The sequence below is a fragment of the Giraffa tippelskirchi genome, chromosome X, assembly GCF_054371585.1.
Source record: "Giraffa tippelskirchi isolate mGirTip1 chromosome X, T2T-mGirTip1v1.2.pri, whole genome shotgun sequence".
NCBI classification, from domain to species: Eukaryota; Metazoa; Chordata; class Mammalia; order Artiodactyla; family Giraffidae; genus Giraffa; species Giraffa tippelskirchi.
Window position 1 is genome coordinate 88650329 of NC_137289.1, and position 54032 is coordinate 88704360.

Genomic DNA, 54032 nt, shown 5'->3' on the forward strand with positions numbered 1-54032 from the left:
ACCTCAGGCTTCTGCACGCGAGCTGCAGGGACATCAGCCAAGTCACAGACACCTGCTCCAAGTGCTCCTCCTCTCAGCAGAGGGCTGCCAGAATGACTGACACTCTGTTCTGCAACCTGGTCCCATCTCACCCTTGGTTCCCCTGCACAGTAACACTTTCTGGTAGCTGGGTTTGCTTACCGTACTTATCACTTGGATTTCTGCTGCTCCCTTGGCTCCTGCTTTCTCTAACAAATGTCTGTGCTGCAGTAGGCACCTCCTATCTTGTGTACCTTTGGCATTTTGCCCCAAAGGATGCAAATGCCCTCCACACACACCTGGCCAGCACTTCTGGAGGCAGTGTTTGGGGGCGGGGATAGAAGACTGAGCATACAGCCTTCACAAAGGACCTGTTAGAACCACAGGAGTCTAGAGCCATCCAGAGGAAAACCTGACTCGGGCAGCTGATGGTCACTAGGGAGAGAGCCTTTTGGCCCCCAAAGTTTTGGGGCATTTTTCCCACTGCTCTGCCCCACCATCCCCTCTCAACTACTTCAAGAAGGTCTCTGAGCCACAGTTCATCGCAACTATCATTTATTAAAAAATATATGTCTCCTTGGAAGGAACACTGGTCAACCAACTAGTGTCATGCTTGCTTTGAATCTCTGCTTTTCTTCCCTGGGAGGGGTAGAGGGTTGAGCATCATTCAGACTACATCACTTCACATCAGAGAAATCAACAACATTCCCAGCTTACCCCCTCCTCACCAGAGTCATCATCGGCCACCACTTCACCCCTCCTGCCTTCAATCCAGTGCACTGCCCAGGGAAAGCTGCCACCCTTTCTTCACCCACACTCTGGGCCCCAGACTTTACACTTAGCCTCATCATGCTGGTAGGAGAACTGTTAACAGATTCCCTAAGTTTGGATGGTAGCACTCAAAGCATCTTCAACATGTGTTGTTTGCAGTGGTTGTGACACAGCGGGCTAGGAAACAACAGACTCAACCCTAGGGCTGAGCATATCCACTGTCTTCTCCCCTGTGTTGTGGCTCCAGTGTGGAGCTGAGGGAGGCATGGTGGCTTCAAAGGAGCACAGCAGGGTGGCATGGGGCCTGAGCCATACCTGCCGCCTGCATTTGTGGTCAGAGAAAAAAAGCCCCTTGACCACAATCACTGCCGTATGACTCTGGGAAAAAGCAACAAAGCTTCACATCTCAACAGTAAGTGAATCTTAGCTCTATAGCTCAAACTGACAGCATTAAAAGTCTACTTTCTTCTTGAAGAAACAGTAAGCTACCAGCTTTTACTGAGGGGGTGGGGTAGGTAGGGCATATGAAGCAGCTGTGGAAAAAACCCAAATCAAACTTTTCATCACGTGGCTGGCCAAGCTCAGGGCTCTCCCACTGTCCCAGCACGGGCTGGACAGCAAGTGACTCCCCGTCCCTGCCAGTGGGCCCCATGACAGGGCCTCAGCTGAGCCCAGCACATCCCTGGCAGGTGAGCAAAGGGACACATTACAGTAGGAGCCCCGGCTCCTATCAGTTCTCACCTGTTCCCCTTCTGCTGATGGGACGGCCCAACCTGGGTCACGTAGTCTATCACGAGGTCCGGCTCTTCCAGAACATTATGAGCCTTTAGAACACAGTCAAATTGGATTCTACGCATTCACTTAAATAGTAAAAGTAAAATTTGGAAGAATGAAAAGGCTGACACAGTAGCACAACATGGTTTTGGTTTAACAGCAGCTTAAAAATGAACAAAAAGGAAACCTCTCATGCAGACACATCAGGTGGCATAAAACAATCAGCAATTTAATATGGCGAGAGCACCGTTAGCCATTCTCTGGCTCCCCACACGTGGGCCTGACTTGCCCCGAGGGTAGCATCGGCTCTAGGGCCACGGCTCCAAGCATCTGACCCCTGGGCAAAAGCCCTTTCTCACTGTCCTCTGGCTGATCTCTCCTAGAGAAAAGCCTAGCTCTCAAGAGAATGACCAATGTGGGTGCCCTTGGTCCAGCACTTACTACCACTTTCACTTCCTCCCCAACCAGTTGGGATATAAGATGCCATCTGATTAGAATATGAAAATTAAAGCATTTCTCTAATAACACAGTACCGTTGATGAAGTCTCCATAGATTTTCTAGTCCAAATGCGTGTGAATATATATATATATTATATGAGAGAGTATAATATATATATATAATAATTTCTATATATTTTATATAAATTACATATATATATCTATATATAAATAAGATACTTTCTGTCGCCATGATGCCGCGCCGTCCTGAGCCGCAAGGCCACATACAGATCGTAGCAAAGCCCGGGAGCCTCTCCTCATGTGGTGTGAAGGGCTCACTTCACAAGCCGCGCAGCTGTCCAGTCTGTCTTTCCATCAGTCCTCCTCTCTTCTCTTCTGCTTGGTTTTTATGAAAACAATGACTCTGATGGATTTGCACCTGTGCTAGTGCTTGGGAAAGGTTCATGCAGGAATGGGCACAGTCACATGATGAGTGAGATGGCATCATCCCAAAAATTAAACTGAAACAAAACAAAAATTTAAAAAAACAGAACAGGACTAGAAAACTTAATTTTTGGACATATCTAAAAAAGGGGACAAGAACAGTAGTCATTTGTTCTCCCCGTGGGGATAGGAATGAAGAGGGAGGAGGGAAGAGGGACTTGATTTCTTCTGCTCACAAGAGAATGGTTGGAGGGGATTCTTCAGAGTTTTTCAGGGGATGGGACCCAAATGTAGTGCCCAGACTGGTCCTCAATGATTTGTTTGATTTTGTTATAAATCTCTTCCAGTGAGTCACCCTGTACAATGGCTGCAAAGGAAAACAGAATTATTATTATGGTCCACAGCAGCCCCTCAAACCCTGACAGTCTGGTCCATCCCAACCAGCCCAAGTTCAGCCCAGCTTGTTCACTAGGTAGCAGTCCAAGAGCCTGGGGTGGTGGGGAAACTGGCGGGCACTCAAGGCCCAGGGCTTGAAGTCAACTTGCTGAGACAGTGACACTGGGCGGCAATGAGTAGGAAAATGTGTTGCTCAAAAAAATGTTTACGGAGCACCCATCAGATGCCAGACCTTGCAGTTCGTACTGCTCTTGGCTGCCATAAGGCCAGCAGCCGGCAATTCTGATGCAGCCTTATTGGAAGATTTGGAAAATCCTGGTTATCCAGAGCAGGAGCTGCAAGTCACAATTTCTGGCAAGATGCAGTGCTCCTGGGGCCATCACATCTGCATTATGTCAGAGGTCAGCCCAGCAAACAAGGACACAGTTGCTGACAGAAAAGGGAACTCCAGTACCCAAGGTATGTATGTGAGAACAGTTATAAATCTTGTGGCCAGCTAACCTTGTAGCATCACCAGCTAGAGTTTACTCAGCACCAACCTGCACACATAGGTCACCATACTTCAAAAGGTAAGCAACATATTACACAGAAACCTTCCCAACCTTTTAGGAACTGCCCTTCTAAAGTAGGTGACCATGTAAACATGCACACGTGTGTGCACACACTGACAGAGAACCTGAACACCACACCAGGGAATCATCATCATTAACAAACGTTCACTCAGCATGTAAAACATGCAAGGCAGCCAATGCTGGATGGGGGAGCCTGGGAGGGAGGGAAACGAACTAAAACAGGGAGCTACAACCTAGGAAGACACGAAGACAGAATGTACTAAACTACTCGGGCTGGAGGGCACTCAAGTACCTTGGAAATGCTCAAGCTCAAAAGCAGCCAGAAACTGTGCCAGGCATCTAGGCCTCTTGGGAAAACCTCACAGAATAGGTGTCTGCCTGCTTCCACATTACCCCAGCTGCACAATGGGGAGACTTACCTGTGAAGTATTCTCCAAACTCCTGCTCCAGTTTCATGGCTTTGTCATAGATCTTATTTGCTTGTTCGTATGTCTGCCTTCGGTTCATTTCCCTTCCAAAGATACAGAAGAACATAGTACCACACTAGGTTCCATGTTTTGATTAACATAAAGGGTTGCTCCAGGCTCCCTGGAAAGCTGTTTAGCTGCCCTCTGAGAGCAAGTAGTGGCCCAAGGCTCAACATCTTCCCCAAACTTCTAGGTCTGAAAGCTCAACTAGGGGTACAAGCATGAGGACACAAATCCAAAGGAGCCCCCAGTGAACAGAGAGAGACACAGACTTTCCACTGAGTACCCGCTGGGTCTTACCCCTGCCCAACAAACCACTTGATTTTTCATTGCCTTTCCAGAGCCCTCTCCTAGCTGAGAATCTCAGCAAATACTTACATAAGTGCTTCAATGGACTTGGGCTTGATGAAAATGGCAATGGGGTAAAGTTGCGACTGCTGCAGCCTCTTGATAGCATTGCCAGAAACATCTAATATGCAGTGCTTGCCCTGAAAAAGAAAGGACTGCCATCAGTCCACCTAGTCCCCATCTACCCATGGTGCTGACCCCAACATCCACGTGTGGGAAATGTGGGGCCACCTAGAGAGGCCTGGAAGATTCTACCTCTGAGGTACCCAGGCCCCACATTTGGCTCCTACTATCCAGAAAAGGCCACATCTGTAGATGCAGGCAGGGTGATGCTCTGGGGTGAGTTACACAGAGGAGAGAGACATCTCCAACCAGGGGCTGGGAACATGCAGAACAGGCGTGGCTTTGGTCAGCACTGCCACCGGCTAGGCCATGTGTTGGAAGGACAAGGATCCACGCGGCACTCTGGCAGGGGCATTTCTGTGCTCCCTTCGAGGGTAATTTTGTAGGGCCACCACTTCTCTCCTTACCCTCTCTGCAACTGCCCTCACTGACTGGATGCTGGTCCCATAGAGATTGTCGTTGAACTGGCCTGCCTCAATGAACTTGTTGTCCTGAATATCCTTCTCCATCTGTTCTCGGGAGACCACAAAGTGGTAGTCTTGCCCATCCACCTCATTATCACGCCGAGGTCGCGTAGTATCTGCAGGAAGAGAGGAAATGCTCTGTGGCACAAGGACAATGTCCTACCTCAAGCCACCGAGGGCTGAATTGTTCCCCCCCCAGCTGCGGGGCCCCAGAGTCACTCCAGATGAATGGGAGAAAGAGGCTGGTTAGAAGTTTATCTTGCCTACATCTCTTCTAATCACCAAGTCTCACACACACAAGGAGCTATCTGCTTTAGCTTCAACTGGACCAGAAAGATGGGGTTTCCTGGGCGAAGATCTGGCAGAGAGACGGTGACAAACGTGGTACGGGAGCCAGCAAGCCTAACAAGCTGTCCCAGTGGGCTGCACCCACGCCTTGTGGGCTGGGCACCCCAAGCATCCAATCGTTCCCAACAATCAAATTCCTCTCTAAGGGAGCGAGCAAGCCAGCCTGATGTCTTAACCCTCCCACATCAGCTTTGGGGGAATATATGGCTGCCTAATCTCTTCTGGGGGGTTAGATGCACCCTATTCCCAAAGACACCTAGAACCCAGCCGTGGGCCCTCTCCATAAAAAACATGAGAGCAACAATAATTCCCAGGGCACCAACGCCTCCCTCCCAAAGACACCCTGGGCTCTCACGTGGTACACAGGATCCAAATTTATGTGGAAACTCCGAAATTAGGTCATCGTTGACTCTGTCCTTCATGGGGCCCAGGATGATGACAGGCCTTGCATAGTGAACTGGAGAGCGAGCATGGAGACAGTCAGTGAGGCCCTCACCAGACAGCCCAACCTCCCTCCTAGTCTGCCTAGAGCAATGAGGTGCTGGAGCCACCGCTCAGACAGAGCAGCACATCTTCAACCATTTTGCCTTTTAACTACAAAGACATCAAAGAGCCTTTAATTTGAGAATATCTAAGTCCAAGGCAAATATGACATCAGAAGCGTCTCCCTTTCCAATAGATTCAGGAGAAATCTGTGCATGGGCACCAACAGCTGAGCAAGGTTTTTCAGAGCAGCCGTTGAAGAGAGGGACCAGAGCCTCTCTTCTAGCAGCGGCCACACATCCACTGAAATTGACCTTTGCCATCTCTCGTCAATCTGTCTCCATGGCCAACCACTGGTTTGGGTCCCATGACTACCAGATTAGCTCAAAGGCAAGACTCTCAGAAGTGGGCTTACTTTCTTGCCGTGTCACTGGCTCATATGACAGAATAGCATCCTCCTGTCCTTCTGCAACAAAAATTGAAGACATGTTAGCACTTTATAATCTGCCTCCTTGTATACTCATCTCTCTACAACATTCACTGCACCCCAACCTCTACCCGAAAACAGCCCTGTCAACTGGTTCTTCCTAACACCTGTGCCGTGGGCCTGTCTACTGCCCAATGGAATGAAAGCACAGAAACCGTTCATCACTCCTGAGACAGGAGTCAGGAGTCCTCTTGTTCAGCGAAATATAGCTGAGCAAAGGAACGTGACCCAGAAGCCATTAAGCCTCCACCAAAAACCACCCCAATGTCCCAGAACTCTTCTTATAGGTAACAGTCAGCTCTGCTCAGTTGCCCTCTTGCTCCAGAAAGAATCACAGGAAAGCTTCAAGTGACAGAGACACACTGCCTGTGTCCCTCATCTGTGGGCAAGGGAGTCAGGGCACTCATGTAGGTCCCCAAAGCTGCAGCTGAACTTGACCCTTTTAAGGGTCTGCCTATTTCCCTGCACTGGAAGAAGCACCCAGAAAAGTGGCACAAGGCTGGGCTAAGGTCCCCAGTGCCCTTTAAGAGCAGTACTGAGCCCTGCTCGTCCCACACAGGAGAGCTCTGTCTATCCTAGCAATGATGAGGGCTTCCTAAGACAGTCACCAAGCAACTTGGTACTGACTACTAGGAGGTCCCAAAGTGACCGATGGCAGTGCTAGGGAAGGCAGCGATATTTGCATCAATATTTGCATCAAGCCCTGGGATGCATTCTCAGGGCCTCTAGCTACAACTCCTAAAAGGCCAGTAGTCCCAAAGTTCATGGGGTTTGAATTTTGGCTTCTCTGGCCTGGTCACAGGATTTCTGAAGGGAACAACCTGAGCTGTCACCTGGTCATTTAGCCCAGCGAAAAGGCAAAGCCACCAAGCCTTTACCCAGGAGGTACTGGTGACCTGGAAAGGCAATTCAGGACATTATCCCCCAAGAGCCATTCTCCTTTTGGTCTCTGAGCAAATATGTGAAACTGGCAGCACCTACAGCCCCAAGTGCCCACAGCAGGGATGCTTCTAAGTCAAGTCCTGGCCAGAAGTGCAGGGCATATATTCTCTCCTTAAATCCACAGCCTAAACCTCATCCCACAGGGACAAGATGGCCACAGCATTTCCAGGATCTCCAAGTGTACATGGCTAAAAGAAGCACTAGCCTCTGAACAGATATGGCAGCCGTGCAATGCTGGAATGAGGATGGCTGGGACACGTGGTAGAGCTACATGACATGGGGAAGAATGACACACACTTACTGGAACTGCTTTCGCTGTCACTGGTGTTGGATGTCACTCCCTCTGCAAGCCAACAAGAAAGAGACTCTGATTCAGAACACACCACTGAGAGGTCACATGCAGCACAAAACTCAAATGCTCCAAGAGCCGGACGCTGAGCTGCCAACCAAGTCAGGCCACGGGAGGCCTGCCACATCAGGCTACCAGCTGGGAGGCGCAGCTCCAATCCTGAGTCCCTGGCCACCTCACTCTTGTCCCCAGGGTGCTTTCAGTCTTCCAAGGCCCTCCGTTATAGACTACCAGCTTCCATTCTTCATCTGAATCAAGAGAACTGACGTGGACAGTTTCCAAATCCTATCTCAGAATGCATCTCCCAATGCTATCAATAGGAAATGAAAAGCAGTGACAGTAGCAAAGAGGAGCCCAGTGAGCAGGCTGCTCTTGAATTTCCTCCCCAGACAGAACCCCTGAAGAACAGAATTGTGTGGTGCTTCAGGACTAGGAGGCTAAGCACTGGGCTGGATGAGCAGTCACCAGGGAATGACATGTTGGCCATCTGGTGGAACCAACAGCCCTCCTTGCCATTGCTACCCGGAAGGAGGGCTTGGCCCCAGTGGTGAAAGGGGATGCTCCTCCATCCATGAGAAGACAGCAAAACAGAGACAACAAATGAAGAAGAACACATGGAAGATAAGATGATCCTCCTGTCTCAGACTGTTGGGACCCACCCATATCTGAGTGGGCAGAGCAATTGTACTCATAGGAGGCACAAAGCAGTTTGGCCCAAACAAAATGCACTACTCCCAAGATGACAGGCAAATGGAGATGAAACATGAACAAAACAAACTATGGAGTGAGGCATTGCTCGTTTCAGCCAAGATGACACTGTTCCAGACTGTGATATGCTGTGGCCCCCAGGAAAGACTGGCTGAGTCACCACCCATGCTAGTTCCTGAGTAACCCACAGAGGAAGCACCTTTACCCTCATGCCTTTATTATTCATGGAAAGAGTATCTGCTGACAGAACCTGCCGGGCACGGCTGCATGTGTGCACACACACACCTGTGTGCACAGCAGGGAGGATAAGGCCCTGTCATCTAGGTCCCTTCTTTTTTCAACTCTAAGATTATTTTCCAGAGGTGAGAGGATGGTCAGAGTTTTCCAAGCTAAAGCACCAAATATACATAGTCCATAAAACGCTCTTGAGACCCCTACCCACTCAGCCCCTTAGAGACGCTCTGGAGAGCCAGCCCACATCATCTGCTGAGGGTCCTGAACCTGCTGGGACATCCCAGATGTTTGCTGGGTAAAGGGCTTCACAGCACAATCACCCCCTGTTTAGACAGACTAAAACAGCTAAATCTTAAGCCCGATTCTTTAGTGCTGTGTCACTGGGAGAAGAATACAGTGGGCAGGCACCCCTCACCTCAATAACAGGCTAGAGATGAGCTGAGTGGTCACCCCTGGAGAAGCACTTGCTGCCCCCCTCACTTGTAAGGTGGAATGCCAAGACAGCTCCACACCATTTCAAGGTACAAAAGGAAAAAACAGACATGAATGATAGGCTTTTATTATGGTACCAGGGATCCAGAGCAAAAGTGTGACATTCAGAGCCACTTCTACTTCCTCCTGTGGTGGTATCCATTCTCACAAACTCTCTCACTGCCGTCCCCTCCACCCAACCCCATGTCCCTTATACCCCCAACCCCAGCATCTCCACTCATGCCAGAAATACAGTTAACAGTATGTAAGTTTGACTTACTCAGGTTCTTTGCTCCATAATAATCGTCACTTAACCCAGGGAAGTCCTAATTTCACAGACAGCAGAACAAAGAGGGAGGGAGGGAAGAAGGGAGCGAGGGCAGGAAAGAATTGGGGAGGAAGAAAGAAAATAGAGAAAAAAGACAAGGGGAAGGAAGAATACAGAGCCAGGTGAGCATCAGTGACAGAAGTATGAAACACCATGAGACCTACAGCTACAGTGAGGTTAAGAGCTTTGCTACAGGAATAACATCCCGGGTCAGATACAATGCCTGGACTTCATGCTGCCCAATTTGCTGCCATAAGACCTCGGAGTGAATGACCTCTTTGAGGTGGTCTAGAGCCTACATGGGCTGACAAGACAGACAGGTGACTTACCAAGGCTTGGAGTACCTGCTTTGACTAAATTTGTAGTTACAGAGCCATTTCTGCTTTGCCCCTGAAATCATCGTTTCCCTCTGAAGGTGAATGAAAAAGCAAACATCTATGTGTGGCAGAGAGGCAGGTACAATTATCATCATCCCAAGGAGCTTCCCAATACTGACTTGCTCTGTCCAAGCCCTTCAGGGAAAGCTTCATGCAGTCTGAGGTGTGGCCTTCCAAGCTGACATGAGTTGTGCAAACCACAGGGGATGAGCTCAGCTTCTGAAGAATAAGCACTAGGCAGTTTCAACTCTTATCCGACAGCCAATTCCCTCCCCCACTCAGCTAGGCCACTCAACAGTGAACCCTCCTAGGTTGGGCTCAGCGGGTAACTTTTGGAATTTGTCTGGTGAACTGTGGCGACCTCACCTCAGGTCTCTTATCTCACATCACCTTTTTATTGAGCTCCCCAAGACTGTCAGCCCCAACCTCCATTGGGACAAGGGCACCCTTGTAATCTACCAGCTACCACCCCAGACCCACGTATCCCATGGCCACGAAACACGCTGGCCTAGAAAAAGGACATTCCCTTCCAGAACTAGTTTCCGGCTGTCCCAACAGCCCAGGACAGAGGTTTACAATTCACCATGAGCCACATGAGAAATATTTCAACAGCCTGACCTGGTGTTTAAGGTTAGGGTGAGAACAGTTAATTTCTGAGGCATATGGCAGAAAAAGAATATTTCTCAGCGTTGCAAGTTAATTTAGCCCAGCTCTATGGCCTTTCCTACCAAACCAGTTTTGTGTTTCTTCAATTAAACTTTATTTGGGCAATGTTAAGTAATTCGTGTTTGGTGTCAATTCCTTTTAGCAAAAGGATTTTATTTTGAAAGCTGGCCCTGTAATCACTCTGGGAAGACAGTTGAGTCTGCTAGAGCCATATGAACATTCTGTGTGCATATGCACATGCATGTAATTCAAGAACTCGGCCCAACTCTGGGTGTCCAGATAAGAAAAGGCTCTTCTCTTGACATAGATGAGCAAAGATAAGGGAAAGAAAACACAAGTGAAAGAAGCCGGGAGAGCAACACTGAGTCCCTAGACTTGATTCTCTTGAAAAACCATTTTCTAAACTTGACACAGTAGCCAGTAACTGCTCATCAGCACCAGAGCAGAGCTCAGCCTGGCACTCCCAACACTAGTGGTGCCGGGACTTCCCACTGGGCCCCCCTGCAATCACTTCTACCTCAGAGCCTCCAACATCCTTTCAGAAGGAAGATTTGGACAAAAAAGACCCAACGTCGCCCTGTACAGACCAATTTCTACCCTGACTCTGCAAATATGCAGGTACACACACAAAAAAACATGCATGCACACAATGGACGGATGGACACGTGTGTGTGCATGCGCACACACACACACAAAACACACTTTCCCAGTCTTCAGTGCAACTGAGGCAGAGAGGGTGGGGCTGTGGGTGGTCTGCTCTCTGTTCCCTGCTGCTACTTACGTTCCTGTCCGCTGCTCTCCTGGGCCATGTTTTCTTTGCTCTTGTAAAATGGAAACTTTCGAGAGAGGCGGAAACTCTTTTTACGTTTCGTTTTGATCGACTGTGAAAGAACATGAAGATGGAGGGGAAGGACAGAAGAAAAAAAAAAAACAGAACAATGGATTTTAAAGCATGCAAGAAAAACTAAAATGGAGACAATGGTGAGCTAAATAAAAGACCACCTCTCACAAATGGAATCTATGAGATTAAATGAAAGTTGATGTAAGAGGAAAAATTATGTTTACAGGAAAATGTTGTAGGGATGTTAGAGGTTTCTACCTAATCCAGACTCACAGCACTCACTGGTACATCCTAAATGACAAAGGTCACTGTAGCCTCCTGGACACATTCCCTAAGGTGCCACTGATAAACAAAGAGCCATCTACTCCATGTCTCTCTTCCCTCTACTGCTCCGGAAGTTCTTTGGCCTGCGAAGCTCACAGAAGAAAAGGGGTGAATGGATAGAGCCCTCATGCTTTGTTTGGTCTGGAGGGCAGTAGGAGCTGAGGCTGGCCTTTCTGGCTAGATGATGAAGCCAGGCTCTATGCAGGGTCCCCACAGCTCCGAAAGGGTCTACAGCCAGGGAGACACCCACAAATGGTTTCATATGCCCCAAGAAAGACAGCCTTCCAGACAGTGCAGCTCCAACATATCTTCAGGAACCTGTTACCCAGCTGAGAGGAGTAACCCTGGCTGTAGAGTTTGGGTGCCCCTTTTCTCTGCTTTCTGAAAAGCAGTCAGTGTTCTGATAGAACAGAGGCAGCACCCTGAAAAAGAGATATTCTTTTGTGCTCCCCAGTTCTCTTATCCACCAAACAGATTTCAAGTTTCTTATGCCTCTTTACATATGGCTGACTTCCTTGGGGATCCCTACTTACCCTGTTAGATTCAATCATCCCCGTCCTGGCATGAAACTTCACGGTTTTCAATCGAGCCCTTTCTTTCTTTTCCACCCTGTGTGGGAGTGAGAAAGAAGTCCTATTACTGCCAGTGCATGGTCTCAGCAGCCATCTTTGGCTCACTGAATCATAATCATGTCCTGAGCACCAATTCAGTACCAAAAAGGAGTAATAAAGCACATCCACTGCTCTCAAGCACTTATAGTATAATAGGTAAACAAGAAATCAATACCAGGAAGAGGGTAAAGAAAGCCTCTCTCATGATCATGACAACTCACCTCTTCTTACTGGGGATCACACCGATTTGCTCACTTTCTCCATGTGGGGTCACCAATCTCGCCTGCCACCACTCATCGTCAGATGCGTTAATGACGTGTAGAATGTCACCATAGGAGAAGCTGAGGCCTTGGCTTGGCAGGCAGCTGTCCCGAGTCCGGTCATAATCAAACAAGGCTCTGGAAACGAAGAGTGAAAGATGAAGCTGTTGTCTCAACCCTAGATGGATGGAAGGATGGTGCAGGATGGTGGAGGAAGGCCAATCCAAAGAGTCAGCACAGACCCAGCAGCCTTATAGCAGACCAGAAGGAATTCTGTGGGAGACTGCATCCTTCTTTCAGTCTTGACAATGTAAATATTCTATTCTCCCAACAAGGTACACAAGGAAAACAAAATCTTTCATGACTCCCATCTCCTCCCAGCTTCTGGACACGAAGTAAAAGTCCAAAGCAGAACACCCTTGCTAGTCTTCTCCCTCAGACACACCCTCCAGAAACAATTTAGCTCCACCAATGGGCTGTCTCAGTTTACAAAAAATCTTCAAAAATTACTTGAAGATAGGACATAAATGTTAACTACAATCCCAAACAATGAATGGTAAATGCTGTAGAAATACAAAAGAGAAAAAGGCCCTGGGTTCTGTGGCAACAAAGCTAAGGCTGATGTTGACCCACACAATGATAAACTTGACAGGGGCTGGATAAATATGTCTCCCAATTCAGTTTCTCTCTCTCATGTATGGGAAAATGGAGCCTCGAGGAGGAAGAATAATTTGACTGAGGTCACACACCAAACTAATTTGGGATAGAACCCAAGTCCTCTGACAAGACATGTGGAATAAAGATTAAATGGGAAGGTAGGAGAAGGTAGGAAGAGAGCTATACCATCTAGGCTTGAAAAAAAAGATGGAGACCAAGTAGGTTGTAGGTGAGTGTTATGGAAAATGGGGTTGGAAATAAAGATCTGGGGCAAATTTTGGAAGGCCTTGAACAGACCTGATCCAGTGACCTCTGAAGATTTGGGAGTAAGGAAGTGACATATCAAAAGAGCCTTAGAAACATTAATCTGACCTCATATATGATCAGATAGTGGGAAAGAGGGTAGATTTGAAGGCAAACTTAAACCAAAGCTACAAGCTCAATCCTTCAGGACACACCACTGATTCCTGCTCTGGAGAAGCTGGTTTTTGACAGCAGAGCTCCCCTGCTCAGGGAACAAATCCATCTACATGAAAGTATCTACTTTTCTCCTCCACTGGATCTCTCCTCATATGGAGTCGCAACAAATGGGTGAGTGAGAAGTTTGTATTTTTCTACTTGCAGTCTAGGCTGTCTTCATATTCTCTGTTAACACCTTTACACACACAGCCAAGCAGAGTTCCCAGAACTAGTTCCAAGACTTCTACCTGCAGTACGGTGGTATGTGGCTCAGCTGGAAGCTGCAAAGTAAAACATACTATTTCCCCATGTGCAGGCCAGACCAAATGAAATGGAGAAGGTTGTAAAACTATGGAGTGTGAAATACTGTCGTTGCTGTTTAGTCACTAAGTCATGTCCAAATCTTTTGCATCCCCATGGACCGTAGCCCACCAACTTCTTAAAATGCAATCCTTAAGAAATCATTGCCAGATTATTTGAAAATGAAAATACCCGAAATTTGACAAAAGTCCTTTGTGTGTGTGTGCTCAGTCATGTCCGACTCTTTGTGACCCCATGGACTATAGCATGCCAGGCTCCCCTGTCCGTGAAATTTTCCAGGCAAGAATACTAGAGTGGGCTGCCATTCCCTTCTCCAGGGAATCTTCCCAGCTCAGGGATTGAACCCAGGTCTCCTGAATGGCAGGCGGATTCTTTACCACTGAGCCACCAGTGAAGCTCTAGAAGACCTTTATCTCCCTCAATTTACACACTCAAAGCAATAAGGAGAGAGGCCAAGGTCAGCAGGTTAAGGAGGCACTCCATCTGGGTTCTTTCTGGGCTTTGTGTGACAGAATCAAATCTGAATGCATTTACACTGCATTCGAAACTGAGTGTCCTAAAGCAAGGAAGGTATTCTGTCAGAGGTTCCTATGAAGAGGTGCATGGTAAAGACCTTATCCTAAGTGACAATGAGAAACACTAAATGTCATTCTGAGCGTCAAAGACTAAAACAAATGTAGTAAGGAAAAGAACAGAGCTTGGATCCAGAACAAATCAGTTTGGAGAGGGAAGGAAGATGTTTAAATGAGTTAGGAGAGATTAGGATGAGGTTCTAGAAGATTAGAGGGGAGAGTTTACTGGTTATAAGTTTAAAACATAAAAGGGACAATCCAATATATATTTTAGCACCTCACAGAACTATATTGATCTTTGGCAACAGCAGTAAGAAGCCGAAGTACATATGGTAAAGTCGACATAAATGTTTTGTGGATGAGGAATCCAATTATTGGTTATTGATTAAACATCTGAGACTTAAATAAAACTAAAAGGCCAGTTTACTTCTAAGATGAATTTCAGACACTTTACAATATTAAAACACATAACACAAGCTAAGTAAAAACCAAATAAGTACAGATTCAAGGCAACAAGAATGCCAGCAGTTCCCACTGCAGTGTCAGGAATGGAACTGTTTGACTTGTTTTGTAACCACAGGCATGTGTTCCTTTTACGACTTTCAAAAAATGTAAGTCAATTTTAAAAGGAACTGCTTTCAAATTTTTTAGGTGTTTCTTTTTCTTTTCTAACATTTCTAAACAACTGCTTCTTCTTGCTTGTTTTGTTTTTTATATTTTAGGCATTATGTATTGGTTTTCTATAGCACTCACCCATCCTTTTTCCTGTGCTCTCCCAATTTAATTACATCACACTTCTTTGGTTAAACAATATTTAATTTTACATCATGATGTAAGTGGTGTTCATAGATGACTACCCTTCCTTTCCTATAAACTTTTTCTATCTTTTTTCCTGGTGGAAATAAATGTCTGATTTTTCATTTGACTACATTTCTACATCTGTATTATTTTGTAGCTCTGTTATTTAACACATAGAAAGCTATTTAGATTTACTATTTCTGTTACAGTATTTGAAAGCAAGTTAAAATATTTGAAAGCAATTTACCTTTGTGTAGCAAGAAAAGGGGTAAGTAGGCAAGGGGTTTTTTTGCATATGCTATTGTAATATTTGAGATTTTTAACTATCCATATACATTAATTTCATTAAAAACTAATATAAGCTCATTGTAGAATATCTGAAAAATATAAAGACTAAAAAAAGGAAAATCACATTTAATGTATCTTAGAAGTAACTCTTCATACTGTTGTGGTATTGTATAATATTGTATAATAAACACACAGATCAAAAAACCACATATTTCACTAAGTTAAAAACATGCTATGTATACACAATTTTGCAACCTTAGTTATCACTTGAAATTGTTTCATTAATATTTGAAATATCATTGACTATTTTTCAAAACTAATATTTTTAATGATGATACAACAATCTATTCTTAAGGATATCCATTAATTAAGAAAATATTTATCACCATCTAACATGACCAGATACTACTCTTCTAGGCACTTTTAAAAAAAGAAGAAAAAAAAAAAAAGGCGCGGGGCAGGGAGGAGTCAATAAACCAAACATCTCTGACTTAGTCATTTACTTCAGATGAAGAACATGTTTGGCTCTAAGTTCCCTGGCAAACAAGGAAAAAAAAGTTAACTTCCCAATAAAATGTGGTACCTGCACTCTATCTCATAAATTTGTGAATCAGCAACACTGAACAACAGAATGGACAATGCCTTTTTTAAACCATGATTCTGTTAAAAACATAGCAGCACAATAGTTGTATTTGAAATTCTGAACTACAATATCATTCTCTGTTAAGAATATAAAAGGTGAATTAACAAGAATTTCCTTTTCTATCAATTGGAACTGCAAATGAATACAGAGCTTTGTAGAACATCAAAGCTTCCAAATGTCATTTCATCCCACTTGCTATCTAAAAAAGAAAATCCCTTTAATATTCTCTAAATTTCTTTTCAGTGCAAGCATTTAATGAGTCTCAGTCTTTCCTAGGTCTTCTCCACCAGGCTAAACATTCAAAATTCCTTCAACAGTCCTTCCATTGTTGTGATCTTGCTTTGTTTTCCAAATTTCTTCCTGCTGAAATTTTGTTTGACTAAGAGCTGGAAAAGTTCCTCACAAACAATGAAAACCAGTCCCAGAGATGCACAGGGCCTCATCTAGAGTTGTTTGGTGGTCAACTCACAGACCAGGGCTCTTAAATCTCAGAAAAATTCCATGAGGTCTAAGTCAAGGTCACATTTTTTAAAAAGGAAAAAAAAGCTAACTGTCCACTTGGCTATGTCTGGAAAATACCTTTCTTCCATTATTTACATACTCACTGACTTTAATTGGCAGCACTGTGTTTGATAGATGGGAAATACAGAAGCAAAATCAGTCTTGGCCTTGTGCAGTGTGTTATAGCGTGAGGCACAGGACAGGACAAACCAAGGCCTCAAAGTCTTTGGAGGGAGCATAGGTCATATAGAGCTTGGGGAATCTATGAGGAAGTGTTGACTTTTGAACTGGGCCTCAACAGGGTTCAGGTTTCAAAAGACAGAGATAGGGAGAGGCCCTTCTGGTGAGAAGGAACAGCATGAGCAGTGACTCCGAGGCAAGCAGCCCAGGGTGTGTGCTGGGGTCACCAGTATCCACGTTTGGCCACACGGCAGGGCATTAGGGAGAGCAGCAGGCCAGGGCCTGCCTGTGAACAGCCTGGAGTCCAGCTGAGGAGTCTGGCATTCATTTAGAAGGCCTTGTGTGACCGACTTCATTGCCTCTGCTTTCTTTTTTTTTACATCATTACTGGGCTAAACTTTCATATGGAAGGCAATTCACTAAAAGAACAGGCCTGAGAGTAAAGTGAAACCACCTTTCAAATGACATACATTTCATGTAAAAAAAAAAAGTATGTAAATTAGCCCTTAATAAATTTTGAAAAAATATCGACTACCTACCTAAGATCTTTAAGAAGCACGCTAAACTGTAGCCATCTAGCAGTAACAGTCTCTCTTATCAACAGCCTAGAAACAAGGAAGTGACAGGGATTGGCACCTTGTTACAAAAGCTTCCAGTCAGGCTTGGTAAGAGGATCAAAGGGCACCTTTCTCCACAACAAGAATATATCCTCCTGCCTGCCCCTTTTTATCCTTAGGGCAAGCACTTGGGAAAGTCAAATGCTATAACATACCACCCCTTTTAAATCAGACTAAACCAGTGTTCCAGAGCCAAAAATGCTACACATGCAGAGCCCAGATGACACAGCGACCAACCTTTTCAACCTGACTCAAACCATGGATGAGCAGGAAGGAAAAAGCAACACCTATATATCTCTGGACACCGAAAGAAAGACCATAATTAATGACTCTGTCACCTTGGTCCCATCTCATGTGTGAGCTTATTGACAAGAGATTCTACTGCGAGACTGGAAACCTCAGCAACTCCTTACCTTTTCTGGTCTAAATAAAAAGAATTTCATGGGGGTCTCCAAGTTAAGGACTGGTCAGGTCAGAAGGAAACACTACATATCAGGAGAAAACAAAGCTTATGAAAATACTATCATCCACAGCCTAAGAGCACAGCACGTGGTCTACATAAAAGATTATTCTTTAACCCTGGATATGTCCATGCACCTCTGGGAAGCAAAGGAGAGCCACCTGTCAAACGTCATGGCCAGGCCAAAAAATACTGACTTAAGTCTTAAGAGCAGGTAAAGAGCATGTCCCAGGGAAAATGCGGCACATAAAAACAGAAAGCAGGCAATGAAGCCACCTTCTGGAACCACGTCACACCAGCACAAAAAGCAGATGCTCACTTCCCAGGGTCTGCAGGTTGGAGTTCCCAAGCTAAGTTTCAGCACATCATCTTTACATGCCACTGCCTGTGACCCCATGGATTGTAGCCCGCCAGGCTCCTGTCCATGGGATTCTCCAGGCAAGAATACTGGAGTAGGTTGCCATTTCCTTCTCCAGGGGATCTTCCTGACCCCATGGGTTCACAAAGAGTCGGACACGACTGATCAACTAAGCAAAAACAAGAGCTGCCTACAGGGATGATGTATGCACTCTGGAGGACTTTGCCTAATCTTCCTTTCAGCTGGGACCTCACTGCCAAGAGGGAAAGCAGGAACATAATCAGCTCAAAGTAAACAGATTACTAGGCCCAAAGTCTCTGCAATTTAGGTCCTAAATTTTAAACTTTGGGTCTGAAAGATCCAGAAAAAGCAAAAGCATCTGGCCCAGTCACCCCTGTGTGTTAGGGAATAGGAATGCAAAGAAAATGGCAGGAAACTGGTCAAGCAGGTTTCTCAGAGCAAACAACAGCACTTCAGCCTCAAAGGCAAGTAGCTGCTTCCGTGTGCTCACCTAGTAGTGTGACCACCTCTCTGCCTGTGGCTCCAGCCATCTGCCTGGCCTGGGAGGCTCTGCCTGTCCCCTTGAAGTTCCCAAGCTAAGTTTCAGCACATCAGCTTTAAATGCCACTGTGTTTCCTAAGGAGAAAGCATCATCAAAGGTCTTGAAATATATGTTGTTTAAGTGGTGATCTTTCAAATAGTATCCCCTAAGAGATGCCCACTAACTTCCCTGGTAGTTCAGTGGTAAAGAATCTGCTGCCAATGCAGCAGCTCCTCCGTGGCACAACCCAAGTTCCACCCTTGTCTGTGACTGTGCCCACTCCAAATCTCCTTCTTCCAAATTCATACTATGTATTTAGCAGTGATCTTTCTTAATATTTTCTGTTTATTGCTATTTCATTCTTGCAGTTTTTTAATCTTTCATATTATATCCCTTTGAGGGATAGAAACCATCAGCCCTTTGAGGACTAAGGCCATGTATGATATTTGTGAATGGTGATTAGACCAAGCTGGGGTAGGGAGCACAGAACACACTCCCAGTTACCACCCCACAACAGGTTCTTCCATGAAAGTGAAAGTGTTAGTCACTCAGTCATGTCCAACTCTTTCTGACCCCATGGACTGCAGCCCACCAGGCTCCTCTGTCCATGGAATTCTCCAGGCAAGAACACTGGACTGGGTTGCTATTTCCTTCTCCAGGGGATCTTCCCCACTCAGGGACTGAACCCAGGTCTCTCACATTGCAGACAGAGTCTTTACCATCTGAGCCACCTGGGAAGCCCCATGTTCTTCCACAGTATTGATATATCCCTCCCATACCAGTTGGGAGATTCTGCTTTCTTCCTTTGGTTGGTGTTATGGGCTAAATATTTGGGTGCCCCCCTTCCAAGTTCATATTGAAGCCCTAACCCCTAATGTGATGGTAAGTGGAGGTGGGGCCTTTGGGAGGAGGTAACTAGGTTTAGATGAGGTCATGAGGGATGGATCCTCATCCTAACATTACTGCTTTTATGAGAAGAAGAAGACAGGAGAGACCAGGCTCTCTTCTCAGAACACACCCAGGAAAGGCCATGTGAGGACACAGCAAGAAGGTGGCCACAACACACAACAAGCGGGGGGAGTGGGGGGCTCACCAGAACCTGAATTTGCCAGAGCCTAGAACTTAGGACTTCCCAGCTCCAGAACTGTGAGAAATATATGGTTGTTGTTCAAGCTACTCAAGCCTATGGTATTTTGTTGTAGTAGCCCAAGCTACGTGAGACAGAAAGTACCTGATAAAAGGCACATATTACTTAAAAGTTGAGCAGCCCCTCCCTTGCCTGGTCCATCTAAAGGATACACAGAGAGCTATGCAGCGCCAGTAATTCATCATCCCTTGACCTCAGCGTGAGAGTCAAAGTTTCTAGCAGCTTCTGAAGAGCAACTGAAAACCCCAAACTTGAGTACTTAAGTAGACACAAGATGGGCCATCACAAGAGGAGCGAATGCAACTGGCAGCCAGTCAGGAGTCCCTGGCACATCTTGAAGAAGGGAACATGGAGAACAGGGAAGGACACTGTTCTCCTCAGCCTACCTCAGGGTCTCAGGCCTTAGAGTGCAGTTATGAAGTTAGAGGAGCATTCACAGATTCCTGATGTGTGAATATTCAGGGTACACAGCACCTGTTGGATCAGGTGAGGCGATGATGAGTCTAGGACTGGTGTCTGGGGTATACGACAGGCAGTTCCAGAATCACTGATACAGGAAACTGTCCCATCCTATGGTAGCCCCCAACACTATATAAATTCTTGTTGCTTTTTAAGATGCAGATTATCATCACTCCCAAACTGTGTCAGATAGTGAAACCTGGCAATATTATACCTTGTTGACATCTTAATCCACAACTGCAACTCATTAATGAGCAAGACAAAGTTGGACACTCTCAAGCATCATCCAAGCCAATGTTTCTGACACTGTTTCTTGAATCAGGACTACAGATAGGGCATGATTTCCTTCCAAGAGCAGGAAGAAGGCTAGGATGGCAGATGGCCAGCCAGAAGGCCAGGGTTCCCAAAATGCCTGATGCTGTCCCATGGCTGCAAACAATGTAGCCAGGTTAACAGGAACAGAGTTTCACAAACTATTTCTACAAATGTACTATCAAACCTCTTGGCAACTTTTGGAGGACAAGGTCTTCTGCTTATTTATGAAATTAATTAATTAAATATGAATGTAGAACTTGGAGGTCTCTGGAATGCTAAAGTTCCCTGTGTCTTTTTACTACCTTCACATCAGGAACAGCCTGAGTTAAACCTGACCTGGTCACCCTGACCCTGAGCAAAAGGCTGGAGAAGCATATTTCTATGGACTTTTCCAGGGTGGAAGGCAAATGAACCAGAAGAGCAGAGGCCCTAGACTGGGCACAAAGAGGGCCTCTGTTCACCCTGTCTATACTATTTAAGAGATGTTTCTAGTATGGTGAAGGGTGGGAAAGGCCTTTCCATTAAGTCACTAGTGACTTTAAAACCAAGTCTCATTTTCCAAACACTGTTATCTGTCCTCTCTCTTGCTGACTTGCTCCACAAATCCCATCGCCCCTGTGGTCGGTGCAGTTGCAGCTCCCTAGGGCTTCACTTGCTACAGCCTTGGTGCAGCTGCAAGAGGGTGGTATTTGCTTCAAGATAGTTTTGCAAGCCCGTGCACACTAGAGGAGGATAGAGACTCAGGGGAAGGGAAGGGAGGAGACTCATGTCAGAAGGGGAAGCAACAGAGAATAGAATTAGAGGTGAAACTCCCATGAAAAGGGTTCCTTAACTTTAACTACCTGCTGCACACTATCTTCTGTGTGGATGGTAAGGTGCTGGAGGGCAGGAACCGCTTCTACTGCTTCCTTGAATCTACCCTCCACAACCACGCTTAATTTCTCAAGCCTGTGCTTTACTACTTTGCACATAGCAGGAGCTCAAGTGCGATGTTCAGTTTTCAAGTGAAAACAGAAATAAACATCTATTGTGACAAATAAGTTGTCATTCCTAAGTATTATGATTGCTTGTTAAAAACATAATTTCCCCAAACCCGGTGAATCCAAATTGATAGAAGAGGAGCCTGGGAATCTGTATGTTTATTAGCATGCCAGCTGATTCCTATCAGTAAGTTTGGGAACTGCTGAGAGAACCATATTCTGGTCAGAACAACCAGGTTCAAATTCCAGTTTCGGAACTTTTCAGCTGTCTAACTGGAGTTTCAGTTTTCTTACCTGCAAAATGAGAACAACGATACCTACTGTGTAGCATTATTAAAAGGATTTTAAAAGCAACTTAAGGATAATAAACAAAGGTCCTAATGCAGAGCATGTGTTCCCTAAATATTTGTTTCCGTTCATCCTGAAGACACTGGGAACTACTGAAAGCCTCTGAGCAGATCATTAGCTTCAACCTGCTCTGCAACTCCAGACAAATGGTTGCCCAGCCTCTTCTGTAACACCTCCAGTGACAAAGGATCATATTTACTATCTCCAAAAGCAGTCCATTCCATTTTCAGACAGTTTTAATCATTAGCTCTTTCTTCTTTATGTAGAACTGAGATATGCCTTGGGTGACAGAACAAATCTAATCCCTTTTCTACATGATATGGTGATGCAATTAATTGAGATAAGGACAGTGAGGAGGAGTAGGTCTGTTGTATGTGGAGGGGAGGGGTCCATTTGGAACACACTGCTTGTTTGAAGCACTGGAAGGGCAGCTCCAGGCACATGTCCAGCAAGTGGTTGATACACAGGTCTGGAGTTCAATAAAGGAATCAGAGCTGTCATTTACATGATGACAAAATTTGAAGCTGTGAAAATAAATGACACTGCTATCTATGGGGCAGAGCTAATGAAAGGTATTGAAGAATGGCCAGCAAGGTAGAAAGAGAGTCTTTAAAGAAGAAAGCTGGTAAATTCATGAAAAGTACTGTGGTGAAGAGGTCAGACCGATGGCAAAGAATCATCGAACCAGTCACCCCAAAAGAGTTGGGCTTCTGCCCCTCCAGAGTCTTCTGGAGTTGCTTGGAACCATACCATCATGCTGAAAAGCAGATGCACACTTCCTTTCCTACTGAAAGAGAGACAATTTGAAGAAGTAGCAGCAGCAAGTACAGAAGACTGCAACATTTTCCAGCCTGGATGCTAAGACTGGTTTCTCCCAATAAGGCTTCTATGCTCCTATCTTTGGGGAAACACTGCTTAGTACAGTCCCTCCTGGAGATTAATCACAGTAAAGAACCCTATTTTCCTCTGTTTAATCCTGCATTTGCCCAACTTACTGAACCACTGATTTTTCACACAATACTTAACATCTTGAGGAACCAGTGTCTCCTGGCACACAATTTGGCAAATGTGGTCAGCAGAAGACAGACAAGACAATAGTTTACGGGACTGTTGGTATGGAGGGAAATTTTTTTTCTTTTCAAAAATTAAAGAAACTTGAATATGTTTAAATGCTTAACAAAAGGAAGCCACTGTAGAGTTAAAAAAAAAAAGGCCAAAAACAGGCACTAGAGCGAGCCAGGCTCCAAGCTTTGGTAGAGGGTTAGCTCAGCAAAATACCTTAGGCCAAAAACAGGCATGAAAGGCAGTAGAATGAGCCAGGCTCCAAGCTTTGGTAGAGGGTTAGCTTAGTGAAATACCTTAGCTCACTACTCTGCAATATTATTTCCCTTGATGAATCCTAGTGATTATAAATGTTCACTATTCTAAACCATATTTACTTTCCTCTGAGGATACAGATGTTATCTAGATAAGGTTAAGAGCAGATGATATAAACTGTATAAACTGATTCACTAGAAACAGAGTGCAGTCTCCACCCTTCTCCCCAGAGTCAGACAGAATGTGCCCCTTGCCAGGACCAGAGAAGGGTGTTTCAGGTCTTGTAGGTCGGGAGCTGATGCCCCACTCCCCCTGCCCAGGCAAGGACAGCTCTAGTGCAAGATAGGCGGAGAGGGGAAATCTAAAAATAAAGCTCTCCAAAGAAACCGTCTTGCCTAAAGAGCAGCTTCCCACGCACACTGGAGTGCCACATCTGCGGGGGCTGGAAGCACGGGAACGGAACAATCCTGACCAAGTCACGTAAGTATTATCCTTTTGCGGAAGGCAACAGCACATTTGAATCCCCCCACTGGCACCCCAATGTCTAGGCTGCAGACCCAGAACAGGGGCTGAGTGACAGAAAAAACAGGAGACTGAAAAGATCACCAGTGAGTAGCCCAGCCTTCCTCCTGCTCTCCTCTCTTCACAGCAAACGTGAAGAAAGCTGCTCTCAACACAGAGGGAATCAAGCTGAGGGTTCATTCTAGAAAAGAACCATGAAGGAGTCCAGTGGGCTTGAGGCTCAAATCTGGACTCTCTTGGCTCTTCTCCTGGTAGGAGGGTCAGGGACTAGCAACTGAGGAAAAAGAAAATCAAGCACCAAGAGAAAAACTGCAATTAGCATTTACATTGGTTGGCTATCGTCATCTCAAACCCCAAGGACAAAATAGATGTCACGTTGCCAGGCAACTAGTAACTGTAGCCTCCCTTCCACACTCCCCAGCTGGTATCAGAGACCACTAGAAAAAGTTCAACAAGAGTTTGATACAAGCATTAAAACACAGACACACACAAACACACAGACATACACAAACAAACAGACATACACAAACACACAAGCCTCAGAGGACGGACACACACACACACACACACACACACACACACACACACGCCTCAGAGGAATAATCCTACCACTTCTTTCTCTGAGGATTTTACCCTTGGAGAGATACAGTGTACTTACCCCAGACTGTTGGAGTTTTGCCAAGAAGCCCAAGCAGGAAGAAGAAAACTATCACTAATTCTAGGAGTCCACAGTGTTCATTTAGCAATCTAACTCTCCAAGAGGTTTGTACTTTGACCTGATAAAGTATTACAACATGCCTCAAGGGTCAGAAGCTCAACCTTAGACAGTATCTCTGAAAAGCTTTAGCAGCAATCCAATGCTATATATCTGTTCCACCCGCCCTTCCTGTGGAAGGTACATCATCCCATCCTATGTCCCATGACTCATTTACAGCAGACCATTGCAGCAGGGAGCGAGCAAACACAACTTATAACAAACAAACAAAACAAAATGTAGCAACCTGTCAGTTCTTTGGTCTCTTAAAAGAGACCCTGTACCAGAACACAGTGATAGCCGATATGTTTGGATATAAAGTCTGATGTCTATTATGCATATGTGGAAGTGGGAATGCCAAGTTTCCCCTCAAATCACAGATTGTGAGCAAAGTACTTTGAACATTTGAGTGCTATTTGAATGCTGACTAGCAACAGTCTTTTACAATTAGAGAGCACACTGAAAATTTCCCATACTGAGTCATTCAGGAGTGAAAAGGAAGAAGCCAGCTCACAAAAGGGAGGAGATACTGACCATAAAGTACACAACCTGAGCATACAGTGCAAAGTGTTGTTTTAGTACTGGGAGTACACACTCCCTATCCCACTAGTTAAACAAGAAGGGCTGGGTTGGCACGGAGCTTCCCTCGTGTCACACAAAGCCTGGTGTTCAGAAGTGAGACTTACCTGACATACAAGGACCTCTTCTCACTTGTTCGCAGGGACCCAGACCCAGAGCTCATGCTGCTGTTCATCATCTGTTCTCGCAAGTCATGTATCTTCGATTCAAAGCGACTATACTCTGTCAGGGAGACAAGGGAAAGGACAGGAAAAGAATGAACCCAAGGAGCTGCACTGAGCCTATCTGCCAGCGGCCAAAAGGCCAGGAGGACCCTTGGCTTCAAAGCAGCCAGAGCCAGCCCAGTCAATCTTTGCTTTGATAAGCAGAGTACCTCCGGCAAGCACAGAAAGACAGATTTCTCTCCACTCCCAGAGTGAAAGAATGAAAGAATACACCTGAAAAAGGAGTAACTTTTGGACAAATCAAATGGAAAAAGCTTACTGATCCTTAAAAAAATAACTGGAAAGAGGTTCCAGAGCAGCCTTCATAAATCTTTAGAGCAGACACTGAGGCCCAAGGAGAGCAGATGGGAAAGGAGACTTTCCCGAAAAGTGGATTGCAGAGAACAGATGGCCCTGAGACGCAGGGTGGAGGGGCAGGAAAAGACCTGAGGCCATTATATGATTATTAGGCAAAGAAGATGATCTGTTTCTAGGTGACTTTTTTTTTGAGGGGGGAGAATGGAATGCAGTACAAAGGTAAAAACAAACCTCACAATCAGAAAAGGAGATCACAAAGCTCTCCTGAATTATTTCCCTTTCAACAATCAGGGTCTTTGGCTTCAGTAACAATTGAACAAACACCACAATAAAAATTCTCCCAAACCCAGAAGTCTGCTGACATCTCTCTCCTCCAAAATCATCTAGTCAGTGGGATCATAAGTCTGTGACCAACTATGTAGCCCACTGACACCATCACACAGCCTGAAAAAGCCTCATCATTCTGGAATGGTGACTCCAGGTTTATACCCAATTTAAGAAAACTTGACAAAGGAAAATGAATTCTATCCATACAACTACTATAAAAGGCTTTTTATAGGGTTACTTTACTGTGACATTCTCCTAGTACATCTCAAATGTGATATTCACATTTACTACACACATACAGATGCACACACTCACACACACACACCTCACACATTTTTCAGGTCTATGATGGCCACATAAAATGGGATATCTCTAAGGCACAGACTGTGAAAATGATAGAAAAGACGGGGAGGGAGGTGGGTGGGGGGTCCAGGAAGGGGAACACATGTAAACCCATGGCTGATTCATGTCAATGTATGGCAAAAACTATTACAATATTGTAAAGTAATTAGCCCCCCCCCAAAAAAAAAGAAAATGATAGAAAAGAGGCATACTTCATTATGAGAAGCTGATTTTAAAGGAAGTCAAAATTTATACTAGGGGGTTGAAGGTTGGGAGCTGCTTTAAAAAAACAAACACATTTCCAGGGGAAAATATTCCACAAAAGCATTTTCATGCACCACAGAGGGCTGGCAAGAAGCATCCCCATCTAGTCTGTATGACTCTACAGGCAGAAAACAGAACACCTGTTCCAACACCTGACACTCCCCCTTCCCTCAGCAAAGCAACCTGACCTTCAGTTGGGTATAAAGGGAAACAGTAAAAAGCCTAAAGGGGAGAAAATAAGAGTTCTAACTCAAACAAATCTCCTCTTCCCAACCAAGTTTCTTTTTGTTCACTCTGATACCAATGAAGCCAACTGGTTAAATTTGTGTGCTCTTCCATTCATCACGCACTGGTGTTATGGTGATTTGTCCTCATTACTTACTCCCATCCCTGAAATCCTGCAGGAAGCAGTTAAGTCACTGACTCACCCATTAAATGTTGGGGGAAAAAAAAAGAGACAGCAGCTGAACAATGTCCCTGTTCTGAGGGTTACAAGGCAACACATCAATATCAATGAGGCGTCCCAATCTAAAGGTAGAGGGCGGTAACCAATCTGTCATAGCAGCCCTGGACAGCAGCAGGGCTATCTACCTCCAGAGCCGCCCAGGAACAGGTCCCACCCTAAGGCTCAACCCTCCAGCCCAACCCTCTCTAGTTGGCTCTTTCTGGCCCTCCTCCCCACTCATCGGCTCAGAGAAGACCGGGTGAGACAAAGAGATTTCTGACCAAGCAGCCCTTTCTTGCGCAAGATAAGTAAAAGGCAGAAATATGCATTGAACGCAGGAAAAAACACCCAATCGATCTTTGATCTGTTTTCCCCTCTCCCAACTTGTTTATATATTCTCTTCTTTGGAATTGGCTTGCCCACTGAACTCCAACTTAGCAGATCATGGCAGTTGCTTAGTAATTACATTTCTTTAAAAACCCTTTAAAAAACAACCACCAAACCACCATTTCCTCAAGCTCCTAATCCAAGGTTGATAACACTGTGCCAGAGGGCCCACTTAAAATAGACTATAGAAAGAGAACAAAGCTATTGCTTTAAGGAAGTCATTTTCTGTTTTCTACATGCCTCTAAGCTTTCAAATCTATTAAACAGTGTTTTATTCACTTTTCCCCATTCAGATGATCCCCTTAGAGCTCTAGCTGCTCACAGGTCTCTGGCTTTTATTTGCAGAGTTATCTAATGTCCAGTAGGCAGAGAATAGCCTCTGAATAAATGATTGTTGGGTAAACGAGAAGCAAATTAGAAAACTGTGCCCAAGTCGATGCTTCCGTTCTCAAACTAATAAACCTAATGGTTTATTTAACTGATGGCTGCCAGCTTCACTGAGGGCTTGGAAAGGTAGTTAAGAGGTATTCCCCACTTACCTTTGTTCCCAAGGTTAATTGTTGGAAGTAAATGGAGTATATGTTTTTTAAACACATTTTTGAGATGCTAATAACCCACAGTGGGCATCTGATTAGCAAACTTTGCTTTATAACAAGGAAAAAATAATTCTCACAAAAAGCTGTTTAGAATAGTCTTTAGATAGATAGTACCTCATCTTAATATTAGAGGCATCATTTTCCAAGAACAAAAGCTTCACCTAAACAGTATCTGAATTCTAAGACTCACAATCTGCCAAGGCCTCTCTTCCCCTTTCACTCAAAACAAACCCGTTGCTGGAAGGCATATCCTAGGCCTAAGTCATTGCCTTAGAAGCCCATCAGACAAGCCACTATAACCCAAACGTCCTACTTCAAACAGGCTATTTTAAAGAATATTTATTACTAAAATCTTACGTCTACTAAACTGTGTTATATTTATTTTTTCCCATTCAGATGAACCAAACTATTTGTGACCCACAAAAGATATCCATAGTGAGTCACTGCTCCCTCATTCTCTTTACTAATCACAGAGAGAAAAGCGGGTGGGGGTAGGACAATCAGACATCATTCCCCCAAACAGGGTTCCTCACTGACCACCTGGGGGCCCTCTGAAAAACCAGGATTTTTGGACCCTAGCCCTTGACACACTGACTCCGAACTTACTGAGTAGGCCCAAGAATCTGTATTTTTGACAAGTATAAAGGTGATTCTGATGCCAAATAAAGTTTGGAACTGATTACAAAATTGATTTTTGTTTGTTAGTTCAGGGAAAAGATAAGGTAAGTATCCTGCAGCCAGTCTCAAAAAGAAGGTAGTACAAGAGGGTTGGAAAGCTTTCATTAAAAAAAAGAAATGGTAATATAATTGCAAATTCCATGGGAAAGTGCTAAAGAGGCCTCTGTCCAATGTGCCTGCAAAGAAAGCTAATGAGTTTACAAATTTTTAAACTATAAAAGTAGCATATGATTTTAAAAAATATTTTTTTCTTTGGACATCCCTGTATCATTTTCCCATCCCAGTACCCAGAAGCAACTAGTTAGGATTTTTAGCATGTATCCCTCCTGACTTATTTTCTGTATATATCATTTATATACATTAACAACTCACAAAGATTTACATGCTTTTTTCATTCTCTGATATGTCATGGCAACCTATACTGACATGACTCGTGATCTACCTCATTCTTTATAATAGCTGCATAGTATTGCATATTATGGACAGATCATAATTTATTCAGTCATATCCCAACTGATATATATTTATAAATTGTTGATTTTTTCCATTACAATCAGTGCTGCTCTGTGTATTTGTATGAGCATTTCCATAGCATAGATTCCTTGAATTGAAACTGCAGGGTCAAATCATATGCACATGAAAAAATTTGACTGGCACTACCTAACTGAACCCCAACATTCTGAAACCCTTTTACTGGAAGTGAGGATAAACTGTTATTCTAAAGCTTCCAGCAGCTTTTCTGTTCCTGAAGAAATAGAACGTACCTTTGAGGACAGATTGATCCTTCGTTTTGGGAGAAAAAACTTTAATAAGCATTTTGGTTATATGAAAGTAGAGCCAAAATTGCATTCTTGAGTAGACAAAGAGGAACCTCAAATGTTCTCTCTGCATAATCACAGGAAAGGTCCACCTGTGGGTGGGATTGCTGATTTAAAGGGCTTGCCCTACCACCTATATGACATTCTATCTACCTCTAGAACTATCTACCTCTAGTTTTGACCACTTTGCATCCACCTACTTGATAATTTCAAGCCAAACCTCCCTGGTACTGGAAACAACAGCTCCCTTTCCCCTGTGCACAACCAGTGTTTCCTCAAGTTTTGCTGATGTTCTTCCTAACTGCCTCCTCAATCCATCTCTTTCTTTCTAATTTCCATTGTCATTGCCTTTTTGTTTTCTCATTATTATTTTATCTCTTGCCTGGATTTAGGTCACATAGTTACCTCTTCTCTGGACCACTGCTGTACTGCTCTAGCTGGTAGTCTGCCCCAAGGCTCTCCAAATTCCAGTCCAGTTTAAGATTCTTATTTGAAAAGCCTTCCTAAAACTCCAACTTGGAGCCCCTCATCCAAGTATCTATAATAATTCAGTAGCAACTAAAGAATTTTAATATCTCAACTAAAATGTCAAAGACTGCTAAAACCATCATCCTATCACTCTTAGCTGATCTATCTCATGTGTCATCAGACAGATCATCCTCTTTTAAAAACATTTTATTTATTTTTTTAATTTGTGGAAAATTGCTTTACAATTTTGTGTTGGTTTCTGCCATACAATAACAGAATCCTCTTTTGAGTTAACCTGCCTGCAACTCTTGAACACAATTTGTTCGTTCCTAGCTATTACTCCCTTGTCCTGAAATTTTCCTCCCTGCCTGACACTGAACATCCTTTATGCTGTTCACCACCCCGAAGTCTTATTCATTCATTTATTTATCCAAATATTAACTAAATGTCTAGTGTGTGCCAGGCACTATGAGAGCTGATGGGAATATAAAGGTAATCAAATGGTTCCTAGAAATTACAATAATGAAAGAAACAACCATTTAATTACAAGTTTAATATGATTGTGAGACTAACAGGGTGACCCAACCTACTGAGGGGTGGATAGGAGGATGTTAACTAAGGTTTCCATGAGGAAATGACATTTAAGTCAAGTCTTTAAGGATGAAGAGTTAGCCAGGGGAAGAGAGAGAGATAAAGCATTCCAGACAGAAGAAACAAAATATGTGGGGGTACAAAATATCTGGATCACAGGGAAGTAAGGAGATACTAGCAGATCGGACTAGGAAGGCAGACAGAGGTCAGATTATACATGACCTTGTGGATTTCTGCATCCATCCTAAAAGTAACAGAAAGAAGTCACTGAAAGATTTTAAGTAAACGACTGACATGAACATGTGTGTATGTATATCACTTTGGCTATCATGGGGAGAATAAGTGTGGTGCCTCACATGTAGATTTAAGTTTCTTCAGATCAGAGAACCATGCTCTCTCTTCTTGTCTAGCACCTACAGCCTGGGGGTGGGCAGCCTGCTTTATTTACAGCATCCAAACCAGCTAGCTCCCAGTCTCTGCTCAAATATACCCAATGCTGGGAAGCTCTCTATTCCTTCATCATTAGACAACACTATTCAAGAGAAAATTGTTAGATCGAGGGCCATCTCTTTTGTTAGCTGGTCCTATTTTGGTGTCTAAAACAGTATAAACATGACAGATTCTCTTCTGTATAACTGTATGAAGGAACAATTTAAAGAAAATCAAAGAGCTGGGAAAGCCTACTGAATAAGACTGAATAGAAGGTAGAGTGTGAACAGGGGAAGGGGAAGTGATGGCAGGTTGGGGGCCAGATTATAAGAGTTTGAGTAGGGGCTTTTCTTACTAGGCTGTGGAAACCACTGTTGAGTGTTTAAATAGGAAAGTAATACAATTAGAACTAGGTTTGGGGGAAGATTATTCTGAGAACATAATATAGAAAGGAAAACAGGGACAAAGGCAACAGAGACCAAGAACCTGTTCTACTAGTACAGACAGTGACTTCAAAGGCTTGACATAGTGTGGGGGCAACTGAGGATAGAAAGAAGAGGCAAGAATCAAGAAATATGCTGGAGCCAGAGAAGAGAAATTTTGACATCTGATGGGATGTAGGGTGAGAAAGGATCAAAGACAGCTTCTGAGTTGTTTCCTAAAAGACCAGGAAAAGGTGGGATAATATCAGCCATAAGAGAGAATGGCCATCATGTGCTCAAAATAAGTTCTCTCTTTTCCAGGCTAAATATTGTTACTTCCTTAAACATTCTTCATCTAACATGGTTTCCAGGCCCTCCACTGCCTCTCCCTTTTTAAAATCTAGTGCCCAGAATTTGTGATGTCATTTCCTTTACAAAACTATAAGCTCCTTGATGTGGTTTTTGTTTCCTTCTCAAAGTTTAGCATGGCAATCGGCACCCTTGTTGAGTCAACAACCTTTAATGAATGTGTAAACTTGCTATAAAGATCTGACAGGACAAACCTGGACACTGTAATTCTCAAATTCTGGCTCCTCAGGAACTAATGTATGGAAAAAGAACACAAAACTTTCTCCTTCCACTCACCCCAAAAGGGTAAAACTTGAACAAAACTGCAAACCACTTCTGCAAAATACTAACATATCAAAGCTTTCAAGACCTATTTAATAGCCTAATAAAGCATCAAAGAGGACTGAAACTACAATGTTCACTAATATGAAATGGACACATAACCAAGCCTCCAAAGCCATCTCCCCTCTAAGACTTTGATCTCAAATGCATTTACCTTTCTAATGACAGAAAAATTGTCTTCTTGATATTAGAAATGACACTTGTCAGTAATTTGGAAATGCTGAAAGGGGCTCAGTTTCTCAAACTATAGAAAACTTATTTGGTTCTATTGGATTATGGGTAGGAAAATGTTGTAGAGACAAGAAACAAATAGAAGCAACAAAGAGTACTTAGTCTGTGTGCAGCACTGACTACCTATGGTGTGAATAAAGATATAAAAGGTAAATGCTCCAAAATAAAATAAAAGCCATGCCTACCAAATTCGGAAATGACAATGAAGCTGGGGAGACAACTGGATGAGACTTTAGACACACAGATCGTGACAGGCAGGAACAATGGAAAGACACAAATACAAATAAAATGAAAAAGAGAAATGTAACTTGCTGACCTTAAGTCCCCACACAAATACTGAGTAAAAGAGCTGAATAACAGCACAGTGTCTTGGTTGGTTATCATCACAAAATAAATCAATAGTTGCCCAAAGACTCATTTGTTCCTAAGGAAGTGAAGGTGTTCAAATCTCAAATTCATACAGCCCTCATCTGCCATTGCTGAGCTGCCCTGAGCTCAGAGAAATCACATGAGACAGTCACAAATTCTGATGAGTATGAATTGTGTTTTAGGTTTCTACAGTTGCCTGTGGAATGCAAACCCTCAGGATCTGTATGAATTACAAGCATCTGTGCCAACAACATAGTTCATGTTTTCAAAAGAAATGAATGGAGCCAAAAGTAAAATAAGCCCAATAAAGAAGATACCTGTCAGTGTGGAGATAAGCACATGAATTGTCAAAAAGCACATTTCTTAGAATCACAAACTTGTCCCTATAAAATAATATGAAGCCTATTACTTGGGTTAGTTTCTAATTATGGAGCCTACTATTTAAAAAATCTGAAACCTCTACAACTAAATTTCTCAGGTCCCTTCTGATTTTTACATAACTATGATTTTAGAATCAAATCAATGCGATCCATAAGAAATCAAACCTAAGACTAGTCTAATTAAAAATTTTAACATGATCTACAAGAAGGAAATCTTCACATCTGCAAATAATTCTAAACTCTTTGGGTCAAAAAATACCAATGTAAGGAGTATAAATTGAAACAAAAAGAATTTAAGGCTATATGAGAGGGCAGAAACATGGCAAACAGGCCTCCATATGGGCAAATGGTGCTTGAAGAAAATTTCAGCTCTACTTTTAGAACAATGGGCTCAGAACTATGACTAACCCAGAACAGAAACTTCAGTGTCATTGTATTTTGGTCCCTCCACTGTCACAATGCTTCCTCAGCCATACACACACATTACCAGAGTTCTGGATAGCATCCTGATACTGGGAATAAAACAGAAAACAAGACAATCCATATCAGCATGCCATAAAAAATTCCAGATTATTCCTACTGACTGGATGTTTGTGTCCCCTAAAGAGCTTAGTGAGGATGCAGGAAGGGCACTGAGCAAAAGCACTATACTATATAAAGGTGCCATGACATTCAGCCACCTGGTCTGAAACGAGTAGAAAGAAAAATGCTTTGATCTTATATCAAGCTAAGAAAAAGTTTTTTCATAGCACCTAGCCATTGGCTCTTCTCACCCTATACTGAATCACCAGCGATCAGGGTAAAAGCTTCAAATAGGGTCTTTTCTCTATTTCTAAAGAATTTCACATAGCATATTCAAATAAATACAAGATTAACAAAGCCTTTAGCTCCTTTAGCCCATAAGTCAAAGTCTATGTAGAATCATCCCAAGATAAAACACCTCATCTGGAAAACCTGAGAATGAATAAAGAATTATACCTTTCCTTGCTCTGAAGGTAGCAGGTACTCTTGTTCACAACAATCTTTCCCACTTAACAGAAATATTGCAATATAGTGACTGAAACACAACATTTTATGACTAAGCCTGCTAATGAGTTAATGTAACCGTTTTCTTTTTATTATTTACTTTTAATTGGAGGATAACTGCTTTACAATATTGTGTTGGTTTCTGCCTTATATCAACATGAATCAGCCATAGGTATGTAACTGATTTCTATGTTTTGTTTTGGTTTTTTGTGGCTGCAGCTGCATCCAGCAGCTTCCAGGATCTTAGTTCCCCAACCAGGAATCGAACCCAGGCCCTCTAGAGTGGAAGTGCAGAATCCTAACCACTGGACTGCCAGGGAAATCCCTGATTTCTATGTTTTACATGTCAACTGAGAGTCTAGATTCAACTATTCTTCACAGTGGTCACTCCAACAGGATCACAAATTATCTGACAATATTTATTGGGGTATCAACTGGATCTTTTGGGTCAAGTTTCTGTGGAAGGAACCCAGAAACTGAGACCTAGAGAAAGACCCTTCTGGTTATTTGTCAAAACATCTGTGGTCATTTTTCAGTAACTGATAATCCCAAAGTAAAATATCACAGAACAGAATTAAGAAACCCCAAATCCAAATTATGAGCATGTGTGTGTGGTTGTGTGTGTGTGTGCGTGTAATAACAGTGGCACTCCAAAACAGCAAGAAAATAATGGATTATCTGATAAATGGTTCCAAGGTAATTCCTTAAAATATTTGGAGCAAAAATAAGGTAGTATCCTATCTTACATCATAAATAAAGTCCTGGCAGGTTAAAGTTCTAAATGCAAAAAGAAAAACATTAAACAACTAGAATTTTTTTAAAAAGGTGGACATTTATTTTCTCTCAGGGTAAGAAAGGCCTTTCCAAAGCTATGGGCAGAGGCAAATTACACAAAAAAGAAAACACTATAGATTTGACTACATAAAAACAAAACATCTGTACATCAAAATAAAATAAAAAGCAAAGTACAAAATGGGAAAAATCTTTCAACATATATGACTGACTACTTTAAAGCTTTTACGGGTCAGTAAGAACTGCTTCCCGGGTGGTGCTAGTGGTAAAGAACCCATCTGCCAATGCAGGAGACATGAGATACATGGGTTCCATCCTGGGTCAGGGAAGATCCCCTGGAGGAGGGCATGGCAACCCACTCCAGTATTCTTGCCTGGAGAATCCCATGGACAGAAGAGCCTGATGGGTTACAGTCCATAGGGTCGCAAATAGTCAGACTTGACTGAAGCAACTTAGCATCCATGCAAGAACTGATAAATATACCTCAACAAGGAAATGGGGAAAGGGTATGAACAGGCAATCCACACACAAAAAATGATCAATGAACACACACACAGAAATGTTCAATTCTATTCTTAAAAAGACATACAAATTAAGATATGCATTAAATAACATTTTTACCTATCTAATTTGCAAAGATATTTTAAAAAATAATACTCCATGTTAGCAAGGATCTCAAAATATACACTTCCCTGGTGGCTCAGACAGTAAAGCGCCTGCCTACAATGCGGGAGACCCGGGTTCAATCCCTGGGTTGGGAAGATCTCCTGGAGAAGGAAATGGCAACCCACTCCAGTATTCTTGCCTGGAAAATCCCATGGATGGAAGAGCCTGGTAGACTATAGTCCATGGGGTCGCAAAGGGTCGGACACAACTGAGCGACTTCACATATTGTTGCTGGAGATAGAGAAATATATCAAATACATATTAAATATATCAAAAGTCTTAAACATGTTCATATCTGTTGGCCCAATAATTCCATTTCAAGGAATTCATTCTGAACACATAATCACAAATTCACAAAAAGCCTCATACAAAGATATCCATCAATGTGTTATTTATAAAATCAAAAAATTGCAAACAACCTACATGTCCTCCAATAAGGAATCGATTACATGAATTATGGCACACACATGATGGAATATTTAATTATTAAGAACCATTTTAATAAAATATTAATGACATATGCTAAGTTAAAAGAATGGATACAAGACTGCTTAAATACAATGATCCCAGTCTTGAAAGACATACATACGTACTATATGAGATATAAAAGTTTGGAGGGAAATACACACAAATACATGGTTATTTCTGGAGGTAGTTTTACATGTGATTTGAGCTTTTTTTTTACTTTGTATTTTGTTGTTTTCCAATTTTCTACAAATTTGAATGTAATATTTATATATCCAGGAGAAATATAATTTAAAAAATTATGTATTACAATATAAAATATAATCTGAGGGGGATGTGGAGGCAGACTGAAAAGGACAGGCCCAAGGATGAAGACAGGACACACGTGTACTAGAAACTCCCCTCCATGCTGCTCCTGGCTCATTCTTCATTTTTCCCTGGGACTGATCACTCAACCAGTTGCAGACAAATCCACTTAAAGTATTATCGCTACTATCACCTTGCCATCTTACCCAAGAGTAGACCAAAGAAGCCCTGCCAATGCCTTGCTGAAATCTAGATACACCACATCTACCATATTTCCTTGATCTACCAGTCTAGTAACCCTGTCCATCAAGGCAATTTGGCAGTCTGACATGATTTGTTTGACCTTGGTGAATCAATGGTGGTTTCAGTGCTCACCACTTCTTTTTCTGAGTATTTACAAAACTCAATAATCTAGTTTATTTAACCCAAGATTCAAAAAATCTTTCTTCTTTTTGAAAATCTGAAGGACACTCATGTATGCAGACATCCATTGTATATATTTATACAAAATGTGTTAATTTTATCAAGTTGAAAAATCCCCAAATCTCTACGGTCTTTGCTTTTTTAAGATATCTAAATTCAATGAAAAGTAAACAAAGATCCATTTCAAGAGGATGAAAGCATTGCCACAGAAAAGAAGAGGGGAAGACAAGACCTTTATTAATGCAAGATTGTTATTAACTCAAGACTGTGATTCAGTAACACTCTAGTTACAAACAGGAACTTGTGAATTGAATTCACAACTTACTTCCACTTATCTAACACAGAATTTGAGTTAGAAGAAACATGTGGGATCATTTTGCACAGTCCCATCATTTTACAGATCAGAAAATTGAGGCCCAAAGAGGTTGACTAGTACAAAATCATTCAGCTACTAAAAGTCAGAACTAGAAGCCAGGGCCTTGGCTACTCCTCCAAGATGATTCCTTTTCTTAAGATAAAAGGAGCAAAAACCGTATTTTTTAATCTCAATGACAATGATATGCGTGCATGCTTAGTTGCTCAGTCGTGTCTGACTCTTTGGGACCCCATGGACTGTAGCCCATCAGGCTCCTCTGTCCACGGGATTCTCCAGGCAAGAATACTAGAGTGGGTTGCCATGCCCTCCTCCAGGGGATCTTTCCAACCCAGGGATTGAACCCAGGTCTCCTGCATTGCAGGCAGATTCTTTACCGTCTGAGCCACCAGGGATAGGCTGAAATTATTCTATTTCTCTATTAAAAACAATAAAACAATTACCCTATTGTGGAATATAAGTCTAAAGCTTTAAAAAAAGAAAGCAACAGTGTAAATATCAGGGTCAAGATTTCAACAAGCAACACATTAAATTAAAAAGAAATCCTAATAAACTAAAAGAAAAAGAAAAAGAAATCCTAAAAAGCTATAAATAAATAAGAATTCATTCTCCATATTATTCTAATCATTCTACCCTATCAGAAGAACCAATGTTTTATAGACACCAAAGTTCCTAGGATTTTGTCTCAAACCATCTAACAAGGACAAGAAAGCACCTGTCTAGCTAGATTCAGAATGCTTTGCCAACTCTAGCTACCATGTCCTTAAGCTACATGGAAGACAGAAAAGCCCAGTGCACGCAAGTACAAACAGAGAGAGAGAGAGAGAGAGAGAGAGAGAGAGAGAGAGAGCGAGAGAGAGCGAGCTGTATATAAAGTTCAGCCCCAGGAGGCAAAAATGAAAAGAAAGCTAACATTTTTTTCTCTTCGAAGTTTGCAAAACAGGGTGGGCCTAAAAGGGTGTAGCCACTTTGGCAAAATCTGGCAGATCCTCAAAACTGTTCAATGTTGTTACCTTATGACCCAGCAATTTCACTCCTAGGAATATATACCCAAAAGAATTGAAAACATATGACCACACAAAAACTTCCCATGAACATTGATAGCAGCGGTATTCACAACAGTCAAAAGATGGAAACAACCCAAGTCCATCAGCTGAAGAATGGATAAACGATTTATGGTATAACCATAAGATGAAATATTATTCAGCCTTAAAAAGGAATGAAGTGTTACATGCTACATCGTGATGAACCTTGAAAACACTATGTTGAAAGAAGCCAGACACAAAAGACTGCATATTCTGCATATTATATGATTCCATTCATATGAACGGGCCAGAAAAGGAAACTTTACAGAAAAAGAGAGTAGATTAGTGGTTGCCTTGGGCTAGGAAGAGGGGAGGAGTTTGGGGGAAATAGGGAGTGACTGCTAATGGGACAAGACTTCTTTTGGGGTGAGGAAAATGTTCTAAAATTGACAGTTGTACCACTCTGAACATTCTAAAAACCACTGAGTGGTACACTGTAAATGGGTGAATTGTACGGTATGTGAATAAGCTGGGTTTTTTTTTTTTTAAGGTAGGCCCTATCATTTTTATCAGGTCAGCATTCCTAGCTAAAATTATCTGCACCTAAGCCCTCCAGCACACAGTTGATAAGAGTGAAAGGTAGCACCTTTCCTCCTGCTTCCCTCTAATCACCTGAGTAATGACATAGTTGGCTTGCTCTGGTCTCAAGTCAATTCGTAAACAGAGGGACCAAGCAAAGTAAAACCGCCTGGCAAATAATAAGCACATGAAAAGACGCTCAACATCATTAGCCATTTGGGGAAATGCAAATAAAAACCACAATGAAATACCACTTCCCACCCACCAGAATGGCTAGAATCAAAAAGACTGACATTTACAAGGGTTGGCGAGGATGTGGAGAAATTGTAACCTTCACACTGCTAGTGGGAATGTGAAATGGAAAACAGCCTGAGTATTCCTCGAAAGGTTAAATATAGAGTTGCCATATGATCCAGTTATGTGCATACAGATGTTCAAAGAGTAGTATTCGTAACAGCCAAAAAGTAGAAATAACCCAAATGCCTATCAACTCATAAACGGATAAACAAAATGTGATATATTCATACAACAGAATGTTATTCAGCCATAAAAATAAATGAAGTACTGATACATGCTACCATACAGTTGAACCTCAAAAACACTATGTCAAGTGAAAGTAGTCAGTCATAAAAGACCATATATGAATCCATTTACACAAAATGTCCAGAACAGGCAAATCCATATAAACAGAAGTAGATTAGTAGCACTGAGGGGGATGAGGAGGTTGGGGGGGTGGGAGATAGCTAAAGGATTCAGTTTCTTTTCGAGGTGGTGAAAATGTTCTAAAATTGATTGACATGATGGTTGCACAACTCTGTGAATTCTACACCACTGAATTACACCCTTAAATGAGTGAATTGTAAGGTCATAAAAAATGAACTACAAATACAACTCCATTTTACTGCATTAGTATTCTTAAGCCTGCACATATTATGTTAAGCCAACCAACTTTCATCTTTTGGCTCCTCCTGAGGTATCCCCCACAATACCATTCTGTGGCAGTCTTCCTAAGTCCTCTTTCCTTTTGCAGGAGAGGGGGTTCTCCCTCAGGTTTCGTTACCTCCTTTGGTATAGGAGTTTGTGATCATCAAGATTTAAAAAGCTAACAATTGGGACTCGCAGAGAGTATCTTCTGGGTAGGGTAGGGGGGCTCACAGCTTCTCTGCTGTGGAGAAAGGTAGTTGGCAGTCTATTGGCAAAAGCCTGGGACAGGAAGTTCTCAGGAAATCTGACCTCAAATTTTGATTTTGCCCCTTACTGGCTGTGGGACCTTGAGCAAGTCACTCAACCTCTCTGATCTTCACTTTCCTCATCTGTAAAATAGGGATTGTGTGTGTGTGCTTAGTCGCTCAGTCGTGTCCTACTCTTTGTGACCCCATGGACTGTAGTCTGCCAGGCTCCTCTGTCCATGGGGATTCTCCAGGCAAGAATACTGCAGTGGGTTACCATGCCCTCCTCCAGGGGATCTTCCCAACCTAGGGATCGAACCAGTGTCTCTTAAGTCTCCTGCATTGGCAGGCGGGTTCTGAGAACACAGAGATACTCAATAATTCAACAAAATATGTGCCAGGCTCTGGACTAGGTGCTGGGGCACAAAGATAAATACAATAGTAGCTGCCTTCAAATTGTTCAGTGTAGAAATGCTGTTAACAGGAATTCATTTTCTTCCTTTCTTCTTTTAGGATGGCAGTAGGAGTTTCAGGACTTTGATTCTTTGCCTTGATAAACTTTCACCTCTACTCTCTCAAGAGAGATCATGTTGATAGGGTGGCAGCTACGATTACATCCCTCATTCTCAAACAGGGGAGATATGATGGTTACTTCAATGTTATGGGAAAAACATCCCTTTTATGCTTACAAGTTATTATCAACACTGATCCTTAACTCTTCCAGGCCTTACCTGTGTTTCCATGGTGAAAAGTGTGCTTCTTCAGCGCTTCAAAGTAAGTATGGAAAACTTTAATTCTTTTTCATTCCCTGTATCCCCGCCCCAGCCTGTCTGGATTTACATTCCAGTCGAAAAGACTAGTCACAAAGGATCAGTTCCCAGTTTAGCTACCTTAGTGACCAATTTCTGGCTCTCCTCCTGATTTGGGGTTCAGGTTCTATGCTAAAAACAAAAGGGCTTTCCAGAAAAATACTATCTGAGTTTATAAACAGAATGACAGAAAGTAACTAGAGAGGAAAATGTAGGAGCTGATAGTTTCAAAATCAAAATGTTATAATACGAAACCCATCCTTCCCTTGGTAGAGCAATTCCACGAGTCACAGAAAAATATTTTTCATTTTAGAATAGACTGGAAAGGAGCCTTTGCCAAGAGCCAGTTGTTTAAGTTTTCAATTTGAATTTTAAGCAGGATTATACATGCCCAAGAACATCATGCTATTTTTAGCTAAATAGGTAGGATTGCTGTGTCCACAACAGTTGGGAGAAATCAAGAGTGAAACTATTAAACAGCATCTCTCACTGTGGTACCTTATCATCTAGCACTTCTATTTCCATTTTGGTATTTTCCAAAGCTTCATCATACAAATGTTTGTAAAGCAACCATGCTAGGCATAATACAAAGTTTATATAGACAGACAAGGTTCCTATCTTCATTATAGGTTCAACCCATTAAGCAACCAGATTATTTCAAAGTTAGAGCTGCCATCCAGCTTAAGTGCCCAGATGAGATACATCAGGAAGCAACTGTCCTACACTTATCACCCTTACAATGCTTGCACCATCTCTATGTATTCAAAAGAGAGGGGTAATGAAAATGTTCTAAAATTGACTGTGATGATGAATGCATAGTTCTGTGAATATACTAAAAGCCACTAAATTGTACACTTAAATGGATGCATTGTATGGTATATGAATCATATCTCCATTAAGCTGTTAAAAAAAGGAGAAAAAATGTTCTTACTCTGATTTTTCTAATTAGTTAAAGCTATTTTTTAAGTTCTCATTCTAAAGGATATCTAGCTACAGGCTGCACTGGTTGAGCAATGGTGCCTCAGGGGCCACCACAGAGATCGCTCGCACCTTCCCCCACACATACGTTTTTCTTTCCCTCAGTCTCTCTTCTATTAGTTTCCCTGTTCCTTTTCTCTGCTCCAAAAAGGTCTCAGGTTTCTCAGGTATTCCCAAGCACGATTTGTCCCAAGTGATGGACTTTAGGATTATATTAATCGCTGACCCTCAGCAACATTCCGTTCATGACCTTAGGCAAGTCATGTCCCTGCTCTCCTGTCTCTGTTCTGATCTGCACAGTGAGGGGTTGGACAACGTGATCCTTTCCAGTGTTTCACATTCCTTGTGAAAAAGATACAAATGATGAACACTTATTTGGCCAATAACATGGAAGTCTCTGCCATTTTAGCCAACAAATATATATTTGGATTATTCATTTTGTAAATGCCTATGTGAGGTAATCCTCCAAAGAACAGTATTTAACATAATTATAAAATAATTAGCATGCAGTCCTTATTCTTAAAAACTATCACTTTATCAAAGAAAATTCAGAGCCCAACACAGAATGCTTGATAGTCCCTCTGGGCCTGTTTCTAAGGGTCCATTTTTTTATGGGGAAAAAAAAAAGCATTTGCATGTTGAGGCCCTGATGGATTTTCCAAACCAAGGAAAGAAGTGAGATTGGGGTGGCAGAGCCTTAACAACAGTGGTTCAACTAAATCCTAGGAGAAGAAGGGCTTTGTTTCTTAAATGGTAGAGAAACCTAACATAAGACAGCACCTCGACAAACATCATAAACGCTCAGAAACATGCCCAGAGAGCAACGAACACTGCAGGAATCCCTTCAGCCTGGACAACTTGCGGCTCCTTATGGAAACCAATTACATTCTCCCAACAAAACTCACAGAAACATGTATTACCAGTTTCCAACATACTACCACCAAATTCACAGTATTGTTTCCCTGTGTCCAGTATCAGTGAGTAAAACCAAAACACATCAATTTCTCTCTCTCTCACACACACACACACCCACACACCCACACAGACACACAAGAGAAACCATTTTCTTTGCAGAACCTAGGTTGCCTAAGCAGTGGGCATGAAATGGATAAATATTGGTTGCTAATAAAAATCAGATGGTGAGGTTTACACGGAGAAGCAAACAGCACACGCAGGCATCATAGAAACAATAACCCTAATGTGCGTTTCTTGTCATTAAGCTGGACACCCAACACGGAAAGAAATGACTCAAGGTGTCCATTTGCATCCCTCTTTGCCAGTACCTCAGATCAACAAGCTCTCCTGTTAGTCACCTCCCTACTCTTGTCCCCATCAAAAGAGCCTAGTGCAAAAGGTGGCAGGCCCCTCTCTTCTTGGCCTGCAGGCGCTGAACAAGGGGTGGGGGTGGGGCAGCGGAAAGGACAAAGGTAGGCGCTTTCCATCCCTCACGGCTTTGCAGCAGAGCTGCCAGCCTCTGCCCATTCTCATCAAGGAACAGAGCACCTGCCCGGGGGAGGGCCCTGCCTCCATCTCAGTGACCGGCCATCGGGGCCTAGGTGTCCCAGGAGCTCAGGCACTGCAGCCCTAAGGGACAAAGACCGGCCCGACAAGGGGGAGGGGGGGCGAAAGGAGTCGGCGACAGTCGGAAAACGCTGGCAAGCAAAAGCGGGCGTGGGTTGGGGCGAGAATACAAAGCCCACCTCGGGGGTTCCCAGAGGTCGGCAGGTCGGGGGTGGAGGGTAGTAACGGGTGTGGGGGAGGGGAAGACGGAGAAAATTCCTCAGAGGACGGGAATTAGGGGCGCAGCCGCTGGCAAGAACGAGGCTGGGAGGCGTACAGAGGCCCTAGGCTAGAAAGGGCAGAGTTCGTGGGTGGGGAGAGGTGATGCCAAGAGGTAGAGACCCGCAGGGGCTCGGTGGCGCGAACGCTCAGCCGCGCGAGGCGCTCCGCGGGGCGGCGAGGGGCCGGCCCTCAGGAGGGGCTCCAAAGCCCCGCGCCGCGCGGAGCTGGGGACACGCGGCCCAGGGATTCCAGGGAGAGCGCAGAGTTGGGGGCACAGTGTGGGAAAAGAGTCTGAGAACAGAACCGTAGAGAGGCTAGGGGGGACTGTGAGGGGGCCTGACCCCTGTCCGCCCCACCTCACCTGGCGCCGGGTCGGAGTCCAGGTCTAGTGCTGAGAAAGCGCCAGCTCCCGCCGGCCCCTCCGTCCCGCGCGGGAGACCACGGACACAAAGCGGGGCCCGCGCGGGAGGAGGGGAAGAAGAGGAGGAGGGGGGAGGGGAGAGAAAGGAGGAGGAGACGCCTGAGGCGCGCGAAGGGGGGGAGGAGGGGCGCCCGCCGCCCTCCGCTTGGGTCAGGGGGCGGGGCGTGAGGCTGGAGGCCGCTCTCGGCCGGCCAATGGCCACCCCGCCGGCGGGCTGGCTCGGGCGCGCCATCCCGCAGCTCACCTCGGCACCTGGGCCTTGGCTGGCCCCAGCCAATCAAACGTCTTCATTTGCATATCTGGCCCCGCCCATTCGCCCAGGCCGGGGGACAAGCTCCCAGAGAACACAAAGAACCCCCGTAGGGGGAGGGGGATGTCCACTTCGAAGTCCCAACCCGGAGAACCTAGCATCACCTTTTCAGCGGGTTTATGAGTGTTTCATGGTCACCCTGATGAGGGGAGAAGTGGGGGTCACAGAGGCTGGTCCAAGCTCTCTTGAGAAGTTGGTACTTTTCTTCCTTGGGTCCTTCTAGCCAAGAGTTACTCTTCTGTTCCAGGGTACAGTTATGTTCTTCGCCTCTGCCCCCTCTTCCCCCTCCCCTTTTTCCAGTCGCCCCAATCTCTGTGCTTCCTCCCGTAGGCTGCTGCCCACTACTGGCCTTCAGCTGCACTGCAGCCCTAATCACAAGGCTCTGAGCACAATCTTAATAGATGCTTCCAACCCACCCAGAAAAGGGGAGAGGAAGAGGTTACTGTGTGAGGGTAGAAGAGAACTAGTCAAGTGGCTTTGTTACCTATGACGGCAAAGCCAGCAATGAATAATAGGTCTAATCTTCCCAAATCATCTTTGTTCCACCTTCCCTCTCCTACCTTCAGGTCTGTACTGGGCCACAATGGTGACTGACTGGCCAGCCCGTTTCAGAGCAGCTGCAGCCTGCTCGTGAGTTGCATTCCTCAGGTTCACACCATTGACCTGTCCAAAGAGAGGTGTTGTGAGCCACCTCAAAAGGAAGAAAGGAGTTCTCTGTTGTAGCAGTTAGGAGAGGGAGATGGATAACCCATCCCTAAACCTACTCAGATGCCTTTCTCAGTAGCCCATCCCTGCCTATTATGATGAAACCTAAAGGTTACACCACTAGTGTAATAATTATCTTTGTGGGGGTCAAATGTCAACCAGGGTTCAGAGCCAAGAGATATACATTTCCTCTTTAAGTACAAGTCTGGTCCCTGTCCCTCACAAAGGATATCTATAAAGAGAATATGTTTTCTCCAGCTCTTAGCTTTCCCCCACTTCAAGAAACATTCCTTGGAGAAAGTGAGGTCTTCCCTCCTCCCTTTTAGAGTGGTCCAGCTCCCATCCTCCCACCTTGCCTTTGTCTCCTCACCGATAAGATCCGGTCTCCCCTGCGCAGCTCCCCACTCAGGTCAGCTGGGCCTCCTGCCAGGATGAAGGAGACAAAAATGCCTTCTCCATCCTCACCCCCAACAATGTTGAAGCCCAGGCCTGTGGAGCCCTTGTGCAGGATGATCTTGCGGGGCTCCCTGGTGGGAAAAGAGTGGAAGAGTCAGGACAAAGTAGGTATAAACTGTCGTCCCTGTGAGGGCCAGCCTGGAACAAGGCCCACATGTCTATAGAAGGACTTAGGTCCCTAGGTATGATACTCGGTTGCTCCCTTTCTCTATTGAAACCTGCTTGGCTGCTGTTTGCTGCCAGGTGCCAAGTTTCAGTTGTTCTTCCTCCCTTCTTCCTGAGGGCTTGGAGTGAACTTCCCAGTGGGCAGTCCCTGACTCTCTCAGGTCAACAAACCCCTACCCTGGGCTCTAGCGACCATATCGCAGAGCCCACTCACTGGTCCTCTTTCTCCCCAGATTCTCCTATCCTACCAACTGGTGTGGTGGACCCTGGGCCACAAGAAGGGGAATCAGTTAGGGGCTTTGGAATGGCCCTGGGGTTGACTGCACTCACCACCCACAAACTGTGCATACTTACTTTACACATGCTCCTCCACAGTCTCAAAAATCCACCCACCAGCTATGACCCCTCCTACTTTCTCCAACAACAGATTTAGTCACCAGCTACCACTATGTACCCTTGCTGGGTTATGTGGGAGACAGAGATAAAGAAATCCCAGGTCCCCAAAAGGAGCTTAGGAGCCTAACCAAAGAGAGGAGCCGAGTACATGAAAACGCCAACTAACCATGTCTAAGGAACCCCTCTATAAATGGTCACAGTGTCATCAAGTGAGAGCAGCAGCAGCTCCTCCGTAGTCACACAACCAAACCTGGCACACTTGCCCGGCTCACTGCCTTCACTTTAAGCATCTCTCATCAGAGGAGCCCCAGGTCCGAGGCTCTCCCTCTCTTGTTCCCAGCCTCAGGTGCGGGGCTCCCTCCCTGAGACCCGGATGCCCTCCTCTCCTCCTACCTGGCATCCCCTCCAGGCCGCAGGGAGCGGAGCGGCCAGGCCCACCTCTGTGAAGCCCTCCTCCAGGCCGAGGCTGAAGCTGAGCCCAAGCCCAGGGCCAAGCCGGAGCCTGAGAACTTGCGTGTCCTCTCCATGGCTCCTCCAGCTCTACCCCCCAGCTCCGTCAGCCTACCCTTCCGGCTCCACGGCAGCCTCCCAGGCCCCACCCCGCAGAAACCTGTCCCCCGGAACCCCTGCCGGCCCGACCAGTTCCGCGAAGGTGGCCAGTTCCGCGGCAGCCGCCAGAGTGGGGCGGGGCGGATCCCTGCGAGGCCACCTGGCCCGCCAGCCCCACCAGCCGAACTGCTCTCTTCTCTAACGTGGAATGGTTGCAACAGAGGGGGCTGTAACCGTCACAGGGCAAGAAACCCCGCAGCCTCCACCCCCTCGGCCCCCTAAACACTCCATCCTACCCTTTCTCCACACTTTCGAAAGGGGGCCACACACTTGGCGCTCCCCCTGATGGTAGAACTTGTTCCTGCAGCCGCCTCTGTCCCTCCATAGAGTCCCAAGGGCTTGAGAGGGGCCCTCAGACCCCAAAGACGGGAGCGAGCGGGGCTTTATCCTCTTCTTTGCCATACTACAAGAAGTCCCGTGGCCAATGAGAAAGGATTCCTCTCCTCCCCATCCCTAGATAGGATGAAAAGCTGGGGGTGGGTGTATTACCTGGTGAAGTCCTCCTCAGCCAGCATGTGCCTGGGGATAGGAGAGTAGCGGGCGGGGGGAACCTGAGGAGGAGCAGGATAGCTGACCTTGCTCTCCACAGCCCCGAGATAACCCAGGCTGGAGTTATGGCTTATGTGGTTGTCAGCCAAGGCAGTAAAAGCTGGAATGGAGAAAGGGAGAGAGAAGTTCCAAGACCACTCCCCACCTCCTTCACCCTCCAGCACGGGCTGCCCCCACTCCCTCAGATGCAAAAAAAAACCAGACCAAGGGATGCTGATTCCTCAGGCCTCTCCTCCCTACTCCACCCCCTAGGGTTCCTCCTCCACAGTCCCTTTCTGAATCCTGAGCTCACTCCTGTGAGTCTTAGAAAGAGCTAAAGTCAAGGCAGTCTACAAAGAAAAGCATGACTAGAGGTGTGACTAATAATAACCCCTCACATCTCTATAGCCTAATACAGTTTTCCAAGGGCTTGCTCGTCCATGATCTCTTTTGATCCTTGCAGCACTCCTATGAGGAGGGCAGCACATATATCACTAGCTCCTTTTTGCCAGAGAGGAAACTAAAGACAGGTGAAAGGGACTTTTCCAAGGGCATCCAGGAAGAAGGGACTCAGCTGGGATTTGCACTCAGCTCTCCCCAGCACTAGTCTTATTTTCTGCCCACCCCTCCCCCCACCGCTTCTCTTTCTCTTAACAAGGAGTATAAACTTCTTCCCCTCCAGAAACCAGGGGGTAGGGCTTCGGGCCAGGGACAGGACAGATGGGTACGTACTGCTGGCATAGTCGGGGGGTGCGTACATGTCGTTGAGGTGGAGGCTGCCTGGCTTGGCCACCTTCAGATAGACCATATCAGACGTGTTCTTCAGCGAGGCCACAGCTTCCTCATGCCTCACATCCTGCAGATTGGTGTTGTTCACCTGGAAGAAGTCTTAGGGCTAGCACTGGGGAGAAGAAGGGAGGGCCTCCCCCAGGGAATCCCGGGGGGGGGGAGTCCTCTTTCGGTGAAATTCAGTGGTGCTCTGTCTGACAGAGGCCCAAGTACAGTGCTGTGAGGAGCAATGGGTAGCGGTGGGCAGGTGAGGGAGTTCCAGCCATGAAGAGGACTAGGGGCTTGCTATCTGGGGACACACGCCTCAGATGATGCTCTTGAAATTTCCCATAATGCCCAGTCCTGGAGTGAGGTTCAGCGGGAGGGAGAGGCTGCTAAAGCTCTACCTCCCCACCCCGCCATTTGGGCATCCCTGAGAAGGCTGTCTCACCGCCAGCAGCCGATCCCCGATCTGTAGGCGTCCATCCTTCTGAGCAGCACCCCCCTCTATGATCTTGGTGATGTAGATGCTGTTGTCTCCTGGGATGTGCTGGTTGCCAATCCCCCCAGCAATGCTGAAACCGAGACCTGGGAGGAAGCCAGCAAAGAGTGGGAGAGTGACACAAGGAGAAGTTAGAGCGCTCAGTCAAGACCAACCCCGATCCCCCATGCTCAGCCAAGCCACCAGCCCCATAGGAGCTTTCCCCAGGGATCCCAAACACTAAGCTGTTATCCCGTGGTCAGTAAGGGTGAGATGTGAGGTCAAGAAAGAAGGCTGTGAGCTGAACTGGGGAGGTAGGCAGGGGTGAGGGGATTCCCTTCCAATTCCTATAGGGCCAACCAGGGGCCTCAGGCCAGAGCACGGGAACCCAGAGGGCCGCACCTTTGGGCCCCTTGAGCAGATTGACCTCCATGATGGTCTCTGGTGGAGGCTGTCGCCTCCGTACCACCAACCGCACCACAGGGCCAGCCTCCTTCAGTGCCTCCACGGCCCGGCTGTGCACCACCTCCGACACGTCCACCTCATTCACCCGCAGCACACAGTCATTCACCCTGCGGGGGAAGCCCAAGAGGCATGACACTCTGCCACCACTCCTCCACCCTCCCTCCACCTCATCCTCTTTCTCTCTCCTCCCCTCCTCTCCCCCTCCCCCTCTCAGATCTAATGGAAGGGTCATCCTGTCAGGCGGCCCTCCCCCCCCCTCACCTCCATACTGTCCCTGCAACCCCTGGCCCTGCTTCTAGACCACCTCACCCCAGCCTCCCATCCATGGCAGCTGCTCCACCAGGGATAATCTTGGTAATAAAGATTCCAGGGTCATCGGGGACATGGGGGTTGTCGATGCCACCTGCAATGCTGAAGCCCAGGCCAGAATTTCCCTGCAGAAGGAAGTGGAGAGGCACGGTCTGCTCAAAGAGAAGGCATAAGGGGGGGTTTCTGGGGCCCCATCTACCCCTGCCCCTCCCCAGAGCAGCTTCTCCAGGCCTCAGAAAGGGCCATGGCAGGCTGGGGCACATTCGTCACAAATCTGGCAGATTCCCACCCTGTGCTGACCATTCTGGTGTGGAGGCCTCAGCGAAGCCATCCCCTCCCCAATTCCCCAGGCCTCAGCAAGCAAGGTCAATTAATATTTGTTAGTTGGTTGATTTGGCTTCCCAGGTGGCGCTAGAGGTAAAGAACCCACCTGCCAATGCAGGAGACATAAGAGATCTGGGTTCGATCCCTGGGTTGGGAAGATCCCCTGGAGAAGGGCATGGCAACCCACTCCAGTATTCTTGCCTGGAGAATCCCGTGGACAGAGGAGCCTGGTGGGCTACAGTTCATAGGGTCGCACAGAGTCGGACATGACCAAAGCAACTTAGCACACACGGTCAGTTGATTGATTGATGTAGTGATGCAGCCTCTGAGGGCCGTTTCCCCATCCTCTCAATGCAGGTCCCCCATGAGTCTTGAGACCAAGGTTCAGGAACCCCCCACCTGGTTCTAACCCTCCCCTCCCATTTCATCCTGCCCCACTGCCAGACTCACCCGCTCAAGGACTATCTCCTCATACTTGAACATGCCATCACTGCCATTCACCTGGGGAAAGACACAGGCAGGACCCTAAGTGCCTCCTGCCTAACCCTCCCCACCCCAACCATCTGCCCGCTGGTCAACCTTCTTGTCCTCCTACTCCCTGCAGAGTAGGGAAGCCCAAATTGACCCTGGGACACCTCTTGACCACAGAAGGGACAGGCTGACCCCGAGGAGGCTCCCCTCCCCTTGCTTCCAGCCACATCAGGCCAAATCCAGCTGCTCACTTAGCCCAGATCAATTGTCTGGGACTGAGCCAGTCAATGGTGCATTCACCAAGAGGCTGGGCTCCAGGGCCTTAGGGTTCACTAGGAGGGATGCAGGGCTAGCCTGAGGGGGATGGCAGAAATGGACCATGACAGGCAAACCATGCCACACACAGCATCCACGCCTGGACGGGAACCTGCTCCTCTCTGAACAGCAGGTCTCCCTGACTTGGGGATCACAGACTCCCACCATGTCGGAGCTGGAAAGGCAGCAGCCACCATCTTGTTCAACCTCTCCCATGTGACAGACAGTGACACTGAGGACCAAAGAGGACACAGATTGTGCCTAAGGGCACATTGGGAGTTAATGGCAGAGCAGGGGCTAGAACCTGGATCTCCAGGTGCTCTTTTGAGTAAAGCAAGCTTGCCGAGGCCGTTGATGTTCTGGCCAGTCAATTGCCTTGCCCATTAAAGCTCATGGGCAAAAGAAAATCTGCCCCCTCAGAATACCTCATGAATCTTCATTCTGCCTCTCCTTCTGTGTCCCCAAGAACCCAATTCCTCCAATGGGCAGAAGGAGTCAAAGTCTTAATCCATTTTCTATCCAGGGGCTTTTGATCCTGAACCCTTTGTGTTTCTCAGCAGAAACGGATCTGGTCAGGAGTCAGGGCAAAGCTAAGGGCGGAACAGGAGCAGAGTGGGCAAGGTTCCCCATTAGGAAGAAGCTGATGACCCACAGACTAACCGGCAGCAGAGTCCATGGCCTTCAACATACAGTAGTCATGGGAGGAGAAGCAAGGGAAGGGGATGGAAACACAGAGTTGGTCTGACCAACCCACAGAAGTAGCCTCCCACGTGGGACAAACTTGTGGCCACTGTCAAGTGAAAATGTGATTCTGGACAGACAAGTAGCACCTGCTCCCTGGCTCTCACTCTCATCCCCACAAATGGAGGAGCCCTCTTGCCTGTCTCTCCAGAGAACCTGGTGCCCCTCCCCCATCTTTGGCTGTGAGGCCCCTTTCCTGACCCTGTCTCCTCCTCTGAAGAGGGAAGCTGCAGACCCAGGATGAAGATTCCTCTGCATGCCCTGCTCTGCTTCCCCGCTTCTGCCTTCACCCCACAGCTCTGGCTTTGAAAAGCAGAGAGGAGGACAGGACTGGCTAATCATGCCTCCACCTTTCCTGAGCCTGGCTTCAGGACTTTTTGCCCTGCAGCCCTAGGAGCTGGTGGGAAGATTCTTGCTGCAGCCCTACTCTTGTCCCTGATCCCAGGAGGAAGAACTAATGGCTCTTAAGAGCCCTGAGAGCAACACAGCTGCCTGAAGTACCATGCAACAGACACACAGGCAAAAGGATCTCCATGCAGCTCTTTTATGCATCTGGTATACCATGTGTGCCCACATGTGAGAGCCATGCTTCAAGCCCAGCTCCGGCAAGACCCAGCAGCTCCTGGCTTCCACGCTCCAGTCTCGCATTGTCCCCTTCAGGGAACCCATTCCCAGGGCCAGGAGCCATCCAGGGATCAGTCCTGGCAAAGAAACCTTGACCAACTGGCCCACCTAGCCTTGGGACTGGCATTTATCTCCCAGTTGAGCCAGACAAGCACACGACAGTGTTCACAAGGGTAGGGCCCCAGGGTGGAGGGGGAAAGGAGAGAGGGGAACCCACTGGAGAGGGCAAGGGGCCAAGGCAAGGGACACAGGAAACAGTCGGTGTGAACAGGCAGAAGGGCAGAACTGAGGACTCCTTTCCCCAGGAAGTCTCCATGCTTGCTTCTGAGTGAGAGCCCATCCGATCCCCAGAGGGGGACAGAGGTGGCCAGAACGGTCACCAGCTTGGGGCAGCCAGCACCTGCCCTCCCCAGCAAAGCCTCCTCCTCCCCTCTCCCTACCCTGGGGGCTGCAGAGCTGAATAACCAGACAGGCCCTCCGCCATGCATGCCAGGGACCTGGCTCTGCCGGCCCAGCCTCCATTTTGCTGCTTCTCCCACAGATGCTCCTTCCATTTTCTAAGCTGGCAGTTTAGGCTGGGAGTAGAAGCCGGAGTTGTGCCCAGCACCCAGGGGTTCCCAAGCTGTGCCAAGTCAGGGCTGGGGGGCTAAGTTTTCCCACATCTAGAGGTACCCCAGGGGGACATGCCCCACGGGGGCCAGTCCTTGAACCAGAGCAGCTGCCCCTTGCCTGGCTCCAGGCACCATGCCTGTTCTGGGGCGAGGAAGATTGCTTCAGCTCCCCCCTCAGCACACACACACTTCAGAGCTGCTTGGACAAAAGAGTCCATCCTTCTCAGCAGCCTCTCAGCCTTGCTTGGGACGTGTCTCTTGCCTCCTCCCCCTCCCTCCCTTGCCTGTCAAGCGCCTCTCACCAGGGACACTGCACATGCACACACACACATAGAGGCACACACATGCACACACTTGCAGCCACATGCTCACACACATATACATGTGGCCATACACACATACAGGCAAACACAGCCAAACCTGCAGCTTCATCTACAGAGACACCTCCACATTCAGAGAGACATCCCCACATGTCCATGTGCACATTCACACACAAAGGGATGGAAAGGGACTCATGGCATCAGGGGATGAAGCTTGGTGAGCTGGGCACATGGGCTCCTCAACATAGATTCATAGGCACTCCACTGCCTTTCTCTACACACCTCAACATACATACACACACACACACACACACATGTCCCCGTTACGCAGAGCACCATGCCCCCTCCTCCCCTCCTGTGGAGACACACACCACACACAGCCCCCGCAGAACCTCCCGCCCCCTGTCAGATACAGAGACACTGCTCAACCCCCACACCGAGAAGAACCCAATCCCCCCACACAGGAAAATGTACCCCTCTGCCATACCTTCACCTCCTGACACACAGCTCCTCCCAATCCCCTCCAAATGGAGACCCCCAAACAGACACACACAGAGAAGCATACATTTTCAACCATCTCTCTTGGGCCAGCTGCAGTGCTAGGGCTCAGGGTCTGCTGGCTTGGAGCCCCAGGAACCCCTGCTGCACTCCAGGCCTCTAGGCCCCCCATTCCCCAGCCCCCCTGGGTTGCCCCCCTCCGCCCTCCCCCCGCCGGTCCATACCTGCTCATACCAATCCCGGCCTGTACAGGTGCACTCTGGCCACCAGCTGGGGCCGCTGCCGTTGAGTTTGGGGGTACTCTTGCCCGGGACTGGCTTAGGGGGCACTGGTCCCACATCCCGGCCGGTGGGGATGAGCTTGGCCTTGGTGCGGGGGGTTGGGGTGGCCCCCGCCTGCGAGGGCAGGGTCTGCGAGCTGTAGCCCCCATAACCGGCACTGGCTCCATTGCCCCCACCTGGCCCGTAGGGGTCGGGTACCTGCCAGTCCCCGTAGCTGGGAGGCTCGAGGCGCCGCAGGGCGGCCAGGCGGGTCACCTCGTAGCACTCGGGGCACTTACAGCAGTGCTGGTGCTTGTGCATGGCACTGCCCCCCGCGGCTCGGACCCCCCAGCCCACGCCGGTTTCCACGCCGCCGCCGCTGCCACCGCCGGGCTCCCGGGCACACTCACACTGCTCGGACCAGGAAGGGGGGGGCACCCGTTGGGGCGCCCGGGCGGAGCGGGGCCTGGGGCCGGGCGGGCGTCCCGGGGCCTCTGCCCCCACGCTGCCCCGCACCCACGGCTCCCCCTCCAGCACTGGCGGCTCCGTGTCGCCCGTCGTGGCTCCTGGGCCGAGGCCCAGCGGCAAAGAAGAAGCGGGAGCCTGGGCAGAAGCTGGGTGCTGCGAGGACCGCTCCTGCACTGGTCCCCAGGATGGATCTGAGTGGAGTCAAGAGCATCTCTCCCTGGCTCTGTTCTCAGTTGATTCCAGCCAATCAGCGTGCAGAGTCAGGCAGCGGCAGCGGCAGCGGCAGGAATGCTAAACAGCGGCTCCTTAAAGGAACAGAGGCAGTGGCGCCCCCAGGCTCAGCCCCAGCTCCCCAGATATCCGGGGTAGGGCTGAC

At 46.1% G+C, this 54032-nt stretch overlaps 1 protein-coding gene across 6 annotated transcripts; it reads right to left on the reverse strand.

Annotated features, from left to right (window-relative positions):
- Positions 1 to 556: 556 nt before the first annotated feature.
- On the reverse strand, positions 557 to 53524 carry DLG3 (discs large MAGUK scaffold protein 3). Of its 6 annotated transcripts, XM_081566325.1 has the most exons (21): positions 53153 to 53509; positions 50120 to 50173; positions 49799 to 49849; positions 49025 to 49149; positions 48653 to 48822; positions 48221 to 48357; positions 47734 to 47878; positions 46963 to 47122; positions 45218 to 45374; positions 44703 to 44805; positions 25168 to 25282; positions 12206 to 12382; positions 11907 to 11982; positions 9118 to 9163; positions 7377 to 7418; positions 6062 to 6112; positions 5519 to 5620; positions 4759 to 4931; positions 4259 to 4368; positions 3833 to 3924; positions 557 to 2812 (listed from the first exon to the last, which is right to left on the reverse strand). In XM_081566325.1, the coding sequence occupies exons 1-21, from the start codon at positions 53507 to 53509 to the stop codon at positions 2706 to 2708; spliced, it is 2550 nt and encodes an 849-aa protein (XP_081422451.1). In that variant the 3' UTR covers positions 557 to 2705. The 6 variants fall into 6 exon arrangements, with proteins under 6 accessions (XP_081422451.1, XP_081422452.1, XP_081422454.1 ...); XM_081566326.1 differs by lacking the exon at positions 7377 to 7418; XM_081566328.1 differs by lacking the exons at positions 7377 to 7418; positions 50120 to 50173 and having other exon boundaries at positions 53153 to 53524.
- Between the last annotated feature and the right edge of the window lie 508 nt (positions 53525 to 54032).

Bases quoted from the DNA above. Each gene is read 5' to 3' on its own strand.
- DLG3 (XM_081566325.1), bottom strand. From the start codon at position 53,509: ATGCACAAGCACCAGCACTGCTGTAAGTGCCCCGAGTGCTACGAGGTG. The intron at 49,150-49,798 runs GTGAGTCTGGCA...TTCCTTCTGCAG, and splicing joins AGGAGATAGTCCTTGAGCGG to GGAAATTCTGGCCTGGGCTT. The intron at 25,283-44,702 runs GTAGGAGAGGGA...TCTCCCTGACAG, and splicing joins GGCCCAGTACAGACCTGAAG to AGTATAGTCGCTTTGAATCG.